Genomic DNA, 72,089 nt, shown 5'->3' with positions numbered 1-72,089 from the left:
TGTTGCTTAGATGCTGATGAATTAGAAAGGGAAAGTGCAAGCCCTTGTTCAACATCATCCACCCATTGTCCAAGATTATCAAGAAGAGTAAACACAGCTTGAATACAAACTTCACTTTGACCACCACTGTATCCATGAACTGGAGCACCACTGTTCTCTGATGCAGCTGCATCAAGAACTGAAAGGATTTCTTCTGTTATACTGTGCCGTGCCTCCTGTGTTCCATGACAGACAGCATTAAGAACTAAGTATGGAAGCAAATATATTGCTGTTTGCATATCATGGCGTATAATACCTCGACAAGCATTAAAGATGCTTGCACGAGATCCAGTAGCATGCATAGTCAGTTTCCTAATCCAAAAGAATATCCATCTTCTAAATGACATAGAAGGGCGGTAAATTGGGCCAGCAGATGTTGATTCGGGCACTTTAGGAAGCTGAAACCTAGATGTTAAGCATGGGGCAATTATCTCTTTCACATAATTAGAGAACCGGTCCCATAATTTTTGGCCTCTATTGTTCATCACATTACTACAATTGGATCTCTTAATTTTGGATGTAAAACTGTTACTATTATCCTCATCCTTCTTTTCCTGTGATGTGGAAGCTGGAGCATTCTCATCCAGCGATGCTTCACAACCAGCAAATTTTAGTAACTCTTGTATAGCCAATGCGGCAGAGTCTTGAATAACAGTATCAGGAGCTGATCTAAATGCCCGAGCTAGGTGTTTGTGGATCAGTTCAAATATGAGGTCATCATCAGAACATTGAATTTTGAAACGTTGACATGAAAAGCTTTTTACTTTAGCAGGGTCAACAGCACCAAGGGCTCCGAGACAATCAGCACAAACCAACTTCAACCGCTGCCCAACTGCAGTCCTTGACTCTTCTGCACATCCTCTTAACAGTGATGTGATCAACAAACTCAAGACATCCAAGTCTGAACCAGATTCAGCAGTGATTAGAGCGGTAACATCCTTCCATCTCAAGTTCAAAAGCTTGCAAAGCTCACATGCTACCATGTACCTCACATTTAAGTTCTCGTGATTTAAACCATCCACTACATCTCGCAACTGATCCTTCAAATTTGATGACCCACGTGCATCCTCAATCGCTTTGTTCACTTCCTTCAAAGCAGGTATGCTGGGTAACGGGGGGAACTCACATATATGCTGTTTTAGGATAGCCGTGTTCTTAAGACTCAGTTCTTTCAAAATTTCTACCACTTTGTCCAAGTGTGTGGAGGAATTTTCTTTGTCTCTTTCCAAGAACGGAAGAAGGGAGGCAAAAACTTGAGAAATTATATGCTTAATGCTAGATGGTGATACTTCAGCCAATTGTTTTATGAAAAAGTGCAAGACAGACAGACCCTCCTTTTGCAGTGATTCATTACCTATTGCATGCATCAGAAGAACCATCAATTTTGGTACATAAGTATTAAGATGAGAACCCATCATTCTAATAAGCATCTCAATACGCTTCAATGCTTGTCTCCGAAGCACAAAATCGTCAGCATGGAGCAACTTCCTGTCTATACTATTAAGGAGGCCAACAAAATGATTCCTCAAAAACCCTGGAAGATCATCTCCACCAGTGAGAACAATAGCAATGCCTTTAATCATCTGAGGCACTCTTGCTAATCTGTAAAAAAATTAGAAAAGAATGAGAAAGGACAAGTAAAACTCATGTACTCTTAATCAGCAATAGTTTGCTTCCATTATCACTATCAAATTATGAACCCTTTGTTTGCCTTTCAAAGATGGCTATAGGAGTATCATAGTACGTAGGGATTCACTGCAATAGTTTCTAATAAACAGCAGCATGGAACAAAACCATTCTACAAACTAGTCAATGATAAAAGAAAATGAATATAAACAATTGATTACCTAAAGTATGTGATCCTTAATATTAGCTAAATCTAGGGAGAAAGCTCATATGAGTTATCAATATTAATGTCCAGTTTTGAAAGTTTCAACCATAATGCCATAGAATATCAAATTCCAGAGATACACTCAGTTTACCTTATATTTATCTCATCTGAATCACCACCATCTGTAAAGCATATAAGTTCATCTAGAAGTGCAGGTAAAGCAGCTGCAAATATTTCCTGCTTGTTGGAACCAGTTTGTGCATGGTAAAACTGCACAGAAGCAAGTAACTTTTGGTCATCTGCTTGATGAAGAGCAAATGCAAGCACTTTTGGCAGCCAGTTAACTATAAGTGGCACCATATCAGTGTTCAAACACTTGGCCAACTCATGTAAGGTGTCAACTGCTTGATTGTTGTCCTGATGACAGACCACAAGCTTTGGGAGAACAAAAGGGACCATTTTCTTCACAAGTTCTTCAGTCTCAATGCCAAAAACAGCTTCCGCAAACTCCTTCACTAAAACCGGACGGCTCGCAAGTCTCTCAGAGATATAATCATACAGTTCGGTACAAATATGAACATCTTTTAAAAGAATTAGCTCCAGACCTCCTTTCAGATGGAAATAGCAAGCCTTGTGTATTAACCTTGATGCATTCATTCTTACCGCCACATGCATGCTATCTAGCCGATCAACCAACAAAATTAGACAATACAAGAACATTTTGCTATCTACATTAACAGCAGACATTATTTCCGCTATGCATTCCATTAGAGTCTCTAATATCTGAGGACTTTCTGCTACTGTCATGGCATGTTGAATTGTATCCAAGAATTTCTGCTCCTTGCTTTTGTCAACATCTCCAGGAAAAATCAAACTCAAAATGAGATTGTCTGCAAATGAACTAATCTGACTGCAAAATGCTTCTCTCAATTCCTTGCTCCTGCTAATTAAAAGAAACTCTACACATTTTATCCACTGAAATCTAGTTTGAATCAGATTATCCGCAGATCCATGTGCAAGGATGCGATGAATAACTTTCACGCAGGAAATTTGGACATCATGTGATGACTCATCAAACAGAAGTTCAAAAAATAAAGACTGAAGTTGAATAAGATTACATTCCAAACTAACATCTACATTTGCTCCATGCACATTAGCTTGGTGAATAATTGGAGGATGCTGCTCACCATGATTGCGAATAAAATTTCTGTCACATTTTGAGCATCTGAAATTTTGCAGTAAACAATCTACCGACCAACATGGTTTTCCATCTTTTACATTCAGAAATAATTTGCATTCATCTGTATGTAAGCCAGAGGTAGCTCCTCTGCATCCATAAAGGCATGACAACATACCAAGTGTTATGGGAACCAATTTCTTTACCTTCTCATTATCTCTCCTTATGTACCTGCATAACAGATAGGGAAAATGTAACAAACAGAAGATTTGTCTGTGCATCATTTGTTAAAAGAGATACAACTTTCCTCCATGTATATATCAATGTGATGGGAAATTTAACTGACACATACATAATGGCAAAAGAACTGCTTAAGAACAGGAGAGTTGTCATAATATTGGAACAGGAAAAACCTTGGAAACAGAAAACCTCTAATCAAACAATCTTGATGAAAGATGAGGTATAAAAGGGAAACACACTTCAAAGAACAAGATTTTGCCATTTGAATTTTAAATGATGGGGAAAAAAAAAGAAAGAAAGATAGAAAAGGAAAAAGAAATGCTTGTTCCAGACATAATCCATCCTAGAAAAAGGAAGCAACAGTTTGGAGGAAAGGAAAAAAAAATAGCAAACATGTTCTTTCAATTACCTCCTGCAATTCAAATATCAACATCTCGTCGATGAGAGCCTTCACGTTAAACAAACAGCTACAATGAAACTAACCAAATAACAAGCCTGACCAAACACATTATCTAAATCATGTACGCAAAAAACATTTACTTAGTTACTTACTCAATCTTTTGAATGACAGGAGATGATATATCAAGAGTAGACCAGAAAAGCATCACTGGCATAGAAATGACAGCTTCAGTTCTTACTTTTTCAGCTTCATCATGCAGACCCATATCTAAAACTTCAAGAACAACACTGCTGCTCAAGTTTGGGCCTAGCTTGGATAATACTTGAAGAGAAAGGCATTTTGCTTTCCATGGGCAATGGTTATCAACAGCAGGTAGCATATGAGTCCAAGGAAGTTTAAGCACTACACAAAGGTCTTCACGGTATCGCTTATCTTGCAATAAGTTGTTGTTTTCCTTGAAAGCAGATCCTGATTGAGAAGACATTAGCATGAAATATTAGATACCTCAAACATGGAGTATAAGTGAATTTAAGGATGAATCCAGAAAAATCACCATACTTGGTTTCTTTTCATCTGTTTAAACTCCTAGACAAACCTAACACCCAGCTCCAACTTAATACACAAAAGAAATAAGAGAGGATTTACCAGGAATCTAGAATGCTACCAGCAACAATATATTGAGAAATTAAACATTTGACAAGAAATGCATATTAAAAAATACACTACTTGAATCGACAAGCTGCCCAAAACATTATGATATTCTGTTCAAGACATGTGATATCACGTAAGCTGGGCAAATAAGGCCCAACAGCAAACCTTATATGTACTAGTCACCAAATAAAATTAGAGGCAAAACAATGCATCCAATAGAAATAACAAAATGTTTATTACTATTACTATTATTATTATGAAAGTACAAGGTAATTGACAGTGCCAATGACAGCAAGATACAAAGCTTACTTTGGGAAAGCAATATACTGTGAATTCCTTCCAGGTAGGTGGAGATATCTATGGTAATTGAATTTCCTTCTTTAGCCTATAATAACATAAAAAGTTAGTTCACTGAAAGAGAAACAAATTGTATGCCAGGAATTTTCAGCTACAGCCTTCCTACCTGTTCAACTATCCAAGGAAGCCATGTATGCATCTGCTGAAAAATTCTGAGATATATATCAGTTTCTGGATAAATAGAAAAGGTAATGCATAGCATGCTAAGTGCAGATAAAGCGGCCATCGGTCTCAAACTCAGCAAAGCATCACTAACAGCAGGAGCATTTAATGATTGGACAAATGAAAGAAGAGATTTATTCATATGATCAGCATAATCCTCTACCCTTTGGCAAGTAACTATACCACTATATTTGCATTCCATCTCAAGACTGGCAACAATTTCCTCATTCACTTTTTGCCGCTTGATTGTTGGATTATGAACGTCCTCAATGGGCCTCTTTAGGCCAAGCCTCATGCTTTGAATTGACTGATCATTGGATGCTAATGTGGTTAAAGTGTTATCATTTCCTTGGACTCCCCCAACAAGATGTGGACCAAGTGTAGATAGAGCTACTTGAAAGCAATCTATTAGAGGCCGGAATAGGTCTTCTAGTTGATAAAGTGCAGATATTAGATATTCTGGCTGCCAGATATGCGGAGGACAAACTCGCGCAATCCTAGCATAGGCACTGCATAGTGCAACCTGTAAAAGGAATACTATTAGAACCTGTTGAGCAATTCACAGCTTAAAATGTATCAGACTTCCTGAAAAGGGTAGGAACAAACAATGAAAACCAACAAATAGCTCCCTAGTTAACAAAACTTTTCCAAAGAAATGCTAGTTTCAATGTTAACCTTAAGTTCCTGGCTTTTGGTTCTCGACAACGATCGGCGGAATACACTGACTAAATCAGCAGCGGTAAGTTTGACAACATCTTCTGGGCAGCTAGAGTAGAGTGCATTGAGGCAAATACCCATCGAAGAATCATAAGCCATGTTTCTGCAAGGGAGCTTTATCTTAATTTAGGGAGTAGGAAACATCCTTATTTATTCACTTAAAGAACCTTTCAAGACAATCTTCTAAATGTATTGGAAGCAGGGTTTTATAAGAAAATTACTTCCGAAGGAGGCATCCATAATATACAAACACCTCAATCATATGAAACCAATTTTTTAAAAAAAATAATAATAAAGTAATCAAATATTCAAACCTGAATACAGGAAGCCCCTCCTTGTCCACATTCAGGATAGTACATATTGACAGGATTAAATTGTAATAAGGAATGATATCATAGTTTGTAACAGTTCCAAGGATGTGTACAAAGTCAAAGCATGCCTTCCAAAATCAAAAATAAATAATCAGGTACAGTTTTTCAGTAAAACTGAATGAAAGTGTGAAACTCTTAAACTCCAATTTCCATGAATCGTTCATTACATACCATGTGAAGATCAGAATCCCCATAGCATAAGAGCGAACATGCAGCAGAAACAAACGACACGCCGATCAATCCTTCAACATAAAGCGTTCCTTTGGTGATACATTTACTGATAAGCTTCAAAATCCAAGTAGCAAAAGGCTGCCACCTCGCTTGGCCACTGAGGTCAATCAATAAACCATAACCATCCAACGGTTTGAGCGTTGCCGGTAGATCTCCTATTCCTGAGAACGAGTCGCAGAAACACTTAATCGTGAACTTAGAAGTTGATGATCCATCATTGCAATCATGTTGATGGCAAAGGGAAGCCACGTGTACGACATCTACAAGCGCAAAGAGCTTATTGATTTCAAGCACAACAAAAAACACTTACCTAACACTAAATTTTTTCAACACTAGAGTTGTGAATTGCAGTTACCTTGAACGGCGAGCATGGCGTCAAGGAAGAAGTGGCGGAAAGCGTCGCGAGCACCGGTACGAAGCAAGGAGAGAAGAGATCCAAGAGCTTCGAAGAAGACAGCATGACGAGAGCGGAAGAGAGGATCGGAGAAGAAAGGGAGAAGGCGAGCGAGGATAGGGAGAAGGGAAGCAGAGTCGGAGCCGTGGAAGAAGACGCCGGGGAAGTACTTGGCGGTGTGAGAGACGAGCTTGACGACGGCGATGGCTTCTCTCTCATTGGCGGAGGAGTAAGGGAGCAGGTATGCGTTGATAAGATTAGGGAGCACGCTACGAAACCTGACTTCCAAAGCGTCGTCGTCTGAGGCAGTTACATTATTGTTAGTGGTGGTGGTGGTGGTGGTTGGAGTTGAAGAAGAAGCCGCAATGCGTTCTCGAAGCTCGTGCACTAAGCTCGAAAGCTTTGCCTTTGCCATCTATTATTACTGTTACGTTCTCGCAATGCCTTCACTTCATTTCATTCTCATTTTTCCCTCCCAAAATGTTCTGTCAATTCCTTTTCAATATCTTTCTCTCTTACATTCTCCCTTCCCTTCCCTTCCCTTCCCTCTCCCTTTCCCATTATACTCACTCCATGCTTGTTATTTTGGGCTGGGACACTCGATGCTTTACTTTTTCCCGGTTTTTCTTTTCCTGAGCCTATTGACAAAAGCCCATAAAAATGGGCTTCACAATATTATGGACCGATTAACAACCCTAGGTTAGTAGAAAAACGGCCCAGATCCAAAAACTTGGAACGGCTTGGATTTTTAATTTTTAATTTTTAATTGATACTTTTACCCAAACATATTGTTGTCTATCACTCTATTGTTAATAAAAAACTTTTTAACCAACTTAGTTGATCAAATAGTTATTTCACTTGTCTGTCTGTTTAAATATGTGTTAAAATTCGAATCCCACTTAAAAAAATAGACATAATTAAACGACGATGTAAAATAATTTATAATATCAGTTAATCAAAATTAACCTTATAAAAAAATAAAAATATATTAAAATTAAACTTATAAAAAAGAAATATATAACTATCCATTCTCAATTAATGCAATCGCTTTATTAATTTTTATTTTTTTTTAATATAACAACACTATCAAATCTTATTTCATTAAGTGAGATGATTAATCAAACAATGACAATGTATATTAATATATATTATGTCTATAGTAAAATTATTTATATGCTAACCTCTCTTAACCACTTTAGAAAATGATTTTTTTAAATTTATTTTTTCTCTCTCATAACTTGTCAATCTTATAATTTTTTAATAACATAAAAATAAAAAAAATCACAATGGCATGTGCTTAATAAAAGATGTTTTTTATTGAAAGAATTTTAAATATTTTAAAAATATTGTTATTTTAATAATTTTAATCGTTAATTTTAATTATAAAAAATATATATAATATATATTTTAATTAAAATTAACAACTAAAATTATCAAAGACATCTCGTATTTCTAGTATATTTATAAAAAAAATGATTATTATCTGAAAAAAGCTTCAATACACAAGAAGCACGCCAAGGCCCACATAAGCAAAGCGGCTGTATGAATACCAAATTAATTTATTTTTGAGTAAAGTATATATTTTTGTCTTTAAAGTTTGGCAAAAGTTTTAAAAATATTTTTAAATTTTATTTTATTTCAATTTTGTCCGAAAAATTTTCGATTTGCATCAAATATATCCTTGATGGCTAATTTTTCTAAAAATTGAAGACCAATTCAATAACATTTCATAAGAACAACCCTCAATATAAGCAAATCAAGCATCATTTTCATGCGTTATTGTTAGATTAGTCTTAAATTTTTTGAAAATTTAGTCGTCGGGGGTATATTTGATGCAAATCGAAAACTTTTAGGACAAAATTGAAACAAAATAAAACTTAAGGATATTTTTAAAACTTTTACCAAACTTCAGGAACAAAAAATATACTTTACTCTTTATTTTTTTCACAAGACAAATAGGGAGTTTCCATTCATGAATAGGACCCATAATATTTAAACCAACAATGCTAGAAAACCAAGATCATATCAGCCAAAAACTAGTTAAATGTCTCTGGGCTGGAACCGAAAACCCAAATCAATTCAGCACCATCCCAAAATTGACCCAGACTAAACTAGAATCACCCTTCCCAAAAACCTTACCTTTGCTTTCACCGTTTTACCACACAGAAGTTTGAAAATCATCTACACCTGCGCCACGCCTCCGGAACATCGCGCAACCCTCTTCCCTCTCTTCTTCGCTGCGATGCCGCTCCTAGCCTCTCCGCCCATCGCGCCTCCGCACACGGTACCAGAGCGACGCGACTCTAATTACCTAGCATTTACCCTAATTTTTCAAAATTCTCCGTTTCACCCCACTGCCTCTTACGACCAGAGCTTATCACCTCCCACCTCAATCCCGTCGGCGAGCATCCCCAACGGCGGCGTATCCCCCACCCGGCGCATCTCCCAACGGCGGCGCATCACTCTCTCGACCTCGCACCCGGCGTCTTCAACAACCACTGTCTGCACCGTGTAGTCCGCCGAGCTCCACGTCAGCACCATCGGATGCGAGTCTGACCCTATTCAAACTTGCTGTCGCGGGTTCGTCTTCACTGTTGGCTCGGTCGAAGCTCCCCATCGTGCACCATTCAACGCCTCCGCGTGAAGGCCAGCAGGACCCGTCTCCTCCAGTTCCGTCGCTTGCTGCTGCTCTACAACCTCCTCAGGCGGCTGTAACAGGTAAATGGATAGGTATGGTTTCGTTTGACAGTAAATGTTACTAATCTGTGCTAGGATTCAGGAACTGTGGTGGTAATCAATTTGATTTAATTTTGCTAATTTGCTATATGTTGCTGAATTGCTGTAATTAGAAATCGAATGTTGTTGAAATTATGATTGGATGTTGCAATTGTTAGAGATTGGATGTTGCTTTTATCTGGGTTGGATATTGTAATTGTAATTGTTAGAGATTAGATGTTTCTGATCTGTTCTAGGGTTTAGATACTAGGAATGGTGTTCATATGAGATGCTCTTTGATTTTGCTAAATTATTGATTCTGTGTGTCATGCTGGATTTCTGTTGTATACAGTAGCTGATGTTCTTCCTTGTGGTTTGGGAGTTTCAGAAAAAAAAAAGTTAGTTATAACTTGGTTTGAATGTGGCCATTTAACATTGTAGCATCAAAAAGTGATTTTTTGGACGGATTTGTTGGAATTTTAACTTGATCTATTGGTAATTTGGTAGCTATGAGATGATTGTCTAGTTGGACAACTGTATGGTTCTTTTATTTGAGATTGGGTTTTTTTTTATTATAGATTGGATGGTTCTTTTGTTAAACAAATGAATGTTTCTTTTTATACTAAATTGATTATTCTTTGAAATGAATCATCATTTAAGGTGGAAATTAACTTTGAAGTCATTCAACGCATGTGGTATTTATTGATTCAATTGTTGTGACTTATGAGCATTTTTATAGTTAATATACAATAGACATAGATGGCTGTTATTTGTTGCATACACTTTGACCGTAATTGCTTTGTTTTGCTTTCACTTTCTAGGGGAATCCTGAAGAGCCGAGCGCAATGTCCAAAAATCTACGTCAGATTTTTTTTTTTGTTAAACAAATGAATGTTTCTTTTTATGCTAAATAGATGATTCTTTGAAATGAATCATCATTTAAGATGGAAATTAACTTTGAAGTAATTGAACACATATTGTACTTATTGATTTAATTGTTGTGACTTATAAGTATTTTTATAGTTAATATATAATAGACATAGATGGATATTCATTTGTTGCATACACCTTGACGTAAATAAATTAATAAATACTATGTATATGGATATGCATGCCAAATTCTCATTATTCTGACATGTTGCATGTCCAACCATGTCTCTGTTATCTAGTTCCAAATAGAATTTTTTTCTTTAATTCACAAGGTGAGAAGTTCTTGAAAGTATGAAATTTTTCTTATATTTTCTTCTGATTGTATTTTTCATTGAGTTTAAGAGGAAAGATGAAGAATAAAGAAAACCCTTTTATTTAGATACTAGAAGCCAAGTATAGCATGAAGAAATCATTTCTTTTTTCTTTTGATTTTAGTTAATCTTTTGGTTTTTATTTTCTTGATTTGGATGATAATTTCAAAACTAAGAAGGACTTTTCGGCTAAAAAATTTAAGATGTTCAAACAAAAAATGCAAAATTATAATGTTATTTGGGTGGAGGTTGCAAAACTAAGAAGGACTTTCTTAGTAGATGTTACTTCTGTCAACCATCAAGATGTTCTTTTTTCATACTAAATAGATGTTATTTTAATAGAAGCCATGTGAATGAAAAATAAAAAAAAGCTTATCCCACATAAATAACTATAAAATTGTTATCATGCTAAGATGTAATGAAATGAATCTTAATATTCATTCAACTTATCCATACAATTTACAATGTTGTAGATACAGAAATTCATCATAACCAAAAGTAATACAAGAAAAATCATCTATTTAATATAAAAATCTATTTGTTTAACAAAAGAAACATGTGACGTCATGTGATGTAAATTGTTGCATAAACATTCAAATTGCCTACAAGAAGAAAGATACTAAATAGGACCAAAATAAAATACATCCAATTCTTAAAATATTATAAAAATTCACAACTATAACTCAAGAAAAATCTTCAAAATATATCAAAAGTGTTTCAAAAGGTAACATTATCACATTTGTTTAACTGAGCTATGTTTGGGAATGAGTTGAAGTGGTATTGGATAGAACCACAACAGGGGAATATCAACTACAAAGATGCTGATGAAATATTAGACTTATGCCTTAAGAATAAGATAGAAACCCGCGGCCACTGCATCTTCTGAGAAGTAGAAGGCACAGTTCAGCAGTGGATCAAATCACTGAACAAAGACGATTTGATGAAAGCGGTCCAAAATCGGTTAAGCAGCCTCTTGAATCGGTACAAGGGCAAGTTCAGGCACTATAATGTTAACAATGAAATGCTGCATGGTTCATTTTATCAAGACATGCTTGGTAGAGACATAAGAGCAAACATGTTCAAGACAGCACACCAATTAACAAACATGTTCAAGATCAACACCAGAGAAATACATTCAACAGATTCTTGATTTGTAACACCAAGGTGCACCGGTTGGTGGAATTGGAATTCAAGGACACATAGATAGTCCTATGGGGCCTATTGTTTGTTCTGTACTTGATAAATTAGAGACTCTTGGTTTACCAATATGGTTCACTGAACTTGATGTTTCTTCAAGAAATGAGTATGTTAGAGCTGATGATTTGGAAGTTATGATGAGAGAAGCCATGGCACACCCTTCAGTAGATGGCATAATGCTTTGGGGATTCTAGAAATTGTTTATAAGCAGGGAGAATTCCCACTTGGTGAATGCAGAAGGTGATGTTAATGAAGAAATAAAAAGGTTACTTTGTCTTAAACAAGGTGGTTGTCTCATAGCCATGGTTGCGTTGATGATCAAGGACTATTCAGCTTCAGAGGCTTTAGAGGAACATACAATCTGCGAATCGTGAGGGGGAGGGCTGCGGCGGTGGTGGCGGTGGTGAGAATCACAACGAGAACGGCGGTGCGGTGGTGACAAATCGCGATGAGGAGGCTGTGGTGGTTGGCGGCGCTGCGAATCGCGACAAAAACGGGTCTGCGGTGGTGACGGCTACAAATCGCGAGGGAGGCGTTGTGGTGTTTGACGGCAGTGTAAATCACGAGGGAAGATGGCACTCCCGAGGGACGACGATGGCGAGAGTAGTTCCAGTGGGGCGGGACACCATCGCAGAGCGTTATCGCGATGTAGGAGAGAAGAATACAGGATTATGGGGTTGTTTTACAAAACCTAATTTTTCAAACAAATCATTAATGTCAATTATTTAAATTATAATTTAATAAAATAAATTAATTATAATTAATTGAGTTGTTTACTTTTTGGTTGATCGTCTCTTGGTTCCATATACTTTTCCTATTTAAATAGGCCAAATTACATATAAAGGAAGGTGCATCTTCTATTCACACTGTATTTGGATTAGTAAGAGCCATTTGAACTAATTCATGAGTTACTCTATTACCATTCCTTTTTACATGAGAATAATCTACTGATCTAAGGCTATTAGTTAAACTTAAACAATCACTAATAAATAAACCAAAATAATTTTTATGGACTTTTTTTTCTTTAAGAATTTGAATGACTTTAATATTGTCACTTTCAAATGATTATATCAAAACAGTAATATTCACAGGCCTTTTCTAAACCCATAAGATATGCAAGTGCTTCAGATTCATGAGATTAAATGGATAAAAAAAATTTGCATGTGGATGCCATCCAACTATGCCTTCACTGCTCTGAAACCATTTCGTGCCTGCCCCGTCCTGGAATGGGCCAACTCGGGTGTATCATCAGCGAGTTGCTCACTTCATGTGTGTCGGTCATGAAGTGCCTTATTTTATGGTTGGTGATTTTGGCATGGCGTGTATCAGATACCAGCCCCTATTTCGTAGCCATCTAACATGAATTGGTGCCTATTTTTATTTCATTAGTAAGAATTGTAAATTGACCATGCACAATTTAAAAGAAATTTTCATCTCTGCGTATATTAAAAAATAAAGAATTTTTCATGCATATATAAATAAAAAAATCCCACAATAGACATAGCACTAAAACTAAAAATACCCATGATTGTAACCGAGGAACCTAGGAACATAAGACCACATGTCATCCTTATCAGTTGACGTGTAACATTATGCCTCCAAAGTCCAAACTGCAGGGATTAAAAGTTTAAAACTGAACTGAAGAAGATCAAAGACATTACAGAGAAGCATACTTGGAATGCAATTGATACAATAATTCTTGTGAGCGTATCCATCTTTGTTCTTCATTGATTTAGTGTCGGTGCTACAATACTCTCCCCGTGCTACAATTCCAAGAAAATAGGAACAAATAGACATAAATAAGGTAAGCATCAAAGTGGTCCCTGAAGTTACCCTCGAGGCTCAAAGTAATCCCTGAACTTAAAAATTTATCGAGATCGTCCCTGAAGTTGATCTCCGGTACTTATAGTGGTCCTTCCGGTGAATTTTGTCCAGCTGGCGTAACTGGAAAGCTGACCTGGCGTCGTTGGTGACACGTTAGCAGCGCAACGGCTAGCTGACGTGGCGCAGTAAACATTTTGGACTCAATTTGGTCCCTAATTTTAGGTTAAAAACCCTAACTCCCAATTGACTCTCTTCTCCTTTCTTCTCCATCGCACACGTTGTTCTCCTCTACTCTCCGTCACACTCTTCACTCTTCATTTCTCCCTTCGATCGTCATCTTTCTCTGCGTCTATTGGATTCCGTAAACGATGATGTCCCCGAACAAATTCCCGGCGGATCGAGGCTCTCCTCCTCAACCTCTAAGGTAAAATTGTATCTCAAGAGAAAAACCTAAAATTCTCCCCATTTCTCTAATATTTTGCTTTTGGATATGCACATTATGAAACGGTTATTTCTAATTTGTGGCAATATTTATTATTATTGGGTTTTATCCTGTGACAATGGAATAGGAGATTTCTGCTTTATGGTGTTTTTTAGTGCGCCAATGTTTTAGCATTTGATTGTAGTCGTTATCTTAATGTTTCAGTTGTTTTAAGAACTCGGTTGTAGCCACTGGTTCAAACTTTTTATGATGATTATTCCTACCTTACCATGTTGTCTAATATGTACTAGATTAGTTTGATTTGTGTTTGTAGTTGGCTCAGTGCTAGTATGTTACTGTGACACATTGACACAGTAGACAAGATAATAATGATAATATAAAAAAGTCTTGGGTGGTCTGGTCTTGGGAGAACAAGATAGTGGATGCTGGATTAAGAAGATTATATTGGATGTTTGGTAGGAAAATATTTAAAAATGGGCGTTTCTAACTTGTAGACAAAATTAGTAAGAAGAGCTTGGATTTAGATGGTGTGTTTCAGTGTTTGTGGATATGGTTTCTGGTAAGATACAAAGATATTGTTTGATTTATGTAGTTGATGTGGTGCAGTAGGGAAAAGCTTTATTGTACTCAGGAATTTCTGAGTCTCGTGACATTCTACTATCCCATACTGATTAGTGACTGGGTTTGTTCTTAGCGTGCTGATGATAATCTTCCGTTTGTAGACAAACAGCATTGCAAATTATTCATGTTACTGCAAATTTCATGAGGATATGGTCGATATACTCCATGTATCGCTATTTAACCCAAAGTGGAGCTTCGGTTGTTCTTTTCTTGTTTGCCTGCATAGCTCCTGCAGCAATCCTCTTTTTGATTTTGCAAAAGTCTTGGAAGGGCAAGTCACTTTCTAATACACAGGTAAATTTAACTGTTTTCATCTTAGGGCAAAGTGCTATATACAAACCAATACATTCATATCCAAAGGTTTTAGTGATATGAATAGTCCTTGACTAGTACCATTTGTTTTTCAGGTTGTGCCATCCATAATAAATGGTGCTATAATAGCACTGTATTTTGTCTTGTGGGGAAAGGGATTGAGATCATGTGGACCAGATTGGTTTTAGTATGCTTGTAGAAAATTTTAGTTTGTAAGATTAGTGTGCCATATTATTAGTCTTTAACTATGTCTTTTTACTCATGCAACATCTTGAATGAAATTCATTCGCATAGAACCCTGATAACTAATTTACAGTTTGTCATTGACCCATTGTTGTCAGCTGCCATCATTATATAGTTATTTCTTCATTATATTAGTATTGCGCATGTTGAGTGATGCTTGAAATCAGATTTTTTATTTTTTATTTATGAACTTAACATAGTTATTCTCTTTCTTACTAATTCAGAGCAATACTGTCTGAGTATTCTGGTGCTGTCCTTGGGGTACTATCTACACTGTTATATGGGAGGAGAAGAAATTTGTGGAAAAAGGTGAAACTTTCAGATTGTAACATTCATAGATATATCATACAAATGTGTCCTCATTATGCTTCCAAATGATCGTGGGTTATTGGAGCTCCTAGCTGCATTGCTAGCGCTAGCCATAACGTGTGGTTTTCGAAGATGAAGAAGACACTGAAAACTCACATCTGGTGCGACGGAGAGTATAGGAGAACAGCGTGTGCCATGGAGAAGAAAGGAGAAGAGAGTCAATTGGGGGTTAGGGTTTTTAACCTAAAATTAGGGACCAAATTGAGTCCAAAATGTTTACTGCGCCACGTCAGCTAGCCGTTGCGCTGTTAACGTGTCACCAACGACGCCAGGTCAGCTTTCCGGTTGCGCCAGCTGGACGAAATTCATCGGGAGGACCACTATGAGTACCGGAGATCAACTTCAGGGACGATTACGACTAATTTTTAACTTCAGGAATTACTTTGAGACTCGAGGGTAACTTCAGGGACTACTTTGATGCTTACCTCGACACAAATATTAGAGGGATAAGTAAACTACAAAGAAAAAAAAAACGAATTATTAAGTTGTCGTATCTTAAAATATAAGAATATTTTTATTGTTAATAAATTTAAAAATATTTTATCGATAACTTGATAATTTAGAGATATTTTTAGTGATTTACTTTGAATGGATTTAAATTAAATTAAGTATGGATTGAGTTCAATTTTTAAAAGGTGAAACTTACTTTATCTTTTATAATTTTAAAAGTATTGATTTTGATTTTAAAAAAGCTTAATTTTGATAAATTTAAAAATTATATACAATTATTTATTTAAACATTTTGATTAATTTTTAAGTAATGAATTTAAAAATAAGTTATTTTTAATAATATAATAATATACAATTAGATATTTGTATAAAATTATTTTATATTATAAATGTATGAAAATTAAATTTTTTAAAATGGTATTGACGTATTGTACAGAAGATCTAGTCTCAATCATTAGTCAATTATTAGTTATTACTATTTAACTAGAGTTACATGCTAAAGTAAGAATGATGAAATTATGTGTGCATTAAAAAATTAATCATTTATATATTAAAATATAAAATATACGTTAAAAATAAATTAAATAATATATATAAATATTTAATTATTAATTTAATAATTATTTTTTTATTTTTTGTTTGCAGATAATAATGATTGATCAATTAACTATTAGTTTGGATTGATTTATTTAAGTAAAAAATATTTTTATAAAAAATAAAATATTTTTATTAAATTTTAAATATATTTAGATGTATTTAAAAAAATAATTTTATTAAAATAAATTATTTATTTATTTTGAAAACTAACAATATTTTGTTTTAAAAAAATTAAAAGAGATATTTTTAATATTTAGAGTATTTATCTATTTTGGTTTTTAAAAAATTTCGGACCAGATATTTTAGTCTCCAACTAAAATTAATTACTTAATTGATCCTTAACAATTAGAGTGAACTACCAACTCGACTCCTGTCCATTTCGCAGAATAACAAAGTAACCCCTGACAAATAAAGCAATCCACTTCAGTCCCTGATCTATACTTTTCGTGGCACAAGACGGTCCCTATAGGTGAATCTTCGATAACTACGAACGAAAAATGCTGAGCTGTCAAGGTGAGCATGTGTTAGCTTGCTGATGTGGATGAATGCTGCAAACGTGGACACCTCAAATGGTTAGGGGACCGGGTTAATTGTCTCCATCCACGTCAACCAAAAACGTGGTCGTTTTAAGGGAAGGAATTAACAGTGATCATCAACATGGAACCAACCAAACCAATGGGTATATCCCTGGCAGGGTTCTTGGTTTCCTCAACCATAGTTGCCACCATGTCGAAGCCTGTATAAGACCAATGCACAACCGTAGCAGCATTGAACACTCCCTTCATCCCATAGGGAAGAATCGCGTTAGGTTTGAGGCTTTACCGTGAACAAATCCAACTACGATGATGAACACAATAACAAGTGTAGTGGCAATGGAGCTTAGCCAATTCAAGATTGAGGTATTCCTAGTGCTGGTCATTGCAAATAAAAAGAACGACAACAGCAATTGGATCCAGCATGTTGAATCATTCTTGGAAGAAATTCACCCGGATCCAGAAGAAATTCGGACCGTTCATGATCATACTGGCAAAATAAGAGGACCATGAACGGCCGAGGCCGGCAACGCCTACAACAGCCTCGAGGAGGATGTTTCCGGCGGCAAGGAAGGCAATGAAGTCACCAAGCTCGATGCGGAGGAAGGAGAAAGAGCCGCCGGCGACAGGAACGTCGACTGCGAACTCGGTGTAGTAGAGGGAGGAGAGGAGGGCGGAGCAACCAGAGATGGCGTAGGCGAGAATGATGGCGGGACCGATGTCGGTGCGGGCCTCCTGGCCGGTGATTACGAAGATTCTGGGGCCGACGACGGAGCTGAAAGCGAGCCAGGTGAGGTCCCAGGCGGTGAGGCAACGACGCATGGGATTCTCGCTAGCATGAGGGAGGACGTTGAGCTCGTTGTTGTCAAAGGAGCGGCTGAGGAGGCGATCCCTTAGACGGGGGCACGCGGAGGCAAGGGCGGCCCGGTAGGTGGTGAAGCTCTGGAATGAGGGCTCCAGAAAAAATTCTTGCTTACTCCACCGCCAGTAGCTCCGGATGCGGGCGTTGGGGATGGTGGAGGTGGGCGGTGGTGGCGGTTCCTCCATTCTGGCGTAGCAGTTGAGCGAAGATGGTAGAGGGAGGTCGTTTTGGTTGATGTGGATGGGGACAATTAACTCCTTGACCATTTGAGGTGTCCACTTCTGCAGCATTCATCCACATCAGCAAGCTAACACACGCTCACCGTGACAGCTTAGTGTTTTCTGTTCGTAGTTACCGAAGATTCACCTATAGGGACCGCCTTGTGTCACGGAAGTATGAGACAGGGACCGAAGTGGATTACTTTATTCATCAGGGATTGCTTTGTTATTCTACAAAATGGGCAGGGGCCGGGTTGGTAGTTCACTTTAACAATTAACTCTGTTAGTCACTTAGGTCCTTTGCTCCATCAACTCTAATGGAGGACAAAATGGTCCCTGACCTGACAACTCTAATAGAGGACAAAATGGTCTCTAACCCCCTCTATTGGAAACGATACTATTCTCCCCCAATTTTCATCATATCTCGCATAATCCGAATAGTCTAGCACTGCAACTTCAAACTACACAATGCATACTCTGCAACTTCAATGTACAAGAAGAAAAATTCTCAACTTGTTCTCAACCAATTCATACTCAGGAAATTAGTGACTATGTCTCTCAAGTACTTGTCGTCTTCGATTGATCCCATGAATCTAGAGAGCAAGTTCGATTTCTTAAGACCCGTCATCATCGTTGCCATCTCTCTCCTCCTCTGCCCCATCATCTCCATGGCCACATTATCCACCACTTTGATCACTTCATCTTCTTCACCGAACCAATGTTCAGTAATTGTTTCAGTTTCCATATGAGTGGCAACAGCGACATTACTCGCTATACTGATAGCTTGGATACGATGTCAAACTGTCTGCCAGCTTGGACTCTGGGAAAGAAGGAATGAAGCACTCAAGATCCATTCTAAATGAGAATTTGCATATGATGTCGAAAGAGAATATTCTCATGATGTCCTAATGTCCAACAATCTATATTGCGTGCTAGAGAGTGGAGAAATATGTGTCCTTTGGGTAGTTATGGAACTTGGTATGGAGGATGTGGTGGACATTATTAGGGTTGAAGTTGATGCTATTATCGAGGACATAGAGGTGATACTGTTCTCGAGGACGTGGAAGTGGATGCTTCTGGTAGGTGAAGTGCGGAGGAGGTGGGTGTACTAGTCACAGGGATTTGGAAAGTGTATGGTCTATGACATGTTGAGATAGGTGCGACACATGCGACAATTACACCATGACTTGATCTTGGAGTTGAAGAGGATGAAGGAGAAGATGCAAAAGAAGATTGTGAAGATGAAGAAGTAGAGTATGAATGTTAAGGTTATGCAAGATACGATAGAAATTGGGGGAGAACGGCGTCATTTCCGAACATAGGGTGTTAGCAGTGACGGACCCAGAAAATTTATGTTGGGGGGCAAAAATAATACACATTACTATCAAAAGATATATTAATTTAAATTTAAAATTATAAAAATGCATATTCATTATTCGAATACAAAAAAAAAATTACATTAGCCGCTAACTTTTTTCGCTTCAATTCTAAGAACTTCTTTTTATTAGAAGAAAAGACTAATAGAGTGACTTCAGATTCTAGTGGTAGCTTTCTTTTGAAATATTTTTTCATTATTATTTCTAAAAAATAAAAAATATATATTTTAAATTAGTAAATTGATCAATTTACTTTAAAAATTTATATGCAACATAATTACATATAATAGAATAGAATGAAAGATAAACAAATAAATAATAAGAATCACTAAATTGAGAATAAAATAAAATATATAAATTTATGAAGAGAATAAAAAATAAATTAATACCTAAATTATAATTATTTGAATTAAAATTTGTATTTGAAAATATCAAAAAGAGAAACAATAAAATTGAAAGATAGATAGAGTCATAGAGAGCTATATAAAACAAAATAAAGAATTTAAAATTTACCTTTTGATGAAGCGAAGATGACCACTAGATAAAAAATAGAAAAAGAAGATTGAAAATATGAAACTAAGAAAAGGGTTTAAGAGAATAAATGAGTGACGACTGGAATTTGAAAATAGAAGAAGACTAAATTTAATTAGGTTAACTAATAGTCAAAATAATAGAAAGATAAAATGAGTTTAGGGCTTTAATAATTGGGCTTAGTTTATTTATAGTGAGTCATTTAAAATTTAAAATGGGGTATATATATAATTTTTTTGTTTAAAATTATCAAATCAGAGTGGATCTGTGCCTGGATGTTAGGGACCATTTTGTTCCCGTTAGAGTTTCGAAATTTTTTAGAGATCAAAATGGGTAAATACTCTAATATTTAAATACTCTTTTTAAAAAATTTATTCAAATATAAAATATTTTTTGTTAATTCAAAAAAAAGAAACAAATAAATATTTGTTTCAAAATTAATTCAAACCGACCCTAAAACTAAAAATAAATATGCAATTTTTATGGGAATTGAAATGGCAAAAAGCAAAGATGATGTTGATGTGGCGCCTTAAACCACACACTGAATTGGAAGTATACCGTTATTCTTGGATTCTTGGAATAGAATCTTGGCAATTTCAACATTGCCTGAAATGGCAGCCATACAGAACGCAGTGTTTCCATCAGCATCGGTAACTTCTATGTCTTGCACATTATTCTTATACTCTTCTACCAACTGGTTTACTAAATTGATGTGAGTACATTTCCAATTAGGGTTTCTTTCGTCTTTTAACGAACCCATGGTTAAATTGTGAGGAATTTTGTTCTTATCCATAGTAATTAATAACTATCAAGTCAAAGCTTCCACTTGTAGCTTAGCAGCAGTTGTTCTCTTATTAGATTCAACTAGTGTATGTTCCCGTACTTTATACGGGATAATGCATAAAATTATTTTAAAAATTTTATTAAAAAATTAAATAATATATATAGTAATTATTATTATAAATATTTTATAAATTTATAATTAAAATTTAATTCTCAAAATTTTTAATATTAAAATATTAAAAATAATTAGTATTTGTCTTAATCAATTTGAATTTGTTAAGTGATCATCTCACTCGTCCGCTTAAAGAACTATTATGAGTTAGAATCTCGCCTTGTGTATATAGCAATTCATTGGCTAGCGATAAACCCTTAATAAATTGAGTATCAATACGTGGTTAGACTTGGTAGGAGTTTTCGAATACACGGGTACCTGACCCGTCCATACCTGGATGAAAAGGGTAATAACTTGACCCGAGTCGGGGCAGATTTTGTTCAAGACAGGCTGACAGGGTATGGTCAAGTTTAGGGTGTACCCGCCCCAAATATATACATATAAACACTTTTTAGGAATTAAGATTTGCCTCACATCACACATGATTCATAGCTTCGGTCTATACTCTATAGCCATGCTAGATAAACTCAGTCACCCTCACCTAAAATCTTCTTCTTCTCGACTTCTTCACAAAAAAATCGCATAGCTCCTGTCATGTTGCTGAGTCCATCGCCGCTTACCTATTCATAACTCCTATCTTCCTTCACAGCTAGAGACGGACCCATGTTTAATATAGAAGGGGCATTTGCCCCCACAATTTTTTTTAAAAAAGTAATACTTATATACATATATACCACTTATTATATTATATTTGTCTCAAAATAAAATATAAATAGTTCTTTTGTATTTTATGCTAAAAAATATTTTGTTAAACTTAACGATTAATAATTATTATATTGTTAAATTTGATTTAGTATGAAAAATAAATAAATACACTAAAAAATTAGTAATAATTAATTATATTATATTAGTTAATTAATTAATAATTAAATTAAAACTTAGTTTTCTAATTAAATACAATTTAAATTATTAGTGGTTTTTTAAAAATTGTTTAAGATAAAAAATATATTATCTATATATTAATATACTGTAATTATTTTGGTTAAAAAATTTATTTATACTATAAAAATTATAATAAGTAGAATTGACAATTAAGCAAAATAATTGTTTAAAAATATATATATAAAAAATAATATTTAATCATGTTAAAAATAAAAAAAGTCTTTATAAATATTTTTTTGTTATTTTAAATATTATACTATGTGTATAAAATTATATTTTATTATTTTAAATATTATAATATTAATTGTGTGTATGTTTCTAGTTCTTATCAATATGTATTAGATAGTTTTAATTTCAAATTTTGAATATATCTAAACCAATTTAGATTGATCAAGTGATCAACTAAGTCGTCCGCTTAAGTAAGTATTGAAAGTTCAAATTCTGTCTCGTATGTATAGCAACTCGTTGCCGACCAATTGTAGATTCTTAAATGGAATTCAAATTCATGACAGATTAGTCCTTAACTTGTTGAATATCGTGGGAAGCAAAAAAAATATCTATACCTAAACTTTATTATATTTTTATCCACATTACTAAATTTTTCTGGGTCCATCATTGTTCACACCTTATGTCATCATCGCTGCTCATTCCGTTACCGTCGTTGTTGAGCCCGTTGCCACCATTCTCCTGCCGAGTTTCTTTTCTCTAGGTAAATTTCCCTCTTTTTCTCTCTCTCTCTCTCTCTTTCTCTCTCTCATTGTGAGTCTGTTAAGTTCTTCTCTTCTTCTTCCACAGACTCATCACTTAGTCGCCTTTACTTTGAGCCTGGACGTTGCCGTTGCAGTTTCATCTGAGTCTGTCACCGAATAAAATAGAATTTTTATTCAAGTTAAAAATAGACATGCATGAGATCATTTTTGCATGTAATTTTTAAATTTTCTCATCCAAATTTGATCTATGTGGTTGAGTATTTTAGTATGGGATCATCGTAGTTTTGTTGTGACACTAATGTGATTAAAGTTTCGGTAATTTCATAACTAATATATGAGATAGACTAGATTATTAAAGTAATAAGAGAAATAACATTCAGATTTATGCGTAAAATTTATAAGAGGTTAGAAAAATATATATTTATAACCCAAATAAAAAATTGTTAGAAAATTATTATTTCTTAATATATTTATGAATAATACATATATTAATTATAATCGTAAATTAAGTAATTTCACATTAAATGACTTATATGATAGTGATGTCATTTGTTGTCATAAATGTTAAATTAAATAAGTCATTATTACTTTTAATTTGGATAAATGAGATTAAAATCATAGATACTATTTTATTTTAGTTTTAGGGTTTAATGAGTGTCACACTCAAATATAAATAATGACTTTAGAATTTTGGTCTCCAACTCATCAAACTCGCCTTCGTAATTCTTTTCCCACAGTAAAATTGTGATTCATCCCTATCAAAAATACAGAAGGTTTTTGTTGACGAAGATCAAAGAACCACAAGAGCCAAGCTCTCTGATCTCAATCATACTCTCGAATGAAGAAACGCTTCTGCGCTCTTAGTTATATTTTTTAATGATTTAACATGGATGATCTTGAGGTTGAGAAATCCTAAAAGTTTTAGTTAAAATAAAAATTTTATTCAATCAAATGATAATAAATAATTTTATTAAATTAAATTATATTAATGTGATTATTAGATGATAAAGAATGCTAGAAAAATAAATAAATAATATTTTAAGAGTATAGAAATAGTAAATTGTCATTTTAAGTTACTTTTTTAATCAACGATAATAAGTATCTTAAATTAATTAAATTTTTACAAAAATTATACACCTAAAACTATTTCATTTAATAAGAGATTGATTATTGAGAATTGAATATAATATTTTTAAATTCGTATTTTCAATAAAAAGATGTACTTAGTTCTATCCATCCTAAATAATTCTATATTCATTATTACTTATCCATCTAAATAATTCTAATATTGATAGAATATTATTTTTAGATGCAAAAAATTTAAAATATATTTATTCTATTTCAAAAATTAATATTCATATTTAACTTAGAATTCCAACAAATATGACAAAAAATATTATATTTTTTAGTTATTAAAAAAATAAAGTAAAATATCTATAAATATATTTTTGTGCTTTAGCTTTAGATTTTTCAAAAAATTTTGGCAAGTTAATGGAATCAAATCATATTTCTATAACATATATAAGAATGTATATTACACATAAATAAAAAAAATTAGGTATAGTAAGAACAAATACATAAATTAAAATAAAATTTAGAAAAATAAGAACTAATAAAATATTAAAGAAAAGAAATATAAATAGAAGAGAAACAAAATTATTAGATGGAAGAGAAATAATTTAATAAATTTTATGTGTATATAAAAGAAGAATAAAAAGAAGATATACAGTACTTTATTTAATTTAGCAAGATTTATGGGAATAAACACATAGCATAAGAGAATAAAAAATGATAATAAAAAGAAGCTAAATATCTAAATTAATATAAAAAAATAAAAAATAATAAAATAATAATAATAATCTATCATAATCTTAATCTTTTAATATAATTAATGAATAATAATATAATTAATCTACCATAATCTTAATATAATCTTTTAATATAATTAATTTTAATTACATAATTAAATAAATTGAATATAAATATATCTAATCTAATCATATAAAAAATAGTAAATTTTTTACAATTAGACATATATATATATATATTGGGAATAAAACATCAGTTTAAAATGAGAATATTATTATTAATGACATATAAATATTAAAATTATATTAATACATTAATAGAAATACATTATTATAATAAAAAATTACAAGAATTAAAATAACTGAAATTTATTAACTTTAATTAGTTAAATTAGCATAAAATAAGAAAGAGATGATTAATTAGATTAAATAAATTAAGAAAATATTACTCAACAAAGTAAATATCACAATAATTATATTACTAATTAAAAAATAATATATTTAATCAATTCAAATTTTTATTAAAAATAGAGAACTAAAGACTATCAATGAATAAAAATAAATAGGATATAATACATTAAAGAATAATTTTAGTAGTATAAATAATAAAATTAAATTATTATATACAATTTTTACTTTTTACCTTATTATGATTGAAGTTAACATTAATGGTAAAAAACTAATTTTAAATAATCCATATTTATATTTTATAACATAATTAAAGCACAATTCATAATTTTTTATTTTATGATTAATCAATATTTTTTAAATTTTTTGGTTAAGTCTTCTGTGTTTTATGATTGATAAATATTTTTTACAAAATACAAATTTATGATGAGTTATTACAATTATAATTAATTAAAAAAATCAAGAAAAATTATAAAAAATCAAATAAAAGATAAAAAATAGAGTAAACATTTATTTTGAAGCTAAAAATTTGTTAATTGTGCTAGAAATTCTAAAAATTTGTATCTTATTATATAATCAATTTTGTTACTCACTTTAACTTTATTATTCATTTATTGTATCTAAAAAAGTATATAATGTAACACTTTATTTTTAAAAAGATGAAACTCTTCAAATATACGGTATAATACATAATTTAAGAACAATAAAATAAAAATATTTAGAATTTTATAATAGTGTTTAAAATTTTCAATGACAATAATACAAAGTGTTTAAATCGACCAAATGAATTCATTAATTATTCTTTGCACATCTTATTTAAATTTGAATCTTAAAATTTACTTTTATCTTTTTTTTTCTAATATAAATTAATTTTGACAAAAAATAGAGAAAAAAATTTATTAGACCAAAAAAATATCCGATCAAAAAATTATTATAAGGAGATTTATAATTAGAGAAGAAAAGAATAAAAGTATTAATAATAATTAAGAAAAAGAAACGAAGCTTGTATTAAAGAATGTTAGAAAAGAAATAATAAAGTTCATATTAATAATAATGTTGAGGAATGATGTTGCTGCTTTAAGCTTCTAACCTTCGTCTTTGGCCATCTTTTTTTCTGTTCTTTGCCTTTTTTTTAATTATCAAGTCATAAAAAAATAAAGAACAATTAAAGAAAACAAAAGCAGCAAGATCGAAAACAGTAAGATCAATAGTAACTATACAACTCAAAATACATAGGAGAAAAATAAACTATTATATGATAGAATTAACTTGAGTATATTTCATCATTAAATAAACAAAGTTAATGCACAACAAAATTACATGTAAAGAGAAAAAAAAGAAAAAAGAATTAAAATATCCAAAGTGATAAAAAGATTATTTTATAGAAGACTATAAAATAATGAACTTCTAACTAAATTAAATTGTACTTATTATTATTAGAAAGGGTAAGAGAAAGCAGTAGAGAAAAGGTTTGTGTGTATTCAAGTGGTGTAAAATGATACAATATAGAAGGGTATTTATAGGTGCTAAGATAATTGAAATAATAAAGACGTAATATCCTATAATAAATATTTAGATATGTTAAATAATGCTAATTGATCTAATTGATCCTAATTATACTCTAACAAATATATTCAATTAATTGATATACATAATATTAAATTGTGTGATACTTAAATATCTCAATTAGTTGATATAATTAATCCACCGTAATTAATTGTATTTAATGAGTTAAAAGAAATAAATCAAGAAACATTCTAAGAAACATGCCATGTCAACTTTATCATTAAGTGCAAGAATTCAATTTTTATATAATAGAGTAAATAGAATAGATAGATATCTCATTATTCGTTATTTTAGCTTATCTATTATATATTTTTTTATTTACCACTCAATATATTAAAATACAATTTATATATCTATATAAGAATTACATAGATATTTAATTAAAAGAGCATTTAATTTTTAAAAATATAATAACAATTTTAATTTCTTTGATTTTTCTTTTTACATTTTTTGTGTGTTTTTTTAAATAAAAGACAAGCCTATAGCAAAAATAGGAAGAGATTGTAATATTTATTGAAAAGGGAAAAAACAAATATAATTAAAATTCATACATTTAAAATGTGTTTGAACTTTAAAAAATGAGATGAGACATGAGAACCCACGGACACTTGACTTCAATGAATCTGTTTACACCATTCAACTCAGTATTCTTTAACTTTCTGTTTTCTTATTTTCTATTTCATATGAATTTATTAGTGCCAAACATGCATCACATAGAGTATTTTTTAACTTCATCCTAATCCATATATTATATTTTCTAAACAAAATATAAAAGAAAAAAAGACAGTAAATAAATTAAAGTTATTATTATTTAAAGAGACAGTAAATATATTAGTATTTTTGTATTTCAAATTAATTATGATCTAAATGAAAGATAACATTAATTTAAAAAAGTTAAATTAAAATTAACTCAAACATTGATATTTAAATTATAAAAAAAATTGATTTTCATATTTTATAAAATATCATACTGGCGGTAATTGTAAATATGACGATACTTAAAATTAAATAAAGTAATATAGATAAAATAAATAAAAAAATAAAAAATAACTAAATTTTATATAAAATTTACCTATAAAATTCTGTACCTAAAAATGAATTTAATTTTAGTATATTAATAATATAAAATATTTTATATAATCATTCAATTCAATTAAATTTATCTATTTAGGTCACTATTAAAAAATAAATTTAAGATACCAACATATAATTACTTTAAATTAAGCAACAATTATCAATACTATATAAGGGACACACTATTCCACTAAAAATAATTGTCATAAGGAATAATTTTTCAATTTCTATACTAATATTAGAAAGTTTATATAATACTATATAATAATATTATCATTATCAATACTATATGATATCAAAACAAAAAAAATTACCGTGCTAATATAATATTATCAATATTATATAAATCCTCTTTTGTATTTATTTTTCTGTGCGTATATAATATTTAATTAACACATTAAAACATATATAATATAAAGTGATTTACAAATTATTTTATTGAATATTATAAATTAGAGTAATTTATAAATTATTATAAATTCGTATATAATGTATAATTAAATTTAATAAATTCAATTAGAATAAACAACAAATTATTTATTTTATTTCAGACTTTATAAATGAATAAATTAATTAACTAATATAATAAATTACAATTAATGTAGTAAAATTAATTAAGTAATATATATTATAATAAATTATATTAATATTTAAATATCTAATCAAATCAATTAACTGATATAATTAAGTCATAGTAATAAATTGTATTGAATGAGTTAAAATAATTAAATCGAAAAACACTCTCCGGAGCATGCTACGTCAGCTCCATCATTAAGTGCAGACATCCGATTTTTATATAATAGAATAGATAGTGTGAATTCACCAGATTTTGTGATTCAGTTGCTTTATCCAGACATACCAATGCAACCCCTTACCAGTTTGGATTCCAAAGCTATTTTTTTTTTCTTTTTCTTTTTATCTTTTTATTAGTTTTTAATACATAAGAACTCATTTATATTTCAATAATAATAAGAGCGCTTCTACTATGCATATTTTACACCTGCTTAATGTCACGGCCTTAGACACACTCCAACGCTACCGTGCCGACACTTGAACTTACTCAACCTCTTAAACTAAGACCAAGTCAACCTAACGCTCAATACTTAGCAAGAAAGCTAAGAACACAAGAGAACACAAGAGAAAGGAAGCTTTGGTGGAAATAACTCTTTATTGCTCAAATGTTTGTTACAAATGATTCACACACACTCACACTAACTCTCATATCCTATTTATAGCCATCCACCTCCTCAATGGATGGTTAGGATTAAATCTAATTAACGGCCTAGATTAATCATCTAGAACCTTCTTTACAAATATCCATCATACCACAACTTTCTAAATACTTCTAGATTCTTTCATACTACTCTTTATACTCCTATATACATCCACACTCTTCTAGAATACTCTATAGTCTTCTAGAGTATTCTAGAACCTTCTAGAGTATTCTGGGACTTTCTAGGACATTCTAGAACATTCTGGAACCATCTAGAGCATTCTCAAATACTCTAGAAAACTCTACAAACACTGTTAAATTTAACCTTCTAAAATTTACCGTGACATTCTCCCCCATCTAATGCGCAGACGTCCTCGTCGTGTTCTGTTCATGATAGCGTTGTAGGTGTTCTTGGAATTGCCACAGATCTTTACGAGCTTTCCATCTTGCTTTGGTTATCGGGAGTCCTTTCTACTTGATCAAGTATTAGATACTTGGTGGTACTCATCTTCGTTGTACGACGCGATTAGCTAAGATCTATTCGATTTCTTTATCAAATGATCTAATCACCACAGGCGGAGCACGACTCAAGTCACCTATACTCGGTTCATCTTGGTCTTCATGATATGGTTTAAGCATACTCATATGGAAGACCGGGTGGATCTTCATAGAGGGAGGGAGTTGTACTTTGTAAGCAACCTCCCCAACACGTCCAATGATCTCAAATGGCCCTTCGTATTTGCGGATTAAGCCCTTATGAACCTTGCGAAAGGCTTTGAATTGTTGTGGAAGAAGTTTAATCATTACCTTGTCTCCCACTTAATAGCTTGCATGCCTCCTCTTCTTATCTGTCCATTTTTTCATCCTCTTTGCAGCTTTGTCAAGGTAAGAACGAGTGACATCTGCTTGTTCTTCCCAAGACTTAATCATATGATAAGCTCCAGGGTTTTTCCCTGAGTAAGAGGAAGGAAGAGAGTGAGGTGTAAGAGGCTGTTGTCCAGTCACAATCTCGAATGGACTCTTCCCTGTAGACTCACTCTTTTGTAGATTGTATGAGAATTGAGCAATGTCTAGGAGTTTTGTCCAATCCTTCTGATTAGCGCTTACAAAATGCCTCAAGTAACACTCGAGTAAGGCGTTCACTCTCTCAGTCTGTCCATCGGTTTGAAGATGGAAGCTTGTTGAAAAATGGAGCTCCGACCCAAGGAGTTTGAACAGCTCTGTCCATAGTCGTCCTGTGAAGCATGGGTCTCGATCACTAATGATGCTCTTAGGCAATCCCCAGTACTTCACCACATTCTTGAAGAATAGTCATGCTGCTTCCTCTGCAGTGCAATCAGTAGGGGCATGTATAAAGGTAGCATACTTCGAAAATCGATCCACTACCACGAGAATATATCCAAACCCCTCGGTCTTCGGTAAGGCAGAGATGAAATCGAGAGAGACACTTTCCCACGGTCGCTCTGATGGAGGCAGAGGTTCCAACAACCCATTTGGTATCTTATTTTCAATCTTATCTTGTTGGCACACAAGACAAGTCTTCACATAGCTCTCCACTTCATCTCTCATTTGAGGCCAATAATAAGAAGATTCAATGAGTGCCAAGGTCCTTCGCTGACCTTGATGACCAGCCCACTTGGTGTCGTGGCATTCTCTCACTAATTTTCTTCTTAGATTTTTCCATTTAGGGACGTATAGTCTTCTCCCTTTAGTGTAGAGAAGGTCGTTTTCTAACCAAAATCTTTTAGTCTTACCTTCTCTAGCCAACTCTACTAAATTCTTGGCTAATGGATCGTGATGCAACCCTTCCTTGATGGTATGCACAATATCTCCTTTAACCATAGAAATGGCCGCCAACTCAGCCTTGCGACTCAGCGCATCTATTACCACATTAGTCTTGCCTGACTTGTATTCAAATTCGAAATCAAACTCAGCTAAGAAATCTTGCCACCTAGCTTGTTTGGGGGCTTAACTTCTTCTGAGTTTGGAAGTAGCTTGTAGCTACATTATCTATCTTGACGATGAAGTGTGAACCAAGTAAGTAGTGACGCCAAGTTCTCAGACAATGCACTACCGCGGTCATCTCCTTCTCTTGGAAGGTGTATCGCCTCTATGTATTATTCAACTTGCGACTCTCAAAGGCAATCGGATGTCCTTCTTGCATCAGAACTTCTCTAATAGCATAGTTAGAAGCATCAGTATGGACTTCAAATACCTTTGAGTAGTCGAGTAGTGCTAGTACTGGTCTTTCTATGATAGCAGCCTTCAACTCATCAAAGGCCTTTTGACACTCCTTTGACCATTCCCAAAAGTGATTCTTCTTGAGAAGATCAGTTAATGGTGCAGCCTTGGCGGAGTATCCCTTGATAAACCTCCGATAGTAATTAGTCAACCCAAGGAATGACCTCAATTTAGATACCTTATTTGGCGACTCCCACTCTTTGATAGCCTTCACCTTTCCTTGATCCATACAGAGAGTTCCATATTTAATGATGTGTCCCAAGAAGTGGACTTCGTCCCTTGCAAAGGAACACTTTTCCTTCTTCACATATAGGTTATTCTCTCGCAAGATCTTGAACACGGTTCGGAAGTGTTCTACATGTTCCTCCAAAGTATTGCTATAGACAACAATGTCATCCAAGTAGACCACTACAAACCGATCAAGATAAGGTCGAAAGATCTCGTTCATCAAGGTACAAAAGGTCGCAAGAGCATTGGTCAAACTAAAAGGCATCACCAACCACTCATATGATTCATACCTCGTGACACACGTGGTCTTAGGCTCATCACCATCGGCAATTTTCACTTGGTGATATTCTGACCTCAAATCTAGCTTTGAGAACCACTTGGCTCTACCAAGTTGATCAAACAAATCGGCTATCAAAGGAATGGGATATTTGTTCTTGATGGTTACCTTGTTCAGTGTTCGATAGTCGATGCATAGTCTCAATGAACCATCATGCTTCTTTTGGAACAAGATCGGTGCGCCATAAGGTGCCTTCGATAGACGGATGAACCCAGCATCTAGCAAATCCTTGAGTTGCTTCTTCAACTCCTCGAGTTCTGGCGGTGCCATCCTATAAGGTGTTGAGGCGGGCGGCTTTGCTCCTGACTCCAATTCAATCTTGTGGTCCACCTTCATCCTAGGTGGTAGTTGTTTTGGCAACTCGGGAGGCATCACATCCTTATTTTCTTCAAGGACTCCTTTTGTAATAGAGCCAAATATGTAATCTTTCCCTTCTTGAATCATTTCTTGAGTTGCATAGCAGACAGTATCGGTGGTCCGCTAACTTTAGATACTGTAGGGACCATGCATAGAGACCCTTTCTCCATGACGCATACTACGTCGTAGTATGACATATGTATTATATTTGCCTTTCTTTGCAAATCCAGCCCGATGACTATTTTAAAATTGTCCATGGGTGCTACTGAGAAATTCACAAGGCCCTTCCAAGAACCAAGAGTCATCTCAACCCCTTTTGCTACTCCCTTAAGGGGTTCACCCTTGGTATTCACGGGTTTGAACCAGCCATTTTTTCCGGTGATCTTCAACCCAAGCCTCTTTGCTTCATCAGGCGTGATGAAGTTGTGTGTAGCACCAATGTCGATCATAGCCATGACAAGTTTTTCATTGATAAAGGCTTTGACATACATCAAGTCTTTCTTTTCTGCAGTGCTTGCCTCTTTGCCCTTCACAACAATTATGTGTTGGATAGATCCAACACACTCAGTTACTTGAGTTTGAGCTTCTCGTTCCTCGGCGATAGATGCCAAAGTCCCTAGCTTGGGACAATCCTTTATTTGGTGTGGTCCCTTGCACACAAAGCATCCTCCTTTGGGCATGAAAGCCTTCTTCTTTTCTTCGTACTCTTTCTTTGAAGAGTATTTTTCTTCTTTCTTGGTTGAGAAACTCTTCCCATTGTCTCCCTCACCTTTAGCAGAACTAGGCTTGGAGGAAGACTTGGGTTTAGAGTCTCCCCTATGATACTCAGTGAGTGATTCGGCCACCACGATGGTCTCATCGACATCCTTAACATTCCTTCTTTGTAGTTCTTGCTTTGCCCAAAGTTGGAGTCCACCAATGAAGAAGAACAATGCATCCTCTGATGCTAAGTTGGGAATTTGAAGCGTGAGAGTAGTGAACTCCTTTACGTAGTCGCTAATTGTACTCTTGTGCTTCAACTCCCTCAACTTCTTCCTTACTTCATAAACCACATTCTCAGGGAAGAATTGTCTTTTCAACTCCCTTTTGAAATCTTCCTATGTGGCTATGTTGCAAGTACCCTTTTCTATATCTACGCACTTTCTCCTCCACCTTCTCCTCCACCACAAAGTAGCATTATCAGAAAGGTAGAGAGCTGCAGTGCGTACCTTTATTGCTTCTTCGACCACCCCTTGGCCTCTGAAGTACCTCTCCATTTGATATAGGAAGTTCTCCACCTCGCAAGCGTCCCTTACGTCCTTGAACTCTTTTGACTTGGGGAGCTCAATCTTTATTGTCTTCCTTATAATAGTTGGTCGAGATTTTGCCTCTTCGAACCAAACTCGAACTTCCTCAAATAACTTTAAAGAATTCTCAAACTTCTCTTCGATTTGGAGCATGTTTTCCTTGAAAGCATCTAGTTCTCCTAACACGTGAGGTTCGAGGATCTCCTTATCATGTTCTATCCTTTGGAAACTCTCATCCATAGAGGATAGAACATTCTCCAACACAAAAACTCTCTCTTCTAAGAAGTTAGAGTCCTTACCTCTAGGCTCACTTGAAGAACGGACCTTCTTGCCTCCCCATTGAGAAGGAATAACATTTCTTCCCCTTTGAGACTCAACATGCTCCATGGTGATACTAGAAGCCATACCCACAAGCGACTTGTGCTCCCTCTTGAACCTTGCTCTGATACCAAATTGTCACGGCTTTGGACACACTCCAACGCTACCATGCTGGCACTCGGACTTACTCAACCTCTTAAACTAAGACCAAGTCAACCTAACCCTCAATACTTAGCAAGAAAGCTAAGAACACAAGAGAATACAAGAGAAAAGGAAGCTTTGGTGGAAATAACTCTTTATTACTCAAGTGTTTATTACAAATAATTCACACACACTCATACTAACTCTCACCTCTTATTTATAGCCATCCACCTCCTCAATGGATGGTTAGGATTAAATCTAATCAACGGCTTAGATCAATCATCTAAAACCTTCTTTACAAATATCCATCATACCACAACTTTCTAAATACTTATAGATTCTTCCATACTACTCTTTATACTCCTATATACATCCACACTCTTCTAAAATACTCTATGGTCTTCTAGAGTATTCTAGAACCTTCTAGAGTATTCCGGTACCTTCTAGGACATTCTAGAACGTTTCGAAACCATCTAGAGCATTCTCAAATACTCTAGAAAACTTTACAAACACTGTTAAATTTAACCTTCTAAAATTTACCGTGACACTACTAAGCTGTCTTGAACTATGAATTCTGGCTTTTTTATGAGTTTTTGCAATTGTGCAACTGAGGTAACCACTAAGCATAGTAGGCATGGTGTAGCTTACCCTTCTGTACCTCTTTCCTTTGAGGGTTGTTTCATCATTTCTGGTATGTGGAGCAATGGGGTTGGTTTTGAGGTTCATGCTTTGGTGGTCCATGTTATTGAGGAGACATTGAAGATTTGGAGTGGCTGTGTCTGACATTCATTGAAGCTATAATTTTGGAGCAGAATAGGAATGTCATGAATCATGATGCTGATATATGTCTGAACTACAAGGAAAAGAAGTAAAGCAAGTGATGATAATACAAATCTTACAAATCAGCATGAGAAAAGGCATGTATGTATGTGCCATTCCAGATTTGGATGAACTCAGCTTTTATAAATTACAGTCTAACCTTACAACACAACCAACTAATCTAACAACAAAGAGAAGAAAACTATACACAAAATTTTACCCTCATAACAACTAACACTTTATCTTGTATAGCAGATAATGGCATTGAAGTACAACAAGAGATGATGCCATATCTCTGACTCTTCCTTCTACTCAACTTGTGATTGTTGACCAACTTGGTGGAAGACGCTCAGAAGTGGTAGGCATGCTTCTAATACTAATATCGAGCGGCTGCAGTCGGTACTGTATGTCAAGCTCCCGGAAAATCTTGATCATCTCGTCGAGCAACAACGACCTCCTTATGAATCTCTCTCCCATGTCTTGGAAGTTCATCCTGTGTGTTGGCCAAACCGCAATGCGAACCATGTTTAAGAGTTCACAATCCTTGAAGACTATAAATGGTGATGGATACCAGTGCTCCTTCTTGTTATCAATGTAACTGCATCATAGAATTCCCAAGTTTTAGTCAATCAAATATACAGTTACAATAATAGTAAGAAAACATACACAACTCAAGGAAATAATTTATGAGAAGATACCTCTGTATTCTGTGTTTCATTTGAGTAAACTTTTCCATTGGTGTAGACACATGAATAAGGAATTCAACAGAATCTCCCATGTCAGGACTGCGGTAGAAGTTGTTTATGGCCTTTGTAGCAAGGACACTGTTAGGGATCATTACCTTTAGATTATCATATCTCAGAAATATGGTGTTCAATATGTTCATTTCTTCCACGACCATCTGAAATTAGCAAGCAAAAAATGGAAAGATACAATTAGGCATGAAAGAAGAAAGCGGAAAACTCAATAGAAGGATGATCTTTACCTGGACCCCTTCAATTTCGCATCTGTCTCCAACGTCAAACGGGTGCATTACAAATAAGAAAATAATGGCTTCAAATATGGTCTTGCAGGTATTTCCAAATATGAATGCAACCAAGACAAGCTGTGAGCTCACGAAGAGGAGAAATTTGGAGGTGGCAATTCCCATTATCAAGAGAAAGATAACTAGGATAATAATTGCAACTAAGAAATTAAGCATTCGATGAAGCTTGTTCACCGCCGTTTTCGTATCATTCAATGTCAAGGCGAGTGCTCTCCTCTCTCTAAAGGCATTGACCTGGATAATTAAAAGGCAATATATTGGTGTGAATACTGTAGAAGTAAACCAATTAATACTTGGATGTATACATCAAAAGAAACCAAACACCAATAAAAGATTGACTATGATCTCTGTCGAAATTTATTCATGACACAAAACCTTCTGAAATGTAAAAACATTGAAAACAAACAGAGGAAACATCAGCAATATATATGTTATAGGTTAAATCAACATCCAATCACTAGTGAGCCTATGGATATCTGAAATTTTACCAAGTTCTGTTGATATAGTATTTAAAGTTGAAATGTCTAGGTAAATAATGTCATGTAATCATATTATTGAGAATGTGAAGAATGCAACCAGCAACCGCTATCCAAATTCTGCCTCTAGCTGGTAAACAATACCAGAGAGAGACGAGTTGTAAGGTGAATATCTTCACCCAAATTGTTTAAATTAAGCTTTCAAATGTTATTTAACTCTTACCACCCAGTTCTTCAAGGATGCTTTGCTTATTCTTCCGGTCTCGGATGCACCTTCAAAGAGACTCAAGGTTTTCACAACTTCATCTTCTTGCATAAATCGCTGTAAGTCCTTCTTGTATATGAACCTACAAGAAAAGAAAGTGATAAGATAACATGCAGAAAGGATTTATAAACAGTGACCGAATCTTCATTTAACAGAAGATATGTCAACTACCGCATATAGCAAACCCAAGTTGTATGTTAAACACCAGATAAATCATATAGAAATATACAATCAGCACAGATATGATCCTACTTTTGCACATTCTATTACCAGTTTAATGAATCTAAAATATAGAAACTGTATGGTAAATAACTATAGCGAATAAAGATTCTGAATGAGAACAAGATTAACATTATTGAAACTACATATCAAAAGTTAGAGATTATGAATGCACAAAAAGAGGCAACCCAGTACGAAGTAAAAGATTATTGGTCAACCTGCTACCACAAGCAACATTCTGAAAAATTTTCTTGGCTGCTCCTTTTGCCTGATTTTCACTTCTAATCTCTGTGGCATTCTCATCATCATTGGTCGAGTTAAGTATCTGTTCATCCAATGTAGTTAGAGCTCCATGCCGAACCATATTGATCAGCCTTTTCATATTCCAAGCCGAGACATTGTTCGGATTCAGCTTATGCAGGTGATCAATAGTTATCCCACTATTCCCATCTTCTGACTTCTTAGAGAGAGGTCTTGAGAACCGTCCACTTACCATCCTGGGGCTTTTCTGGAGCATCCCACTCCTCAACTTCCCACTCTTGTTGGTCGCGAAGGCAGTAGCCCTCAGGTCAGGAGGTATGGTAACTCCGGCTTTCTGTAGCTTCTCGACATCTTCAAGAATCCTTTGCTCCTCATCCTCATATCGCTGAAGCTCGACCAAAGGCGGCCCGGAGAGTGTCTCAATAACAAACTGATTAAACAGTGACTCTTGAATCCTATCAAAATATGTGCTAACATGGAAACTAGAGGCCAGAACCTTAACCATAAGGGTTTTCACCAACCAAACCAGAGTACCAACCAACAAGCACACCAAAAACTTGGTAATATACTCAAGAAAATTACTATGAACCTCTCTCTGAACTTTCTGATCAAACAAGAAGTGCCAAGCTATCAAAACAAGCCCTAACCAAACACAATTCTGAACAGCATGCTTCACACCATACACAAAATACAGAACTCTCTTCCTCAAAAGGAAGTTTCTCTCAATGCAGAACACAGCTATTCTGATAAGCCAACCAGATACCAACCTTCCACATATCAACACAAGAATCATAACCTCCCATTTCCACAGCTTCAGCTGCCAAAGATTCTTCTCCCTCAAGAAAGGAACACTCAGAGTTGTAATCAATGCAGCAATGATCAAAATCAACCCCACCCATTGAAGTAAAACCCATATACTAAACTGAGATTTTTTATACTTATCAGGAAGATCCTCTTCCAAAAATGGATCATCTTCATCATCGTCATCACCACCACTCTTCTTGCCAAGCAACCCTGAGAACAACTGACCCGACTTGGCAATCCGACCCGATTTTCTTTCGGGTTCTTCTGGTGGGTCCAGCAACCTGGACCGGGTTTTAGCCTTCAACAATGTTGATTTTCTGCTCTGCATGGAAAGAGTTCTCTCTATGGAACCGTTAGAGGTGCACCTCACAACCTCGCCATCACCACTTTGGCCGCTCCGAGACGGCAATTCCCTGCTGTGGTGCGGCGGATGCGGCGGCCGATGGAAATCTCCAGTCGACGGCAAGTCCCTGCTGTGTCTTCTTCTGATGGCATCGGAGCTATTAGGCATATCAGCCATCAAATTCGGTGGCGCGGGTTCCTCGAACGAAACCTTGAGCTCCTTGGATACGCGGTTGTTCATGCTCGTCGTCGGCGACTCCTCCACCGGCGAAAGCTTCCCTCCTGCGGCAGCGGCGGTACTTGCACCGGCGTCGTAGTTGCGCTGAAGCTCCTCCATCTCCATGTCCATGTCCAACGAGATCTCACCGGAAGCTATCTGTTTGCGCAGGAAACTTCCGATCAGCTGCGACGGCGGGTCCTCCTCCGGCACCGGCGGCGCACCAGATTGGCGGAAATCAAAGCTCTCCTCTTTGGCGTCGGCATTGTCGCCGGAACTTGCATCTTCGGGCCAGAAATCGTAGCTGGAACCCCTCCAAATCTTGTTTCCTCCGGCAGGATCGCCGCCGTCATTGATCTTGACGACGTAGTCGCCGGCCATGGAAGATAACGGAGGAGGGTCAGAATGGTGGTGTTGGTGACGATGATGGTGATGAGATTCCTGGTCTTGAAGGATTGGAAGGTGCTCGTGGCTAGAATCGGGTCCTCCCGACGCGGCAAACCTTCTTGAACGTTTGTTATAGGAAGCATAGGACTTGAACGATTTTCGGATAGATTGCATCAGGATCGGGGTCCCTTTGCGATAAAGATCGAATTTTTAGTTTAAAAAAAGGCACCAACTATGAGATGGTGGTGGAAAAAAGTTGGTGTTTGCTTACCAACAAAATTAAAAATCAAAATGCCGATGATGATGATGTGTTATTAATTTTTTGGGGTCAGAGATTTCAAACCAAAAAAAATAACTAAAGGTCTTTCTTTCTGGTCACAGCATTGACGCGTGTACAGTGATCACAAGTGTGTAGAGAAAAAGTAGGGTGCGATTATGATGTTTTCGAACTTTGAATAATATTAATGAAAATGAAAATGCTTTGTTTATATAAAATTTGATTGCAGAAAGAAGAGAAGAGAGTAAAGGTGGTGGTAGTGGTGGTGGTGACGGTGGTGCCGGTGGTGTTGCTATTATAATAAAGAAATGCTGTGGTCCTTTCTGGAATGAACTATAAACTATGTGTTCCTATGATGTGGGGTAAGAAAGTGATTAACTTTATGATTATATATTGCATTGCATGAGCATCTTTCCGTCTATTTAGGGTTAGAGAGTGGATCAGTGTAAGATTTTAGTGTGGAAGGTACATTTTTTCTGTTTTTGTTTACTTTCTGTTGCTTTAATAAGTTACGTGTCGAAAACAAAATCTTTGCTACCCATGAAGCATGGCCCATAGCTAGGAACAAATTTCTATTTTTTCTTTTTTTTTTTATTTATTATTTATATTTATTTATTTTAAGTATGGTGCACATGGCTATTCGGCCATGTCCTCCCTTTATTCTCGGCAATCGGGAAATTGTTTAAGATGATAGTAATTAATAAAGGTAACTAGTTAAACTTGGTCAGTTACTCTAAGAAGTAGTATACTAGTATCTAAATGGTTAATATTTTAGAGTAAAATTATAATTTTTTTTAAATTTGTCAAAAAATTTTAAAAAATATTTTTAGGTTTATTTTATTGTAAGAGTAGATTATCATTTCTATTCACGAAAATTAAAAATGTTGACAAATCTATCTATAAAAAAAAAATTACAATTTGTACCTATAAAATATAGGTTTCATACTATAAAATTATTCAAACACTAAAAAATCACATAAAAATACCTAATTACCTTTATTATCATCAGTATCATCTTTTCCCTATCCACTAACCATTCAATCATCCTCATATGCTCATCACCACCACCACCACTAGCTCCATCTTCTATCTCTTACCAATAATAAATTGACAAATAATCCTAGTAGCAATCTTTTCAGCCGCGAACCACCTCTCCTCCTCCGTGACAAATGTCGCGGCTTCTGTTTTCGTTCCTATAGCTTCCAGCGTCAGCGACCACTACCCGTCCTCCTTCCACCGTGGCCACCCCTCCTTCTTTCCTTCCATGTCTCACTCTTACCGACCAGAGGACCTTCGCACCATCCCTTGCTTCGCTGCCGCCAGCATCGCTAGAGCCGCAGTGCCCCGCCTCTCCTCTCTTCACCGTCGACCACCCTCACCTACCATAGCTACATTCTCCTCATCACCGAACCAGTGCCACCGACGAGCCACCGCGCCAACCGTCACCACCGCGGTCCCCTTTGCGAACTAAAACTGCGGCAAGCGCTCTCTCTCTCTCTTTCTGTCTCTTTCGCCATCTATTTTAAACCACAAAACCCTAATTCACTTATCCTTCTCCTCTTTTTCCCCTTCTTCTTTCCTCTTTTTAAGAACCAGAGACCTCCGAACCATCATCACAACCCTACCATCATCGCCCTTCGCACTTCCATCCGCCCGAACCTCCACGAACCACCGTCATCTCCACCATCTGCGACGAACCTGAGCCACCCTCACTGTCCTAGTCGTTCTTTCTCTCGGTCCATACCACCGCCAGCGAGCCACTCACCAGTCTCGCACCTCCTCCATTGAACCCTAACTCAGTCCCTATTCTCACTCTCTCTTTTACTCCAACAAGCTGCCGGCGATGTCACCATCATCATAAGCTTCTCAGTTGCTGAACCTTCAGATCATCTGCCGTAGCTAGCGTCTCTCTCGCCGAAACAGAGCTGACATTGAACAAGCTCACCCTGCCTCTCAGAGTTTGGCTCAGGTGATAATTGCTCAATTCGTTCAATTTTTCACATGGCCTGTTTGAGTTTGGCAATTGATTTGTTGCAGGGGCATTAGGTGGTAGCATTCTGTTATGAGTTCAATAAAAAGTTGAAAACGATGATGATAAATGTAATTTGGGGTTTTTATGTGATTTTTTAGTGTTTGGATAATTTTGTTGTATGGAACCCATATTTTTTGGGTACAAATGATAATTTTTTTTCTATGGGTAGATCTGTCAGTATTTTTAACTTTCGTGGGTAGAAATGATAGTTTACTCTTATTTTAATCTTATTTTAAAAAATTTTTATTTGCAATAAATGTATTTTTAATAATTAAATTAAAAAAAATAATTCAACAATAATACATTATGACAATTAAGGCTCTGAGATAAAATTTTGTATTTGACTTATTTTTGTTAAGAGTTGTTTTTGTAAAGTTATTGTTGAATTAATCTTAAGTATTTTAAAGAATTAACTGTTAAAATATATTTGATGTAAATAAAAAACTTTTAAAATAAAATAAAAAAATAAAATAATTTTAAGAAAATATAAAGATAGATTAACAGACAAATTATACACTAGTTATATATAAAAAGAAAGTATTATATTAATAAGTTAATTTCCATTTTTACACGTATTAGTTAGTTTGCTTGTTGAGGTAGCTAGCTTCAGTTATTGGTAAAATGCATATTTTACATTAAAATTGAAGAATCTCTTTTTAATATTTATTTACAAATTCTTATTGAACTTAGTCAAATTTGTTTGAGTATAAAAACAAAAAAGATTTTTAACTCTTATAGAGTATCCTGAGAAATTTATAATATTTACTTTAAGTGACAAGTGAATTAAGTGGTTCAATCCAATTTTGTTTGTCTCAACCTTTGTTATAGTTAGGTAATAGGGTCCATCTAGTGTACAGATGCACTTTGGTACAGATTTACAGATTTTTGTTTTTATTTGGTTTAAAAGTGTATCACTAAAAGTGTTGCTTAAAGAGAAAGTGTTACCCTTAATCGTTAACTTGGCTCTGATACCAATTTTGCAATCTTTTTTACTATATGATACCATTTTTTTTTTTATAGTTTTTAATCTTGTTTTAGTTTATAATATTCTTTTTTGCATGGATTATTGTATATAAAATCTTTTATCTGTTTGTCTTTTTCTTTAATATAATTTCTTAAATCCTCAAAAACTTCTTTTATTTCTACACTTTCTGTTGTTTCTAAATACCTTCTTAATTTTTCAACTTCATTTTCCATTTTTTCTTTCAACAGCTTTAATTCTTTTAAGTCATAATATGGTTTTTCAGGCATTTATAAATTTTTTAAGTTTAATTCCAACTTGTTTATATTTATTCTTATTTCTATCCTTTTTATTATAAGGTCATCAATTTCGATCTGAAGGTTATTTAATTCCTTTTTATACTCTTTTATTTTACTTTTTAATTTTTCTACCCTTTTTCTTTTTATTTTATTTTCTGGTTTTTCAATCTTTTTATGCTTCATTATTTATTTTAAAATTTCTGCAAACTCTATCATTGATTCATCACTATTTTCTAGAGATTCTATTAATTTTTCTAGCTCTTCAACTTCTCTTTTTAACTTGTCATAGATTATTTTTAGAGCTTCAAATGCTCTTTGATTTATTTCAGAAAACTGTAAATAATTCAAACGATTTTCTCTTTCAAAGAGCTCTTGTTTCTTGTCTTGATAAGTTACATATATTTCTTCTTTATTTATTGTCATAATTTAGTGTTTAGGGTTTCATTTAATTTTTCGACCTTTTTTGTTAATTCTTTGATTTCAGAATTTTCTTCTTTAATCTTCAACTTAGATAGACTTAAAGGGCTATTAATTTTAGATTCTCTAATTTGAAAATTCGATGAAACTAATTTTCCTGACGGTTCTTTTAATAATAGAACTGGGTTTTCAATAGCTTTATATTTTGGTATTTCTGTTTTTACAATTTTCTGAAATAATTCATCGACATAAATTCTTTCTCTGTTTTTAAATATTATACTATGATGGCTATTTGTTAAAGCATAATTTATTGCATATGTAATTGAAAATGGTTCATCATCTTGTTCCATTAGATTCTTTCTGTGAAATTTATAAGCCAGACTTATAGATCTTCCAAGATTTTCAGTTGATAAAGGTATAGCATATCCCAGATGGGCATTAAATTTAACATTTACGTTTGCCAAGTTTCCATGAACAATTCCAATTATTTGATCTATTGGGTCATCAGTAATTCTTTTGTCACAGATTGCTAAGCTTATTGGTGAATTAATTCCTTTCATATATGTAGATTTGATTAAGACTTGTATAGTACTAATATGAATCCATCCAATTTTAGATCTTTTTTGTTGATCCTTAATTTTCTCAATCTGTTTACTTAATTCTTCATCATTTATCAAAGCTATTTCAAGTTCTCCATTGGCGGATTTTATCTTTATAGGGGCTTCAAGTTGAATTTTTCCATAGTATATTATATTTTTTCTATTAAAAACTTCTTTTAAAAGGTTTTGTTTATTAAAATTTTCGTTTGATTTGAGATTTAATTCTGTTTTTAAAACAGCCTGTTTTTCATTATCTAATAAAGCAGTTAATCTATAATAATCAGATTCTTCTGTTAATTCTAAACTTTCTAAATAATTCATAATTGAAAGACTAGAATGAATACATACCTTTCTGGAGAAAAACTTCTTTTATTTAATATATTTTACATAAGGTGTTTTTATCTCCAGAGGGGAGATTGTAAATACTAACTCCAGAGGGGAGTTTAGAACTATTTTTCCCTAATGGGAATTCTTCTTCAGATCATAGAATCGCCTCGGTAGCTTCCTCCTTGCTCTCCTAGCATTTGAGTACTCTTTACCTCCTGCTTTCTATTTTCTGATGCCTTCTACAATTGCCTAAGCAACCTATTTATAATGGTTGGGTCTGATGGACAATTCCCATCCTTACCCTTCTTATGACGTCATTGCTTACGTCATTGTTTATTATCTTGCACCAGCTACATTGTTGGTGCTCTATGACCTAAGCGCTTACGTCATTATGCAATAATGTTGAGAGATGCTTCAGATGTGCTGTCTTCCTCTTTCATTATGTGACCTTTAGATGCGTTGTCTTCTTCCTTTATCATGTGGGTTGATTCCGTTTTATTATTGCTTTCTTCAGATAACTCTGAGACGCATAGCTGGCACTTGTGGTCTTCTCTGTCTTTTATCAAATAGCAGAGATTCCTTTTTATCCCTTCAGGGAGCTTTTCTAAGAGTCCAGATAAGTTGTAGAATGCTAATTCAAATTCCACTAAGAGTCTCATCTCTCTTTCTTCAATTTCATTCCTTTTACTAGACACAAGCAAAGTATTTCTGCTTTTATAATTAATTCTTGTGTGAGATTCCCTTGTTATCTTTTGAGTTCTTTCGAAGACCCTTGCTAGTGTGCTGGCTAGCCTTCCTTCATGACTGTAGATTGTTAAATCTTGAACTTGATCAATTGGTTGAAAATTTCCTGGGAAGACAGACATGAATATTACTTGGTGTGCTGGAACCAAGCATTCTTCTTCTTCATTAAAAATAGGTTGACTGTTCGTAAATTTTAGGGATATATCCCTTGGATTTACGTTGTCAATCATATTTTTAAATCTCTTCACTGCATCAACGAATCCTGCAGGAAACTCACTAATAATTTTTAGATCATTAAAAATTAAAATTGTATCAATTAATCCATACTGGAAAAACTGATAGGTGTCCGATGGGGATGCATCTGGAAATATAACCAGCTTTGTTAGCTGTTCTTTGGCAATAGGATAATATCCCAAAATTGCTCTTTTTTCTTCAGTCCAGTTTAGGACTATATTAAGGGTTTCCCTGAGATTTGATCTACAGACCCTTTTCTTTTCTTTGATTTCAGCCCTTGTAGGAATGTTTCTTATTATCCCTGTTCTCTGGGTTTGAATTGGAGCTTTATCTGCTCTTTTTAGGGTTTGCTCTGGATGAAGAGCTTCATATTCCCTGAAAGATTCCTTTGCTTCTTCCAGTGTTAAAAACCCTCCTTTATGAATTATCCTTGATTGATGTGTAAATGGTGCTGCTTTTTCCCAGGCATCATAAACTCCTTTCATGGGGCCATTATAAATTACATAATATTTTTTTATCTTGGGTGGATTTTTTGATAATTTCAGCAATTGTTTTATTTTCTGGAATTTTTTCTTCACCTGATTTGTCCACCACGCTTAGCTGGCTGAGCTCTGATGGTTGTGGTTGTTGTGTTGATTTCATTGCTTCGATGGCCTTCTTGAGGGATTGGATCTGTGTCCTTATTTGCTGACAATGCTTGCATTTTTCGAGTTCTTGTTCGTATTTCTGAATTTCTTGATCTAATGCGTTGTAGACGAACTCCATTCTCTTGTTAATGTATCTGCAATAACATTTTTGTCACCCTTAATATATTCAATTTTTATTGGATATTGTAACAAAAATAATTGCCATCTTACCAATCGTCCATGATTATAATCAACTTTTAAATTATATCGTATGAAACCTGTTAGGTAACTTGAATCTGTCCTTAATGTAAATTCTCTTGGTAGTAAATCAATTTTCCATTTCTTAAGAGATTTAATTGCTGCTAGAGTTTCCTTTTCATGAGTGGTATATCTCTGTTCTGTTGGAGTAAAAGTTCCTGAAATATACCTGCAAAGTAATTCCTTTGGGGAATCTTTAGAATCTAGTGATTCTTTTCCTTGTTCCAAACTTTTTATAGCTTTCTTAGCTTTTAGACATCCTGACCAGGTTATGTCTGAAGCATCTGTTTCTACTATTAAGTAGTCATTTTCTTCTGGAATATAAAGTTCTGGAAGTTTTTCACATAATTCTTTAATCCTTTGAATTTGCATACTATCTTTTTCATCCCATTTCCATTCTTTTTTAGTACTTATTTTTGGAAATAAGCTTTTAGTGTATTCTGTTATATTCTTTAAAAATCCTTGATCTGAAATATAATTTATACATCCTAAAAATCTTTGTAATTGTTTTCTATCTTCTATTTTATTAGGAAATAAATTTACCTTTTCTAGGACATTTGGTTGAAGTTTTAGCTTTCCTTGAGTAGATAGAATTAATCCAAGAAACTCTATTTCTTGTTTTGCTATTCTTGCTTTCTTTTTGCTAAGAACTAATCCTTTTTCTTTACATCTTTCTAAAACTATTAATAATTTTTGAAGATGATCTTCTCTATCCTGTTTTGTAAAAATTAGTATATCATCAATATACACTAAAACAAATTCATTTAACTCTTTTAGATTTTCTTCCATAAATCTTTGGTAAATACCTGGGGCTTGTTTTAATCCGAATGGTAATACATTCCATTCATAGAGTAACACACTTGTTGATTCTTTTGTTGGGCAAGTAAAAGCAGTTAATTTCTTTGTTTCTTCGTCTAAACGAAGCTGCCAATATCCTGATTTTGCATCAAGAGATGAAAACCAAGTTGCTCCTTTGATTTTTTCTAAAATAGAATCTTTTCTTGGAAGTTTATGAGCATCACCAATAGTTGCTTCATTCATCTTCTTATAGTTAATAACCATTCTTCGTTTTCCCCTTTTAATTTCATTATTATTTTCGACATAAAAGGCTGGAGCCGCATGAGGACTTTTACTTAATCTTATAATTCCTTTTTCCAAAAGATCTCTACATTCTAATGAAAACTCTTCTCTATCTCTTGCGGAATAAGGAATTTTATTTGGAACATTTATCTCTTTTGTAGGATCTTTTAATTTAATACTTACTAATTCGTTATTTGTATTTTTAACATCTAAAGGATTTTCAGCACAAATTTCATCCAAAAGTTCTTCTATCTTTATTTCAAGACTATTTTTTGGGATATTTATCTGAAAGTATAGATTTAAATAACATGTCTCTAATATAGAAAATATTTTAAATTTTAAGATCTTATCTATAGTGGTAGTTGGTATTTTTATACGTTTTGATTTTTGATTTATTGAAGAATCGTGTGGTGCTTTTAAAACTATATATGTTAATTCTTGAATGAATGGATGATATAGTTTTAAAAAATTATTTCCTATGATAAAATCCATTCCAGAGTCTAACATATATATAGATGGAACAATGAACCTATAATTTTGAATAAAAATTTCAACCATCTCTGCTTTTTGGTTAATTTTATGTATTGATTTGTCAGCTATTCTAACTCTTAATGGTTTTTTTTTTAATTTTTTCCAATCAAGTTTTATGTTTGAACTAGCAAAGCATTGCGTTGCTCCAGAATCTATGAAAGCATTTATAAACTTTTCTGTTATTTTTATAGTAATAAATGTAGCATTATTACTCAGTCTCTGAGTCTGTTTCCGAGACATATTCAAAAATATAGTCTAAGTTATCATCAGATTCTTCTAATGGTTCCATAAAACAGGACTTAGCAATTTCTATTTGTTTAGTAAGATCCTTTTTATCCTTCTTTTTCGGACATTCATTTGCATAGTGACCTTCTTCTTGGCAATACCAACACTTACAATTTTCTTTTTTATTTGGGCAATAATCACTTTTTTGTCTTTTGTTTTTATTGTTATTTCTTTTTCTAAAATACCTCTTTTTTCTCCAGTTTGGATAATATTTTCTTTTTCTAAATTGATATTTTCTTTTTTTTTGAAAATTTTTATTAAGACCATATTTTTGAGGTATCTCTTCATTATCCTGACAGCAAATTCTAATTATATTTGCAAATCTTTTTTGAGTTGCTTCTTGCATACAACGTTCTTTTATTTCCTCTCTTATTGCAGAGGTTGCTCCGCCAAAATTATTTTCAATTGTTCCTCTATTTATTTCTCTTATAAATCTTCCCATAATAAATTCATTAGCAGGATATGGAAGTTTTGTTATATACATACTAAGATAATGATTTTTATCTTCTTCTTTTAATTTGTAATAATGTATTCTATATTCACATATATAAGACTCCACATTACATAGATCATATATCTGAATGTTAGCTAAATGATTTTTTGCTTCTTGATATTCTTTATTATAGACTTCTTGTTTATGATCTATAATATTTTTTCCAAAAAATTCTTTATATAGAATCATCATTATATATAATATCTTATCATAAGCTGTTGTTTTTGTTGCTAATTCTTCTATTATTTGGTTTTCTATTGATGTCATATAATCTCTTATAGCTCCTTTAGTATGAAACCCTATGTAATTCCAAATATCTCTTCCAGATAATTCGTTAAGTTTTGGATTAGTAAAGGCTTCTAATAAGAAGGAATTCAACCAGTTTTCGAAAATTTCTTTTTCATTCTTTTTACAGTCTAAATCGAGCATTCTTTCTCCTTCCATTTCCTGAATTTTAGGAACGTATTTTGATGGTGTTTTTGTATATTTTGAATCTTTATTTATAAATCCTTTTTTAAAAGCATAATTATCAAAACCTGTTTCCCATTTAAATTGAGATTGATTATCCCTAGATGTTCCAGCTTCATTTTTTACTTGTATTGGAATTGCTGGTTCTTCGTCACTTGAATAATCTAGGATGTGTTCTTCATTTTCTATATTTTCAGAATTTACTAAATCTTCTTCTATCTGAAATCCCTGTTCCATAATATTATTTTCTTGAGCCATTTTTAATTGTTTAAAAAGCATTGTAACTTCTTCTAATTTTTCTTCAATATTCATAATTTTAGTGGTGGTTTTACTTTTAAATCTGTTATGTTGATTATATTTTGAAATTTTTCTTCTTTGGGATTTTCTTTTTCCTTATTTCTTTGAAATTTTATAGATACTAATATTTCTTCAAGCATATCTACTATAGAATTTAATTGTGGGTTAAAAGTATGATAAAGATGTGGGGAATCATTTCCATGGTAACATTTCTTAGAAATTCCGTGTGAAAAATAAGTTTTTTCAGGTTTTTGAAGTCCTTCAATAAAACTTATAGTAAAATAAAGATTTTGAGAAAAATCATTTTGTATTGATTTTAAGAATTCGGTGTCATTACAGTTAACATTAGTTAAAATCATTAATTTTTGATCTATTAATTTCGATAACTTAATTATTTCTTCTCTTAAATCTTCTAATTTACTTTTTTCCATTAGGTGACGTTTTTTCTTTGTGAAGAGCTACGGTTTTAAGTGAAAAGTGTGGCTTTAGAAAGTGTGATTTAAGGAAACAAATCTTTAAATCTGTACAGATTTAGATCTGTACCATATAATTTCCTTAGGTAATATCATAATCATATATAGCTGTATACAAGTTGCATTATTATCATGTGTGAACTGTGAACTATGAATGATACAACTTCAAAAAGTGAAGCCCCACTTCAACTTGCTAATAAGCACAGCTTGAAGCCATGCATGAACAATTAAATACAGCTAGAACTCGTAATCTAAATTAGCGTAACCAATCAAGAAAAAAAAGAAAAAAAATCTATAACCTACTTTAGCCATTCATTCATGCTTGTGGCCTCAATTGAAGCAAAACATAACGCCTAAGCTAAGGATGAGAATGTAACAACGATAGTATATTATTTTATTTTATAATTATATTACGTGACCACAAAAAAAACTGCTATTAAATTAATTATTTGTATATAATATATGTTAAAAAATAAAATACATAATAAAAATTGTACGAAACAATATAAATATATAATAATTGATTTGATATCCGATTTATTTTATACATAGCATTTTTGTTTATTTTAATATTATTTATATATAAGATGATTGCAAATAGTTTAAGGATGTGGAAAAAGACAAATTTAAAGTCTAATCAGAAAGGCATAGGAATAATTGTTTTGTTAATTAATTAGCTAGCAACAGCAAGAGTATGCGTATCTAAGTTGATGTAATTAAGTTTTGCTTTCAAGTCAATGGTGGTGAGGCTGACGAATAAGGAATTAGCAATTGTCTGATTTTGCGTCATTTTCGCCGCTAAGTTCCATTACGTAGTATTTTATTTTCAGAATGTGAAATGGCTACAAGTCCATGCTTGTTTAATTGCTTTGTCTTTGATTATTACGTAAGATTAACAATACTTAATTTTAAGTATCTGTGACCTGTAAAGTTAATGAAAGAAAACGGCTTATGAAATTAGTGACCCCAATAAATTCAAGGCTGCTTTAGAAGATTCATATATAATTTGTATATATTAAGGTGCCTAACATGTCACACTCGTTCATTAACTAATCCACTACATAAACAGTGCACTATATAATTATAAATAATGCAATCAATTTGCTGGCAACAAATCCTGAAATTTAGTGGATTGTTCTCTACGCAGGTTGATATTTACAGTGGATTTTGTTAGAGTACTTATTAAGAATTTAAAAATAGAAAATTTTGTATATGAAAAAGAATTTACAACGAACGTATAAATTTCACTGATTTTTTTAATATAATTTTTTTTTATATCTTAACCAGTGTGCTTTGAAATTTTAATTTCTACCTTTGGAACAAAACATGAAACTATGTTAACACGCCGATTTCCAACTCTGAGGTAATTTTATTCGTCTTTGTTAGCCTTATATCGATGCAGATTACTCTTTTTTTTTTTTTTTTTACTAAAGCGAACCCGCAACCTCTTAATTGAGTATGGAAAGACTATACCATTTGAGCTATTACTCATTGGCATGCAGATTACTCTTGATGTAATGATGTGGAATAAAATATATAGGCTATCAAATTCTATTTTTTTTTTTGTCTATATTATATTACATATATATTAAAATTAACCACCAAAATCAATTATTAATATAAAATATATATTAAAAATTTAAAATATAAATATATATTAAAAATAAGTTAAAGCACAAAAAATATATTTAACTGATTTTAGTACACGAATGACATTTTTTATTTCTTTTACATACTATGTAATAAGTAATAACCATCATATTTAGTGTTCATTCTCATTATTTTTATATGACATCCAAATTATTGATTTTGATCGTCAATGAAACAGTCAACTTTGAATGTTTAAATACCAATGCATGTTATAAGACAAGGAAAGGATTGTCAAAACATCTGGCAATTTAATATTTGCAACAGATGGACATTACATGTTGATGTGGGGAACACTGAGAAGACGACAATTAAGAAGTAGAGACGGGACAAAAAGAATGCCATAATATTTGCTAAAATGCCCAATTAAAATCACTGTCGATTATGAAACATCTGGTTGTTTCACAAATATAGGAGGAAAAATCTAACTTTTTTTGTTTTAATTATTTTTTTTTAAGATCTGACTTTGTATTAGTCATGACATGAATGAATTCAATTGTGGGTTCATCCTGTCTTTTTATATATATACAGGTAAATGTTTCGTGGATATCTTGGAAATATACCCTACCAATCTACCATATGTTTCGCTAAGGCTTCACAGAGCCTCCATATTTATTATTAATTATATATTACTAAATATTTGTATTTTTCATATTGATAATACATATAAATTAAATATTTTGAAATTAAAAGTACCATTTCCAGAAATAAAAATTCACTCGTCTAAAAGGCCTACAACCATGTTAGGAATAAGGATGACAACACTATTAATACTCGTGGTATCCACCTTGTCTTTGTTTGGTTAGAACAAATAATTACTCAATTCGGTGAAGAGCCGATTTTGACGAAGCGGGACACAATCAAATTTAGACATTTAGAGAATATCTGTCCCAATATATAAAATAATAAATAAATAAATAATAATATTAAATTATTTTAAAATTTTTATTTTTATTTATATTATGTGTACCTTCCCGATATCCTCGGCCAAACCTTCCCAACATCCCCGGTCAACAGAACGAGAAACAAGTCCATCACGTCACTCGTACCGAGATTCTCGTTCTAACGGAATTGAGAATCTCGACTCTATCAACAAACCCTAACAAGTACCGAGCATTACTCAACTGACACGCTCTATTTAAACAAATGGACTTCAACTCAAGAAGTCAGAAAAACAAGAGAAAAAGACAATCATTGACTCAAAAAGATCACTATTCCCCCTTTTCCCAAAAACTACTCTTTCTCTCTTATTTATTTTTATCCTTTCTGGTTTTAAGCTCATAAGCTGACTTGGGCGTCGGAGTCCTTTTTTGCAGGTTCCACACCAAGGTCGATAGTTCTCAAGACGACGTTTCCGAGTTTTCCACGTGTTGCGGAGCCGACCACACCTCGGAAGCTTACTCTAGATAGAACAATTGGCGCCCACCGTGGGGCCTTCCTTGAGTGACCCCTTTTTATTTTCTTTCTTTATCACATTGACTCACGCACCTCGTGCCCTGCTTTTCTTTTCAGAAGTTACAACATGACGGACCAGTCAGATACCCAGCAGCATCCTCGGACCAACGCCGACCTCATAACAGCCAACGCCGCATTACTCGCGGAAAATCAGCGGATGGCTGAACTATTGGCCGCGATGCAGAACGGAGGCGAACGAAAGCACGTCAATAAAGTAACAAATCCTGAACAAAACGAGGAGCACCAGTCAGAATCGAATGCAAAAACAGAGGAAGGGCCCCCGAAAACAGGGAGACGACGAACTAACCCTTTTTCTGATGAGATTATGAGTTTTAAGATGCCCCAAAACTTTACACTACCTATGACCTTGGCACCATATAAAGGGATCGGAGATCCTAAAATTCATGTCACCAAGTTTGAATCAATGATGTTCTTGAACAGTGACTCCGATCCCATTTTGTGCCGATCTTTTCCTACATTTCTAGATGGGGCTGCATTATTATGGTTTTCAAATTTACCTGCAGGGTCAATATCTAACTTCGACGACTTCTCCAAGCTATTTATCAATCAGTTTGCAGCCTCAAAGATCTACGTGAGGGACTCAGACTACCTTAGCACGATCAGACAAGGACAACATGAGAGCCTGAAGGATTACATGACGCGCTTCACAACGGCCGCCATGGAAATCCCAGACCTCAATCCCGAAGTACAACTCCATGCCCTGAAGAGCGGCCTCCGACCTGGTAAGTTCCAAGAGGCCATAGCAGTCGCAAAACCAAGGACGTTAGAAGAATTTCGGGACAAGGCGACGGGACAGATCGAAATAGAGGAACTTCGAGAAACCAGACGATATGAAAGACAACCGCACCGAAAAGAGGATGATAAAACTCCATCAAAAGATCCTAAAAGACCTTTCAGGTTAACACCGAAGTATGATTCATACACAAGGTTCAACGCGAGGAGAGAAGACATCCTAAAAGAAATACTACACAACAAGCTCATCAAACCACCAAACAGAGCCGGATCATATCAAGACCAGAGGTTCGTCGACAAATCAAAACACTGTGCCTTTCACCAAAAATTCGGACATACGACCGACGAGTGCGTCATAGCAAAGGATCTCCTGGAAAGACTGGCAAGGCAAGGACACCTAGATAAATATATAACCAGAGCTCGACCGAGCTCAGAAGGTCCCACCGTCCGACGTCCAGAACGGAGACAAAATACACCAGAAAAGCCTAAAACACAACCTCCTCCGCCAAGGGGGGTTATAAATTGCATTTCAGGAGGATTTGCAAGTGGTGGTCAAACCAGCTCGGCACGCAAGCGCCGTTTCCGAGAAATGCTAACACTACAACAAACAAATAAAGCACCAACCAGCAAACCTCGAACACCAGAAATCTCCTTCAAACACTCCGATTACCAAGCAAGATCGGACAACCTAGATGACCCGGTGGTCATATCCATCCAAGCCGGAGATCTCTTAGTCAAAAAAGCCCTACTTGACCCGGGCAGCAGTGCCGATGTTCTTTTCTATTCTACCTTCAAAAAGATGAAGCTCAGTGAGCAAGCTCTGCTGCCATCATCAGGCGAACTAATCGGATTCTCGGGAGAAAGGGTCTCCATCCTCGGCAGTGTATGGCTACAGACAACCCTAGGGGAACATCCGATGAGTAAAACAAGGGATTTACAATTCCTAGTAGTCGATTGCATAAGCCCCTATAACATCATTCTGGGCAGACCTTTTTTAAATACCTTTTGTGCAATTGTTTCCACAATCCATTTGTGCATGAAATTTCAGGTGCAAGAGAATCTGATAGCAACCGTACATTCAGATCACATTGAGGCTCGCAGGTGCTACAATGAAAGTTTAAGAATCAAAGCAGAGGCCCGACAACGAGCCGAACCGAAACAAGAAACATATAACATCGCCAACATCTCAGATACGGCCGATCTTGACCCGAGAGGAGATCTCCAGGACAAGCCAAAACCAATAGACGAGCTTGAAAAGGTACAGCTAAACGACAATATTAACCATTATACTTATATCAGCTCCTCACTTCTTCCAGGTACAAAACAGAAGATAACAAAATTACTCAGGGAGAATACAGATCTGTTTGCCTGGACCCCAGCAGATATGCCCGGCATCGATCCGAGCCTTATATGTCACAAATTGCAAATCGACCCAAGAGCTCGGCCAGTATCACAAAAAAAGCGCAACATGGGGAACGAAAAGCGCGAAGCCTGCCTTGCAGAAACTAAAAAACTCCTCCACGCAGGGTTCATCGAAGAACTACGATTCACAACATGGCTATCAAACGTTGTTATGGTAAGAAAAGCCTCGGGTAAGTGGCGCATGTGTATTGATTTCACTAACTTAAATAAAGCGTGCCCTAAGGACGCCTACCCACTACCATGCATAGATAAACTCGTAGATAATGCATCGGGATATGACACTTTAAGCTTTCTAGACGCATACTCTGGATATAACCAGATATTAATGCATCCAAAAGATAAAGACAAAACAGCTTTTATAACCGAATTAGGAAACTATTGTTACACTGTTATGCCTTTTGGACTTAAGAATGCAGGGGCTACCTATCAACGACTCATGGATAAGGTTTTTAATCAGCAAATAGGACGGAATCTAGAGGTATACGTTGACGACATGGTCGTCAAAACGAAACAAGAACACACCCATGAACTCGACCTACAAGAGGTATTCGGCCAATTAAGAAAGAACAACATGCGACTCAATCCAGAAAAGTGCGCCTTCGGAGTTAAAGGAGGCAAATTCCTCGGATTCATGCTAACATCACGAGGAATCGAAGCCAATCCCGAAAAATGTGAAGCAATCATAAACATGCGAAGTCCCCGAACAATTAAAGAAGTCCAGCAATTAAATGGGAGACTAGCCGCCCTCTCTCGATTCCTACCCGCGGTGTCCTCACACTCACAACATTTCTTCAACATACTCAAGGGGCAAACAAAATTCAACTGGAGCTCAGAATGCGAAACAGCTTTCCAAAAACTCAAATCAATGATATCATCTCCACCGATCTTGCAGAAGCCGAATTCAGAAAAACCACTTTCCTTATACTTATCAATATCTCAAAATGCAATAAGCTCGGTACTCGTCACCGAGATAAATGGCAAATACGAACCAGTATACTTCGTCAGCAGAACATTGCAGCATGCCGAGCTAAGATACCCACCTATGGAAAAACTGGCATACGCACTAGTACTCACAGCAAGAAGGCTAAGGCACTATTTCCAAAGCAACAAAATCATCGTCAAAACAAACCAACCCCTACGGCAGATCCTCACTAGACCAGAGGTCTCCGGACGTCTTACCAAATGGTCTATAGAATTATCCGAGTTTGATGTGACATACGAGCCGAGAACAACAATAAAAGCACAATTCCTGGCAGATTTTTTAGCCGAATTCACAGGCCGACCAGATGAAGAACACAGCTGGGAATTATATGTAGATGGGGCCTCAAACTCAGAAGGATCTGGAGCAGGCGTATACCTAACAAACAAACACGACTTACAAGCCGAGCAATCAATCAGATTCTCTTTCCAAACAAGTAATAACCAAGCCGAGTATGAAGCTTTACTCGCTGGCCTCCGACTGGCACAATCATTAAACATCACACATCTACAAGTATACTGTGACTCGCAGCTGATCGTACAACAGGTAAACGGAAATTTTCAGGTAAAGGACCAACTATTAGAAAAATATCATACACTGGTAAGAGAACTCATCTCCCAATTCAACTCACTACAAATCACACACATAGCTCGGGAACGAAATACTCGAGCAGATGCATTATCAAAACTAGCAACAACTAGGAAAAATATGCACGAATCTGTAATATCTCAACTAGCACTTGCTGAACCAAGCTTCAGCAACAAAAGAATCTTTTCTATATCACAGGAAGAAGACTGGAGGACAGCATACAAACAATACCTCCAAACGGGGCACATACCACCGACAATTAAAGACAACAAAGCATTCAAAAGAAGAGCGGCATCTTTCACACTCCTCGGAACAAAACTATACAAACGAGGTTTCTCTCAACCACTGCTCCGATGCCTAAGTACGGAGGAAGCCAAAATCGCCATGGATGAGGCCCATGAGGGAGTGTGCGGGAATCACATCGGAGGAATAAGCCTGGCCTCAAGAGTAGCCCGAGCAGGTTTCTTTTGGCCAACAATGAAAGGCGACTGCATCCAGAAAGTTAGAAAATGTGAAAGCTGCCAAAAGCACGCACCACTAATCCACAATCCGGCCGAGAATCTGCATAGTTCAGAGGTAAGCTGGCCATTCCACAAGTGGGGGCTTGATATTCTCGGCCCATTCCCAAAGGCCCCTGGACAGGTAAAATATCTACTCGTCGCGATTGACTATTTTTCAAAATGGATAGAAGCCATACCTTTGGCAAAAATAGGGGCTGAAAAAGTCCAAACTTTCATTTGGAAGAACATCATTTGTCGTTTCGGTATACCATATGCTATTATTACTGACAATGGTCGGCAGTTCACCGATCAAAGCTTGGCAGAATTTTTACAGGGCTTCAAAATTAAGCATCACTTTTCATCAGTAGAACACCCGCAATCGAATGGACTTGCGGAGGCAGCCAACAAAGTAATTCTCACAGCACTCAAGAAAAAGCTCGGAGATGCCAAAGGAGAATGGGCAGATCTAATACCAGAGATACTATGGAGTTACAATACCACGAAACAAACAACTACCAATGAAACCCCCTACCGACTTGTCTACGGTGCAGACGCCATGATACCAGTCGAGATTGCCCTCACAACGACCAGATCCGAAGTCATACCATCAACACATAATAACAACATCAGGCAAATAGAGCTGGACACAATAGAAGAGGAGAGGTACAAAGCCGAGTTAAAACACAAAGCAATGCAAAGCATAATAAAGCGAAAGTACAACAAAACGGTCAAACCGAGGTCATTCGGCGAACAAGACCTCGTCCTACGACGAACAGAGGAGGCACGGAGACCACCAGCTCACGGGAAGCTCGCCGCAACATGGGAAGGCCCTTACCGAGTTACTAAAGTACTCGGCAAAGGAGCTTATAAACTTCAAACCATACAGGGCACTGATATCCCCGGAATATGGAATGTATCATCACTAAAAGCTTACTTATCCTGAGTAGATATGGCCAAGGGGAGACACTCTTTTTCCTACTCTCAAGGTTTTTCCCAAAACAGGGTTTTTCTTTGAGAGGTTTTAATGAGGTCCCCCACCCCATATCCCTTCTGTACACTCAATATAAATGAAATCAAATACATTATCTACAAAAAATATCAATCAAAGCATAGCTATGTCATTTATATATTTATAGTCTAAACACTGTCAAATACTATCTTAATGCGCACACATCAAAGCACAACATACAAACCTCTACAGGTAGAGAGCATTCCGAGTCCAAAAGACAGAAATAAATTACAAAAAGCAAAAAGTCAGATAGACATCCTAATCCGCTCCTTTCTCAACCGATACACTTTCATCCTGGTTTTCAGGCAACGTCCCATCATCCATAAGGCGACCTCCACTCACAATCTTTGTTACATCAAGCAAAGTAATATCAACTTCAGGCGCAACAACACCAATCTGAGCCACAGCCCGATCAAAACCTAAGGTAAAGGCAGTCAGCACCTCCTCCTCTAGTTCGGCAACCCTAGCTCTTAACCCTTCTGTCTCAGCAACACTCACATCCAAGTCCTTTTTCAACTTGCTTACCTCGGTTTCCGAAGCCTTCTTAAGAGCTTTAACTTCAGCCCTCAGTTTGTCAATTTTCAAATCCCTCTCTTGCAACGATTCCTTAAGCTTCTTCACAGCAACAACATTATCAGCATCCAATATCGCATCCAGCTCTGAGGTGCGACCAATTGACAACAACCGAGCTCCAATCACCTAAACAAACATCATACCCTTCAGTCTTACAATCACTAAGCAATAAAACACAAATCAAATAACTAACCTGCAAATAACGAGCCACCCCTATCTTCCCAGCCTCATGGATTGTCTTGACATCAGAATCGACCTGGGCAAATTCATCAGCCACGGCCATGAAAGGAAAACCGGCCGACCATATCGAATTACTCGGCCCTTCTTTGTAGCCATGAAGACCAACCTGACTCTGAAAAGCCGCATCAATCTCCTCTGCTGTAAAAACAGCATTATCATCCTTCACAGCAGTTAAATCCACAACTCTCGAGTTCCCCCCACCTCTTTTTCTCTTAAGAGGAATTTCTTGACCAACAGACCCACCCCCTTCCTTCGCCACATTAGTCGACGAACCTTCTTTCTCCTTTTTTCTAGCCTTAGAGACAAAAGCCTTCAAATTGGCAGTAGTCAGGGTCGACGCCTTCTCACCTGACAGAAAGCGAAAATAATCAATAATCTATAAACACACCAAACCACCAGCAAACAAAATATACAAAACAGATACCTAAGTATTCCTCTAACGCTTCCCTATCCCCTTCAAGCTTCAGCAACGCAGGAATAGACAGAAGGTCAGCGGATGACATTGCTGACATAAGAAACCCGAGTATATAGTCCTCACTCTTAACCCTATCCTCACATTCTAAGACCTGACGAGGTTCAGCAGACCAGAATATAGGAAACCTCTCCTCTAATAAAGCATCAAGAAAAAAGGGATAACACTCCTCACCAACTTGAACTTTCACAAACATTTCCTTAAAGTCTTTAAAAGAAGACTTATAGAGGCTGAAAATGGCACGACCGGGGTGACTGCTCAAGTTCACCCAGCCACCCTTCCAAACTCCCTTCGCCTGGAATAGCGAGAAGAAAACGCCCAACGAAGGATAACAATCCAAATACTCCATGAGACACTCGAAAGCTCGAACAAACGCCCATGAATTCGGGTGAAGCTGCGTGGGAGCACAGTTCAACAGCGATAACACACCACACTGGAAATCCGTAAAGGGAAATCGTACACCCAACTCTGTCAACATGCACGTATACACATAGAAATACGACCAATCACCACGCTTCTCACAAACTCTATCATCCCTATCGCACGGTAAAAACCTAACCTTCAACTTATCACTACCCCTCACCCACCTAGTCTCATTCAACTGCGACAGCATCTCCATACTACTAAACACAGAAACCCGAGACCTCACATCACTATCCACCCAACCATAGGGATCATCCTCATCTACAGTAACCCCTTTCTTACCCATAAAAACGAAAAAGAAATGGCAGTACGAAACCAAAGGAAAAAGTGAAAAAAGTTACCTTTCTTACTCATTTTTTGCAAATTGAGGAAAACCAAACCCAAAGGAGCATAGGAGTCTAACAGACAGGAAGTTACTCCGACACAACACCCCACGTAACCCCTCCACTCCTCCATTAACTACAAGCGGCAGCCCCATTTCCCGCCTCAAAAAAAAAAAAAAAAGAAAGAAGAAATAGTATTAACAAAAACCACATGACACCAAGCCCACTTAGCAAAGCCCATAAAGCACACAAGCTGGGCAACAGAAACACGTTGAGCTTGGGGGCTCCCTAGTCAATAAAACCACACTAACAAATCAAAAAACAATACAGGCCGAGGATACAGCAAAAAGCTCAACACGTTCCTCATGCCGAGCTTGGGGGCTGTGTACCTTCCCGATATCCTCGGCCAAACCTTCCCAACATCCCCGGTCAACAGAACGAGAAACAAGTCCATCACGTCACTCGTACCGAGATTCTCGTTCTAACGGAATTGAGAATCTCGACTCTATCAACAAACCCTAACAAGTACCGAGCATTACTCAACTGACACGCTCTATTTAAACAAACGGACTTCAACTCAAGAAGTCAGAAAAACAAGAGAAAAAGACAATCATTGACTCAAAAAGATCACTATTCCCCCTTTTCCCAAAAACTACTCTTTCTCTCTTATTTATTTTTATCCTTTCTGGTTTTAAGCTCATAAGCTGACTTGGGCGTCGGAGTCCTTTTTTGCAGGTTCCACACCAAGGTCGATAGTTCTCAAGACGACGTTTCCGAGTTTTCCACGTGTTGCGGAGCCGACCACACCTCGGAAGCTTACTCTAGATAGAACATTATGTATATAATTATAATTATATAAATTTTAAAATTTAATTTTATTAGTTAGATCTTAATAATTATAGAGACAAATAAATACTCACAAGAGAGAGTTAGAGTTAATTTTTTACCATCTACAAATTATAGAAACAATACAATTTATATGCGGATTATCTGCAGATTGTTACAGGGAAAAACGAGGTTGGATAGGACAAAATCCTGCTACCCGCTAGGGGTGCACATGGGTCAGGTGAAGCCGGATTTGATGTGACCCAAACCCGACCCGAAATATACACCGAGTCTATTTATTAGACCCGAATCTGGCCCTCGACCCGATGAAACCAATACACTTTCGGGCCACAATTATACGGGGTAAAACCAGGTGAAAATCGGACCGTTAACATTACATTACGTTGATACCTTCTTGTAAGCTAGCATGTAAAAATATCCAAATTTCCAAGACTCCAACTATTATTTAACATGGTAAAATTCACTTAGAAAAATATAACAAGAATCAACCTTTCTTCAAAATTAAAGTATAACCACAATCAATACTAAAGCATAACCACAATCAATACTAATATTGTCTAATAATACCAAATATTTAAATCAATACAAATAACACAATATTATGCATTAGTCTAAAGTCTTATACATTCCAAACATAAAACATTAACTTATAGTCTTATAATGACTAATAACACAAAATATTAAGATTTACAATACTTAAATTCCACATAAGAATAGTCATGATCCATCACTAGTAACACAAAATATTAATTGTATATGGTGACCGGGCCACTGGGCCGACTTCGGGTGACCCGAGCTATGGCCCAGACCCGACTCGAAATAATGATAGGGTCTATTTTTGAGACCTTTACCCGACCCTAAACCCGATGAAATCACACAAAATTAGCTCATAAAGTGTTTGAGACCGGACCGAACCTTCGAACCAAACCGGATCATGTGCACTCCTACTACCGACCCGATTATCACCGCTTTTCAGGAGCGCGAATGGTCTCAGATAGTCTATGTTGATCATTTAGACAGAAAATATCACATTCTTATTTTATATTTTATATATAATTGTCATTTTCAACGTACATAATGGATGGTGCTTAGACATCGCGTAAACACGCAACAATAATCGATGTTCAGCCAATGAATAAAGACAGACAACTATATAAGCGTCACAATCTACTTCCACATAATTCCCCAATTACACGAGTACCTCGTGACACTATACATCCTTTATAAATTATAATATTTGTATCATTAATACTGAAATATATATATATAAGAAGTATTAAATTAAATATTTTCATAGCTAGTTAAACTATAAAATATTAAAAATAAATATAACTTATGCTGCTAATGGGTCGCCTACTTAAAGATATAAACTAACAAGTACCGAAGTAAAAAGAAAAGACTTGATGGATAACGTAACTACTGACTAAACGTTTCCGATATGCTTAATCTATCATGAAGCGATCAGAAAATATGAAGAAAAACTGTACATGTCATCAATGTAAAATTTTAAAAAATAAATGGGAAATATTAACCCCCAGCTAGCTTTAATTTGTGCTTATAATGCTAAGCTATATGATGAGCATGTTATGGACATCATCGATAAACAATAATAAAATTGATGATGTTTGTTAATTGTCAGTGATGACCTCTTCTAAGAACAGACAGAAATCCTCCCGTTTTATCCTTGCGCCGCTCCTCTCCTTCATCCCCAACCTTGTTTCACATACAACCAAAGTGTAAGAATTACGGTAATACGATATCATCAGAGAATATAGGGGGTTATTAAAGACAAAATAGAAATGAAAATTTACTAAATGATTGAGTATTCCTAATGCTTTAAGAAAATAGAAATTAACCAAATAAAGCAAGCTAGTTATACCTCCTTAGCTAACTGCTGCAAGATCTCAATGATTTCTGCAAAATCGGGTCTCAATGTAGGATCTTGCTGCCAAGACCTCTCAAGAAGCTCAACAAAATTTGGATGTGTGTTCTTGGGGATGGTTGGTCGTAAACCCTGAAATTCATCCAAAGTTTCCGTAAAAGATAATAGTATAATTTACTATTTCTATACATTAAATATGAAAACACTGATAATTTTAACCATTTAATATTTAAAATAACATATCCATACAAAATAAGTCTCGGTTGACATAATTATCTAACCATCAGGTGTTGATTTCATTTGAGTAATTATTTTCTTTCTAAATATACCCTTTTTTTTTTCGTGTTTTTTAACACCATCTACCTATCTGAAAGGTTGGATAATTTTGTCAATCGAAACCTATCTAAATTGTAGACTGTTAAAATTGTTAGCATTCTACTCTTTTGTGAGTAAAAATGGTAATCATATATTAATAATATAAAGCCACCTAGGGAATTTTATCTTTTGACAGGTAGTTTAACTTTAGCTAAGCAAATTACCTTTTGAACCACTCCTATTGCTGCTTGTAGAGGCGTCAAATATTCGTAGGGAAGCTAACAAGAAAAGAAAAATAAAAAGTAAATAAAAAAAATACAAATTTATATGAGGAGCAATAACCTAAAAGTTATAAGGTTGAAGAAATAAGAAATACCTTTCCAGTAAGCAACTCCCATAAAACAATTCCAAAACTAAATACATCAGCCTTGTGATCGTACGGCTTGTGTTCTATAACCTTCAATGCAAAGGAGGAGTCAAGGTAAGAGAAGTTTTTGGCAAGATGGATAATATCTTCCATTTAATTACCAAAAGAAATTTTTAAAAAGAAATGAAATCGATACAACATATTAGTTGCTAGTTAGAATTTAGAACTGTCCAATCAGAGTCTGATCCCTGAAATTATCCTTTTCGATCTTAGACTCATTATACAGCAAAGTCAAGTTACAGTAATACAGGATTATACATATATTTGACAAAGGAATTAGGACTATAATTTTACATTCTTAATTAAAGAAAATTTTCTACCAATAACTCGATGACGATGGTTATTTTAAAGTATAATGCTTCGGCATCCTTTTCCTATCATGCCAAAAACATCAAGAAAATTTAACTATACAAAAATGTTGGCAGTGTATAACTTTGTAGAAAGATGGTAACATAAATTCTTTTATTTTTTTCTTGGATCACAGATGGTAACATAAATTCAAACCAAAAACAGTGTTACAATGAGATTCATATATGTAGTTTCTTTTTTTTTTTTTGGGTCGAATGCATTTATGTAGGCTTCGTTTTTGGTCAAGAATACATTTATCTAATAACCAATTATGAGATACAAATTAAAAACCCATCAGCAGCATAACATCTTTTTTTCTGGAATAGAGAACAATAAAACTTTACAAGTAAACAAATAATAGTTGAAAAGGCTAATACTTCGCCACCCAAAAAAATAAAAGCCCAATAAGATCCTGCAAACTACATCTACATGAACCTAATAATATTATGATGAAATATTAAAATAAAGTACTATGAGGAAATTATCTTACTTCTGGAGCCATCCACCGATACGTTCCAGTTTCTGCTGTCATAACTCCTGACTGAGCTTTAACTCTAGCAACCCCAAAATCAGCAACTTTTACAATCTGCAATGCAATATCTATGTGACTTACACTTCTGTATGCCAACCCTATATTAGGCGAAAGTCAAGGTCTAACATGAGAAAGAGCAGAAAAAGAGATTCTTGTATAAACACCCGTCTAAAACTCACATTAAAAGTGGGTTCATTTAACTTTATTTAAGATAAATTTACTTGTACAACTTCACTGACTATTTTTACGAATGTGTCTAAATATGTAATACTAGACTTATGTTCATCCAAGAATCTTTCTTGTTGAAAAGCCAATGGAATAGAATTAAGAACAACACACACAAAAAGCAGGTTGAAGGAAACACCGTACACCATTTTCATCCATCAAAAGATTGGCAGCTTTCAAATCTCTATGGATTATCTCATGCTGGTGCAAGTAGTTCATTCCTTTAGCAACATCAATTGCAACTTTGAGCAAGGTAGGAAATTTAAAACTACCCTTCCGCTTATGTAAGTAGTCATACACACTACCACCGGACATAAATTCTGAAATTTGAGGAAGAAACAACAGTGAGTATGGTTGACAATTACTAAAAATATAAATGACATTACATCTAATCAATTATTCCGCAGAAAAATAGAATTCATTAGATTTCACCTGTAACTATGCATAAGCGTGGGGGCTTGGTACAAGCTCCTATAAATTGTACAACATTTTTGTGTCGAACCTTTCTGCAAGTAGCAGCAGAGAGTATAATACGTACATAAGCCATTTGGTTAAATAAACAACAGAAAACTATAATGGTCGAGAGTTTCACATCTTCTGTCCCCAAACACCAAGTAAATAGAGAATAAGCCAAAGGTAATAACTAACTTTTAGAACTTCCATATGGAGGGTACACAAGTTAATTGTAACATTCATTTTGGTAAAATTCCTCTTATTATTTGCATTGACTTTCTTGTTTTTCACCCAATTTTACCAGGGAAAAAAAAAACACTGATCCTAAGCACATTCGGTCACCAAACAGTCAAAATGAAAGGCAGAAATCCAGTAATGGAATTGTCACAAACTTCACATCTAAAGGTGGTGAATTATAATCATGGGACAAAAGAATTATACTATCATAATTTTGGAAATGCGCAGCAGATGTACCCAACTTTAATGAGAAAATGGAAAGGGAGTGTTCTATTAACAGGTGTCTTCATAATAGTTATCACGGGTTCAAAACAAAAAGTATCAGAGACAGAAGAATTCTAAAGTTTTCAATCATAGAATGATATATGAGGAGACAAATTTTTTTTAAACCTCTACTTTCTACACAGTAATTTTCTAGGACAACTAAATTTTCATGATCGAGTTTGGGCATGCAAAAAGACTCTCAATGAAACAGTAGATAGACTTCAGATGATCAGAATGAACAAATTTAATGGAGCAAACCTCATGATGTACACTTCCTGCACAAACTCTCTCTGCAAATCTGAATTTACATGCTCAGGCTTGAGAATTTTAATGGCTACTTCCTGGCTACAATATATACCTTTAAATCTGGTTTAATAGTAGAGCTGATTAGATGAAATTGAAACCATAGCAACACCTAGTGAGAACTGAGAATATCTACATCTGAACTATTAAAAAAAGGAAATCCATAATTTATGTACTCACAGTTCACCATATGACCCAGACGCAATTTGAGTTCCAATTTTCAAATGCTTGGGATCTATCTCCCAAACATCTGTCCCATCGTTAGGTATATTCAACTGATCAGATTCACTTTTCATCCTTGCTTCTTCATCTTCGCCAACAGAAGATACTGATTGCCTACTCGACGTTGACCTCCTCTGAAAGCAGTGATCAGGCAAAACTTCAATTAATAAAATTAGTGAAATTGACTGTAGCAGTCATTTATATACATAATTACGTGCCACGTTTACCTCAATCTTTATGACCTCTTTTTCCAACGCTGTTTTAAGCTTCTCTGTTTCCTATTAAAATACAAATTCATCAAGCAAAGTTGTATGAATATAAGTATATAATCTCTAGTAATCTAAACCAGTAACAACATGAATGAGTGATAGCATATAGAATCACACAATAAAGTATTAGAGATTACAGAATATGAAAGATGCTGCTTTGAGCTACTATGGTTGCTGGAACAACGTTTAGATGAAATTGGATTGGAATATTATGCCTTTCAAAATAAATACATTGATCAACAACAATAAAGTTCAGAAAATTTTGCTCATTTTTTAATGCACAAGTTCACCCAAGAAATTGATGTAAATTATTATCTAGATACATACATCATAGGGCCATCCATCAACAACAAACACATCTAACGAGTAGCCATCAGTTGTGGAAAAGGCATGGGCCTCTTGGATGTTCAGTCCAATCTCAGCAAGCAAAGCAGTTAACTGCAGAGGGAACCAGACTTGTGAGGTACTCTCATTGTCATGCAGGTTCTAACTTTATCTTAATTAACTGAGTAGGAATTTATATGCATATATGAACGGGGATGTTTGAATAGTAAAGTTCTTATTTACCTGACTGAGAAGCTTTGGTTTGTCATCAGTTGAGAAGGTGATTTCATGCATGGGCCTACATCATTTTGGATGACACAGATGTTCAATATATCAAATAAATAAACTCATTCAAAATTCAATCTAAGGACTAGAAACTTCATAAATCATCTGAATTTTATAGATGCTCTTTTACACATCATACGATTTACCCAGGCATCTTTGGTTGATAATTCTTAAAATTGTATTGTAAATGATTTCCAACGGAAAAAAAAAAATGCAAGCGTCATTACCAGACTAGCACACAAATTAAAATTTACCGTGAATTGTAAAGAAAAACATATGTGACCTATATTCTAAGTCATGGTTCAAATAAAATTTCCAAGCTTAGGCCTAGAAAAAAATTGCAATAGAAAGTTTACCGTGAATATTGTGCACTGGCATGTACAGAATGTTCCTCATCCATTTCTTCAAGAGCCAGTGCTTCAAGATTAGGAGAAGAACCAAAAGCAGGAGGTGGATGTATACTAAAAACAAAATAATTAAAAAAAATAAGGCTGCTGATCACAGGCATCGAACCAAAATAAATAGAATAATCAAGAGTACTGAAGAGGATAGCAAAAAGTATAGCAAAATTTTATGAAATCCCAAAAACGAAATGATGAAATAATACCTCTGTCTGCTAGAGTACTTTGGGGAGCTTTGATCTGATTCATTTTCAATTGCATCCGACTGGACAGTATAAGCTGAGTTTGCATCAGTTACAGGCGGAACCTGCACCAAGATTCCAGTCCCCAAATGATAATACCTTATGGAATGAGATGATTGGAACAAATAATACCACTCAAAATATAAAAAAAAAAAATGAGACTCAAGGCATGAACACAATTGAATAAAACGAAAAAGGTACAATATTTACAAATTCAGAGTTATGAACATTACATCTTAATAGCTTGGCAAGAAATAATCCTTAGGCAAGTCAACCTGAGAAGTAGACTAGCTTGCAGGGAAAAAAAAAACATTCAAAGGAAGAGGCTGACACATTTATGGCTTGAAACAAAGGTCAACAATGCTACATGGATACATGTTGAAATTCAAAGTGAGCCAACATATAAGTGGCAATAAGCTAATGGCAACTAAAACCGTTAACCATGTATGGCCCATAAGTTAAAATTGGAAGCATTTGCAGTTTGAAGCACAAACTTATTCATGATGATGAATTGAATATTCTACATATGAAATCATCATTTCTTTTACTTTTTCTCTTCTGCTTTCAGCTTTACACGCTCTGACCAGTATGCCTAATACCGAAAGTAATCAAGTCAACTTCAAATCACATATAAATCTGAAACGCATCTGGATGTGACTATCCAAACAGTCCTTTCCTAATTTTACACAGGAGAGCTCACAGGATCAAACTCTAACAAAGCATTATAATGGGAACCTGAATATGATTTCTATAACATACATGCTTCACCCAAACTATACCAGCATCAAATCTTATAAAAGAATATAGCATGATCAAACCATGACTATATACCAAACTGTTTCGGTGCTGCATGTGAGCCAAGAAATTCATCAGACAGACAAAGGCTAAAAACTGATTCACATGCAATGCCTGACTCTAAACTAAATAACACCACTAAAGCGTGAATTCATGAGGAAAAATGAAGAACAAAGCTGAGAGTAACAGAGTTGAGCTAAACCTGTACTAAGCGAACTTCAATTGCAGGCCTATTAACAGGATCGTGAGCCAAATGCAGCAATCTCTTGTGCATAAGAACATCCGCGGCTCTCTCAATATTCACATCCAGCGCGTACCTGCATTCAACACCACGCATCTCCTCGTCAAATCGCAGACCTAATCAACAATATCACATTAAGAAAACGACAAAAACACCAGAATTTAAGTAAGCCACGGGTTTATCCTCCGTACACAAGGATTTATTCAAACATAGCAACAAATAAAAATCGAAATGAAATCATCAACAGTTAATTCCGCTGAAATCAATCTACTGCCAAAACCTCAGATACACAGTAAGAGCGAAATAAGATTCAGATTAAACGACGAAGAATCATGCGTATATATGAACATGAATAAACGTGACGACGTTGAGAGAGAGAGAGAGAGAGAGAGAGAGAGAGAGGATGGAGAACCGTGCGGGGAGGCGGTTGAAGTGGTTCCAGAGCTGATCGTCGAAGCCAGGCTGCATAGCTTCGGAGACGCCGGAATCCTTGAGGCGGCGAAGGACCTCATTGTAGACTTCGAGCCTCTGGCGCTGCTGGCGGGTGTGCGCCGGCGAGGAGGAGGTGGAGGCAGTGGACGGAGCGGGAGGAACGTGGTGGTTCAATCCCGTGTCGGTGGCGGTGGCTGTGGCGCAGGTATCGTTGTCGTGCATCGCCACCATCAGCATCGAAGGCAACACAAAATGTCGATGATGCGCTTATTGGCCGTTTCACGTGAACGAGTGAATGAACGACACTCTTTCTATCTCGACCTCGCTTTATCATTTACATTTACATATACATTTACATTTATTTATATTTCTCTATAAATATAATTAATTAATTCATTAATAATAATAATGGGATTTTTATACTAATATTAGGGGTGTTCAAATTCAATCGGATCCAAATTAAACCGCTCATCCAATCCAAACCAAAAACCGATTAAAACCTCACTAATTCGAATTTGATTGGATTCTACTTTTTACAAACCGTTGGATCGGATCGGATTTCGGATCTACTTTTCATAACCGATCTAATCCAATCCAAACCGCATAATGCGCTATAATATTATTATTTTATTATTATATTTACAATTATCCTTATAACATATTCAATTTTTTATAGATTTTTATATTATTCATGTATTATTATTATTTAATAAATATTTTATGTTCAAAATGTTATTTATTTATTTATTTTAATTAACCTATAATTTTATTTATATCGTTATGTTATCGTTGACTTTTTATAATATTATTGAGATTTATTTTATCATTATTGATTATTTAAAATTTGATATTTTGAGACTTGTTATGTATATTTAATTTTCTTAATTTTTAATTTATAAATCGCAAATTCAATCCAATCAAAACTGCTTAAAATTGAATCGGATAGGATTGAATTTTTTTTTAAAGCATCCAATTTAAACCCCACCGCGAACACCCTAACTAATATCCTCAATGAACTTCATTAGTATTATTACATAATATATACAGTTTTATAAATAGCAGTTGGCAGCACATTATGCTTATGTAATAAATTATACGCAGATCTCAAAAGTATAACAGATTCAACTTAAAATAGAAAATAAACATTGAAACCATTTTCCTTTTTTAAAATATCTCTTGTATTTTTGGTGTTTTTTTTTATGTATTTTGTTTTTGGAAAACTTGGTAATTAAGAAAATATTTGTGGACGGTGACGGGAATAATCATATATCTCTTTTGAGTGTATTTTTATTCTAAAACTAAATATAACATATTTAACATAATTTTAATACAATATCATATACAAAATTATTTGTGTTTACAATCATTTAAAAGATATTTTATGGTTTTAAAATAATAGGAAATCAAACAATAATTTTTGTCAAAAATAATATATAATTCATATTGATATGTATATTTTTATACTAGTAGTATATACGATTTTTTCACTTGAAAAAATATATATAATCTAATCCAATTGGTCTTAATTAGCACTCATTTAATGTCTATGTGCAAAATTCAAATTAGAATTGCACTATCGTTTTTTTGACCAAATAATTTATAATTTTACTTAGGCTCGTTTGGGAAGGTTTAAAAGTAACTTTTTATAACTTTTGACTTATGAAAAGTAATAGTATTAATGTCAGATATAATTTTCAAAATCAAATTGCAACTTATTAAGAAGTTATTTAGGAGTTTATACAGAAGTTAAAAAAAATGACTTTTCTCATAATACTTCTACTTTTTATCATATTTCTATAAAATAAACACTTTTAAAACTAAAAATCTAAATATAAAATAATTTATTTATAAGCTACTTTTAATATAATTATTTATTATTTAAGTTATTTTTTAAAAAAAAACTTAATTAAATTATTTTTCCAAACTGGACCTTAAATGTGTAACGTTTGTTTCTTAGGTAAATTATCATGTGTAACTATGGATTAGTCTTTGGGAAAACTATGGATTGGATGAACTTCTTTGTGTTACTATTTTTCTTTTTTCCTTATTTTTTAGTACGTTATTGGTAATAAACTAATAATGAACTTTAGATCAAATTTGTCATACACATTATTGAAACTCCTTCCTACTATATCTATCTCACCTATTTTCCTTCTCTATTTTGGTCACTATCCATAAAAATATATATACCTAACTTTTTTATTTATTTATATATATTGTATAACACGTGCTTGAAGAATTGTATCTTGTATTTACAATATAACTAATAACTTTATTTGTTATCCATGCGGACTAAAAAATAATACGTGCCTAACCAATAAATTATTGCACACAAAAAGCGAAAAAAAAAGTCTAGAAAATCAGCAATTTTATTAAATTTTGGCCAGCATATAACCAACAAAAAAAAATAAACTATTGAATGAATTCTCACACCATTAAAATTATCATTGATAACTATTTAATGACTACAAATGATAAAAGTTGCTAGCCCTAACATTCCTCGCAGCGAAATTCAAATTCGACATTATATAACCAATGCGGTGGCAGAATGGTTAACACGAAAATGAGCTTTAATTGATAGCAAAAATCACGTATGGGGCCAGATATGATTCATTATTCATTTCTTGACCATCTATCTAGGGATATATTATATATAGCAGGTCTCCCCCAGATGTAACATAATTATTGATCCTTGTCTTCTTTCCTTTTATTACCATTGCATCACCATAACTTGCTTATTAGGATCATTCTCATATTCTTAATTTGGGTAAATATTGTTGATTTTTTTTATGCAATATATACAGGGACATAAAAGGATACCGCAAGTCCATGTGATGCGATGGGGTTGCACTTTGTGGTACCTTATTATTATTGTTGTTTAAAACTTTATGATATAGGAGATACTCTCGTAACAATATTTTTATATGAAAATGAGATTGTTATAAATTTATGTAAAATTTACATTATACAAAAAAATTATTAAAAGTTTAAAATATGTTTGAAAAATATAAGTTAAATATATAGTTAAAATAATAGTGATTATTATTACTTATTTAAATGACCTAAAATTATTGAATATATAAGTTTGTGATTAAGAATACTAAAAGGTAAAAAAAGAATTGTATCAATGTAAAGTAAAAGATACATATGTTAATTAATTAATAAATGTAACATTATTTTCTTTATATATGGTGAGTACTCCATTTGGAATAATCGGGATGCGACCCAACGAGCATGACCACCACGCACCTGCCCAATAAAAAATTCTGGGATCCCACAATACTCAGTGCTATAAGCCTATAAACATTCTTTATTTTTTTTAGGTAAATGCTACGGTCTATCACTTTGTATTTAAGTTACTAAAAAAATAAATAAATAATATTTAATAAATTTTATATAATTTATTTTTTATTTTAAATATTTTATTTTTTATTTAAAAAAAATTAAATAATTTAAACACCATAAAATTTACCTTATTTTTAACTGTGACAAACCAAGAAGAGAGAAAAATTATAAAATTATGAGTTAATATTTAAAATAATTTCTTATAATTTAATCTTAATATTATTTTAAATTTAAAATTATTTTAATTTTGCTTTTGAATTTAATAATAGTTATTTTTGAGATATTTTTGTGACCGAATAATGATATAATAATTAGACAGAAAATACGCTAAAAATTACGCTGTATTGGTAAAATATGGCCATTTTATTTTTAACATTCAAACATAATAGAAATAACGTTTTTTTATGGTATTTTAAGGATTTTAACTTCAACATATTTAAACTCTTCAAAATATGT

General features: G+C 34.4%; 4 protein-coding genes and 2 pseudogenes across 8 annotated transcripts in view; 1 reads left to right on the top strand and 5 right to left on the bottom strand.

The window, feature by feature from the left end:
- The window catches only part of LOC112775210 (serine/threonine-protein kinase ATR), a 13,276-nt gene extending 6,169 nt beyond the window's left edge, over positions 1-7,107 (bottom strand). Inside the window, exons 1-10 of one of the 2 annotated variants that reach the window (XM_072227382.1) lie at positions 6,532-7,023; positions 6,117-6,436; positions 5,889-6,013; positions 5,533-5,677; positions 5,041-5,380; positions 4,802-4,834; positions 4,648-4,723; positions 3,840-4,155; positions 2,022-3,278; positions 1-1,641 (exon numbers count right to left, since the gene is read on the bottom strand). The exon at positions 1-1,641 is cut by the window's left edge and continues 1,735 nt beyond it. In XM_072227382.1, the coding sequence (XP_072083483.1) occupies positions 1-1,641; positions 2,022-3,278; positions 3,840-4,155; positions 4,648-4,723; positions 4,802-4,834; positions 5,041-5,085 (3,368 nt within the window). In that variant the 5' untranslated portion in view covers positions 5,086-5,380; positions 5,533-5,677; positions 5,889-6,013; positions 6,117-6,436; positions 6,532-7,023. Of the gene's footprint in view, positions 1,642-2,021; positions 3,279-3,839; positions 4,156-4,647; positions 4,724-4,801; positions 5,381-5,532; positions 5,678-5,888; positions 6,014-6,116; positions 6,437-6,531 lie in introns of both variants that reach the window. The other variant, XM_025818696.3, reaches the window with a different exon arrangement.
- A 6,742-nt stretch (positions 7,108-13,849) lies between these two features.
- LOC112779142 (uncharacterized) lies at positions 13,850-16,643 on the top strand (annotated as a pseudogene).
- A 564-nt stretch (positions 16,644-17,207) lies between these two features.
- On the bottom strand, positions 17,208-18,939 carry LOC112779141 (cationic amino acid transporter 8, vacuolar-like; annotated as a pseudogene).
- Positions 18,940-34,567: 15,628 nt separating this feature from the next.
- On the bottom strand, positions 34,568-39,101 carry LOC112775380 (mechanosensitive ion channel protein 6). The gene is made up of 5 exons (XM_025818962.3): positions 36,668-39,101; positions 36,189-36,312; positions 35,430-35,723; positions 35,143-35,345; positions 34,568-35,042 (listed from the first exon to the last, which is right to left on the bottom strand). The coding sequence occupies exons 1-5, from the start codon at positions 38,632-38,634 to the stop codon at positions 34,757-34,759; spliced, it is 2,874 nt and encodes a 957-aa protein (XP_025674747.1). The 5' UTR covers positions 38,635-39,101; the 3' UTR covers positions 34,568-34,756.
- Positions 39,102-57,303: 18,202 nt separating this feature from the next.
- On the bottom strand, positions 57,304-59,435 carry LOC140182483 (uncharacterized). The gene is made up of 2 exons (XM_072228949.1): positions 57,981-59,435; positions 57,304-57,913 (listed from the first exon to the last, which is right to left on the bottom strand). Exons 1-2 carry the CDS (start codon positions 58,068-58,070, stop codon positions 57,473-57,475), a joined length of 531 nt encoding a protein of 176 aa, XP_072085050.1. The 5' UTR covers positions 58,071-59,435; the 3' UTR covers positions 57,304-57,472.
- A 2,042-nt stretch (positions 59,436-61,477) lies between these two features.
- Positions 61,478-68,638, bottom strand: LOC112776520 (serine/threonine-protein kinase STY46). Of its 4 annotated transcripts, none has more exons than XM_025820712.2 (16): positions 68,269-68,638; positions 67,818-67,932; positions 66,785-66,885; positions 66,534-66,638; positions 66,136-66,190; positions 65,896-66,006; positions 65,527-65,577; positions 65,258-65,433; positions 65,033-65,140; positions 64,253-64,326; positions 63,965-64,140; positions 63,554-63,649; positions 62,665-62,745; positions 62,513-62,566; positions 61,971-62,105; positions 61,478-61,804 (listed from the first exon to the last, which is right to left on the bottom strand). In XM_025820712.2, the coding sequence occupies exons 1-16, from the start codon at positions 68,523-68,525 to the stop codon at positions 61,727-61,729; spliced, it is 1,773 nt and encodes a 590-aa protein (XP_025676497.1). In that variant the 5' UTR covers positions 68,526-68,638; the 3' UTR covers positions 61,478-61,726. The 4 variants fall into 4 exon arrangements, with proteins under 4 accessions (XP_025676497.1, XP_072085048.1, XP_025676498.1 ...); XM_072228947.1 differs by having other exon boundaries at positions 63,554-63,693; positions 63,967-64,140; XM_025820713.3 differs by having other exon boundaries at positions 67,818-67,972; positions 68,269-68,612.
- Between the last annotated feature and the right edge of the window lie 3,451 nt (positions 68,639-72,089).

Source organism: Arachis hypogaea, chromosome 19, assembly GCF_003086295.3.
Source record: "Arachis hypogaea cultivar Tifrunner chromosome 19, arahy.Tifrunner.gnm2.J5K5, whole genome shotgun sequence".
NCBI lineage: Eukaryota > Viridiplantae > Streptophyta > Magnoliopsida > Fabales > Fabaceae > Arachis > Arachis hypogaea.
This window is presented reverse-complemented; position numbering and strand designations above follow the sequence as displayed.

Excerpts from the sequence above, each read along its gene's own strand:
- LOC140182483 (XM_072228949.1), bottom strand. The coding sequence starts at position 58,070 with ATGGCCGTGGCTGATGAATTTGCCCAGGTCGATTCTGATGTCAAGACA. Across the intron at positions 57,914-57,980 it reads GGGTGGCTCGTTATTTGCAG|GTGATTGGAGCTCGGTTGTT; the intron begins GTTAGTTATTTG and ends ATGTTTGTTTAG.
- LOC112775380 (XM_025818962.3), bottom strand. The coding sequence starts at position 38,634 with ATGCAATCTATCCGAAAATCGTTCAAGTCCTATGCTTCCTATAACAAA. Across the intron at positions 35,724-36,188 it reads CATCCTTGAAGAACTGGGTG|GTCAATGCCTTTAGAGAGAG; the intron begins GTAAGAGTTAAA and ends TTAATTATCCAG. Across the intron at positions 35,043-35,142 it reads ATGAAACACAGAATACAGAG|TTACATTGATAACAAGAAGG; the intron begins GTATCTTCTCAT and ends TCTATGATGCAG.
- LOC112776520 (XM_072228947.1), bottom strand. The coding sequence starts at position 68,525 with ATGCTGATGGTGGCGATGCACGACAACGATACCTGCGCCACAGCCACC. Across the intron at positions 65,141-65,257 it reads TCTGGGTCATATGGTGAACT|ATTTAAAGGTATATATTGTA; the intron begins GTGAGTACATAA and ends CTATTAAACCAG. Across the intron at positions 64,141-64,252 it reads ACGCTTATGCATAGTTACAG|AATTTATGTCCGGTGGTAGT; the intron begins GTGAAATCTAAT and ends CTCAAATTTCAG.